At 46.4% G+C, this 71,410-nt stretch overlaps 2 protein-coding genes across 15 annotated transcripts; one reads left to right on the top strand and one right to left on the bottom strand.

The window, feature by feature from the left end:
- Positions 1-25,550: 25,550 nt before the first annotated feature.
- ERMARD (ER membrane associated RNA degradation) lies at positions 25,551-53,902 on the bottom strand. 13 transcript variants are annotated; one of them, XR_014017256.1, is made up of 19 exons: positions 50,801-53,872; positions 49,333-49,472; positions 48,267-48,368; positions 47,889-47,978; positions 45,827-45,924; positions 45,247-45,383; positions 43,594-43,810; positions 42,650-42,752; positions 38,810-38,839; positions 38,066-38,134; positions 36,518-36,691; positions 34,706-34,792; positions 33,069-33,145; positions 32,384-32,509; positions 31,855-32,073; positions 30,890-31,003; positions 29,625-29,718; positions 28,263-28,987; positions 25,551-27,425 (listed from the first exon to the last, which is right to left on the bottom strand). XR_014017256.1 is itself a non-coding variant. In XM_081251599.1 (19 exons), exons 2-19 carry the CDS (start codon positions 50,916-50,918, stop codon positions 28,703-28,705), a joined length of 2,280 nt encoding a protein of 759 aa, XP_081107725.1. In that variant the 5' UTR covers positions 50,919-50,963; positions 53,786-53,886; the 3' UTR covers positions 28,282-28,702. The 13 variants fall into 13 exon arrangements, 12 of the variants coding, with proteins under 12 accessions (XP_081107728.1, XP_081107729.1, XP_081107731.1 ...); XM_081251599.1 differs by lacking the exon at positions 25,551-27,425 and having other exon boundaries at positions 28,282-28,987; positions 50,801-50,963; positions 53,786-53,886; XM_081251598.1 differs by lacking the exon at positions 25,551-27,425 and having other exon boundaries at positions 28,282-28,987; positions 50,801-50,963; positions 51,545-53,872.
- Positions 53,903-54,028: 126 nt separating this feature from the next.
- On the top strand, positions 54,029-68,190 carry DYNLT2 (dynein light chain Tctex-type 2). 2 transcript variants are annotated; one of them, XM_081251481.1, is made up of 4 exons: positions 54,029-54,164; positions 62,501-62,707; positions 65,726-65,884; positions 67,968-68,190. In XM_081251481.1, the coding sequence occupies exons 1-4, from the start codon at positions 54,057-54,059 to the stop codon at positions 68,076-68,078; spliced, it is 585 nt and encodes a 194-aa protein (XP_081107607.1). In that variant the 5' UTR covers positions 54,029-54,056; the 3' UTR covers positions 68,079-68,190. The 2 variants fall into 2 exon arrangements, with proteins under 2 accessions (XP_081107607.1, XP_081107608.1); XM_081251482.1 differs by lacking the exon at positions 65,726-65,884.
- The last annotated feature ends 3,220 nt before the right edge of the window (positions 68,191-71,410 follow it).

Below are 71,410 nucleotides of genomic sequence, written 5' to 3'. Positions count from 1 at the left end.
AAATATCACATCTGGGACTAATTTATAATGGAAAGATGCTGTTTCTTAGCATTTTTTCCTGATACCTGCTTGGGATTCTTTCCCAATTCTCTATCAGAAGCAGGCCAGTCAAGTACTCCCCAGGCACTGTGCTAAGTGTTCTGTGAAATAAGCAATACAGAGCCTTGCCTTTGAGGAGCTTACAGTCCAATGAGAAAAACTGACACGCGCAAATAGCAGTATTTATGGGGTCTTGTCCCAGGGCCATAGCAGACCCTGGAAATGTCTAGATTTCACATAGACAGTTCTGATTTTCACCAATAGGCCTCAAGGTGCAGATAGTGTGTAAATCACCTGGGTTAAAACCTGCCCCTTGCACCTGTGTCCCATCCTCTGGCCACCAGCATCCTTATCTCAGCACCTCCAGTGTCCATCATGTGTGCTTAAACTCCAGACAACTTGCAAGAAAACCCATGGCACATGGAAGAAAATCTTAACATTTTTATCTTACATGGGATAAGATATCTCATGTAAACTTCTACATTTTTCTTTATAATGTAGATACGTTAGAACAGTTGTTTATGGATATTATTTATAAATAAATAGGCATATATTATCAGCACACGGTCAAAAATATTTAGTTATTAAAAAAAAAACTCCCAACAAACAAAAGTTCACGACCAGACAGTTTTACAGTTCTACCAAACATTTAATGCCTATTCTTCTCAAACTATTCTAAAAAAGTGCAGAGGAAGAAACACTTCCGAACTAATTCTATGAGACCAGCATCACCCTGATACCAAAGCCAGACAAAGACACCATAAAAAAAGAAAATTACAAGCCAATATCACTGATGAACATAGATGCAAAAATCCTTAACAACATATTAGCAAACTGAATTCAATAATACATTAAAAGGATCATACAACATGACCAATTGGGATTTATACCAGGGATGCAAGATTCATTCAATATCCACAAATCAATCAATGTGATACATCACATTAACAAGCTGAAGAATAAAAATAATGTGATTATCTCAATAGATGCAGACAAAGCTTTTGATAAAATTCAACATCCACTTATGATAAAAAAAAAAACTTGCAACAAAGTGGGTATAGAGGGAATATACCTTAACATAATAAAGACCATTTAGGACAAGCCCACAGCTAACATCATACTCAGTGGTGAAAAGCCGAAAACTTTCCCTCTAAGGTCAGGAACGAGACAAGGATGCCCACTCTCGCCATTTTTATTCAACATAGTATTGAAAGTCCTGGTCACGGCAATCAGAGAAGAAAAGAAAATAAAATCCATCCAAATGGGAGAGGAAGAAGTAAAACTGTCACGACTTGCAGATGCCTTGATACTATATATAGAAAACCCCAAAGACTTCACCAAAGAGCTATTAGAATAAGTAAATTCAGTAAAGTTGCAGGATACAAAATTGATAAACAGAAATCTGTTGCGTTTCTATACACTGATGAACTATCAGAAACAGAAATTAAGAAAACAATCCCATTTACAGCTGCATCAAAAAGAATAAATGGTCTAAGAATAAAAATAACCAAGGAGGTAAAAGACCTGTTCTCAGAAAACTATAAGACATAGACGAAAGAACTGAAGACAACACAAATAAATGGAAAGATATTCTGTGCTCATGGATTGGACGAATTAATATTGTTAAAATGAGCATACTTTCCAAGGCAATCTATAGATTCAGTGCAATCCAATCAAAATAACAATGGCATTTTTCACAGAACTAGAACAAATAATTCTAAAATTTGTATAGAACCACAAAAGACCCCAAAGTGCCAAAACCATTTGTGAAAGAAAAACAAAAATAGAGGAATCATGCTCCCTGATTTCAAACTATACTACAAAGCTATAGTAACCAAAACAGTAAGGTACTGGCACAAAAACAGACACATAGATCAATGGAACAGAATAGGAGCCCAGAAATAAACCCATGCACCTACAGTCAATTAATCTGCAACAAAGGAGACAAGAATATACAGTGGGGGAAAGACAGTTTCTTCAACAAATGCTGTTGGGAAAATTGAACAGCTACACGCAAAAGAATCAAAATGGACCACATTCTCACAAAGATAAACTCAAAATGGACTAAAGAGTTAAATGTAAGACTTGAAACCATAAAAATCCTAGAAGAACACACAGGCAGTATGCTCTTTGATATGGGTCTTAGCAATATTTTTTTGGCTATGTCTCCTCAGGCAAGGTAAAAAAATCAAAATATTTAAAATGGGACTACATCAAACTAAAAAGCTTTTGCAGAGCAAAGGAAACTATCAACAAAACAAAAAGACAGCCTACTGAACGGGAGAAGATGTTTGCAAATGATACATCCAATAATGGGTTAATATCCAAAATATACAAGGAGCTCATATAACTCATCGAAGAAACAAAGAGTCCAATTAAAAATTGGGCAGAAGACCTGAATAGACATTTTTCCAAAGAAGACAAAGAGATGGCCAACAGGCGCATGAAAAGATGCTCAACATGACTAGTCATCAGGGAAATGGGGATCAAAACCACAGTGAGATACCACCTCACACCTATCAGAAAGGTTATCGTCTGAAAGACACCAAATAACAAGTGTTGTCGAGGAAGCGGAGAAAAGAGAGCCCTCATGCACTGTCGGTGGGAATGTAAACTGGCGCAGCCACTGTGGAAAACAGTATGGAGGCTCCTCAAAAAACTAAAACTAGAACCACCATATTACTCAGTAATTCCACTTCTGGGCGTTTTTACAAAGAAAACAAAAACACTAATTTGAAAAGATATAAGTACCCCTATGGTCATTGCAGCATTATTTACAATAGCCAAGATACAGAAGCAGCCCAAGTGACCATCACAGATGAATGGATAAAGAAGATGTGGTACATACATGCAATGGAATATTACTCAGCCATAAAAGAAGAATGAAATCGTGTCATTTGTGAAAACATGGATAAATCTAGAAGGTATTAGGCTAAGTGAAATAAGTCAGGCATTGAAAGACAAACACTGTATGATCTCACTTATATGCGGAATCTTTAAAAAAAAAAAAAACAAGAACAAACAAAACAGAAACAGAGTCATAGTCAAAGAACAAACAGGTGGTTGCCAGGAGGGAAGGGAGTGGTGGGATGAGAGAAATAGGTGAGGGAGGAGGTTAAGAGGGACAACTTCCAGTTATAAAATAAATAAGTCCCAGGGATGAAATGTACAGTGTGGGGAATATGGTCGATAATGTTGTTATAACTTTATGTGATGACAGATGGTAACTAGACTTTGTGGTGATCATTTTGAAATGTGTAAAAATATCAAATCACTATGTTATACACATAAAATAACATTGTAAGTCAATTATACTTCAATAAAATAATGTTTAAGTGTTTACTGTTAGGGTAAACAATCAAAAATTTGGGAGACCAAACAATACCTCCAAGTAATTCCCAGAGGGCAGTAAACTGGGGGATTGGTCAAAGTCTCAGGGCACATCCTTGGCAAACCTCAAAGACGCATAGTTAACAAATAGGTGTGTTTCTAAAATAATCCCAGCATCTGAACAATATTCAGCACAGACACCCACAGACGCACAAATAAGCAGACACCATGCCAGCTCTTGCCGGGAATGAAGGCAGGATTTCCACATCTGGAGGACAGAATTTTCTAGGCGGAACCGCTCAGGGAACAAAGACATGGGAGTGCCTGGGTGACTGGGGGACTCTACAGGCCTTGTTGCTGCCAGGACTTAACTCTGGTCCTATGCAGCTCCCCTGGGCACCTGGGGGTGGGGGCATTATGTTTGTCTTAACACAATCACTCCACCAGCGGAGCTCTGGCACCAGGGAGGTGGCAGCTGCAGCCAAGGGGCCAACTAGCAGTTCCAGAACTAATTGCCCCGTGACTATATACACTTCTGCTCAGACACCAGCAAAGCAGGCACGTTGAAAACTCAACAACAACAAAAGATTTGCACAAACTTACCAACAATTTTGCAATCAGAAAATCTAGGGGAATTTTAAAAAATTTCATCACAAAAGTTTGTTTTGTTCCAAAAAACATTTTGCATTTGAATTACACGTGGGAGGGAGCCATACGGTCTTTTCAGTGTTAGGGCCCTAGATGTTTACAGCAGGGCCTGCCCACGACGAAACCCAGCCAGGAAACAGAGGGAGGTGAGAACCTCGTAGAGCCCGTGGTCCCTTCTCCGCGGCATCCAGCTCCAGCCTCTGCAGGACGCCTTGCTCCCGGCCCCCGGAACAAATGCCCCTCCATCTCCTGGGCTGCATGTGCTCGCCCCTCGCTGGCTTCCCCCCACCCCCTTACCCACCCCCAAGTCCCGTGACATCACAGGTGCGCGTCCACAGCCCTGACCTCACCCCCAGGCATCCGGCTGCGTCTGTGGACAGACCGTGCAGGTGAGGGTGGCAGGGTGGTCCCCACGCCTCTTGCTGCCCTCGCTTCCTCCGTTTGCCTTACCCCACCCCAGATTCCACCACTGTTCCAGTAGCTTTAACCTCAAAATGCACTGCACGCCCTCCTCTCCCTGTGCCCCTCGACCGGATCCCGAGCCACTGCAAGTCTGGCCTCTGTTCTCAGGGGAGCGAGCTCTTCAAACACATCAGAGTCGGCTGTTCCTCCCCTCAGGATCCCCCTGCAGCAGGCCCTCGCCCCCTCACCCCGGGGCTGTTACACAGCCTCCCTTCTCGCCCCCAGAAAGGCCGCTCACTCCCCTCAGGACCTCTGCACTCGCTGCCCCTCTTGTGCAGATTTTAACCCGAGGATCCTCTCCAGAGGGACACCCTCCTACATGTTACCATGTCTGGCCAGAGCCCGCCCCGTCAGATTCCCTGTCTATCCTGCTCACAGGTCTTACAGCATGCAGGGGTTCCGCCTGTCATCCATAAGTTCCGGGGAGCAGAGACTTTTGCCACCGCATTCCCAGCTTTATTCCAAGAGCCAAGACCAGTGTGTGGTTTATAGTAAATGATAAGTAAGTGGTGTTGAACTCACAAAAAGGACAGAGGAGGGGGAAGGGCAAGTTGCAAACTTGGGACAATGACCCTTAACTGGGCTGCAGATGTGCTTTATTTGGCCTCTAATTGTTTCTTTTAAAAAATGTTCCTGTTTTAAATCGGGAGATTCTGAGGCAAAACCCAGATTTCCAGATGCTCCTGGCAGCCCTGCCCTCTGCGTGGGTGCCCTGGGTTTTCGAGTCCCTCCTGTCCTCCCCACGTCCCTCCTGCCTTTGAGACGTGGGGCTGGTTGACGTGGACGGGGCGCAGTCAGAGGCTCCTTCCCTTCCTTTAAGGGCGAAGCCTCATCAGGGAAGGGCATGCGGGCTGCTACGGCTGCGGGCAGGGGGCGACCCCAGGGCCACGGCAGGTCCGCGCGAAACTCCTCCTCAGCCAAGACCCCAGGCAGGGGTCAGGGGGACCCCCAGCTCCTCCCGCAGGACTCGGGGCTCAGCCGGGAAGAGCCAGACTCCCCTGCAGCCCCAAGAACCGGGCCGGAGTCCCCAGACCCCGGAGTCACAACCCGGGCCTCCCCTCAGGGTCACTGGTGAGCTTTCAAACATCACTGATGTCAAAACAAAACAAGCAGCAGCAGTGTCAGGGCCTCCGGTGAGGGCAGATCAGGTCACGGTTTCTGGCTGTCGGGGTTTGTGAGACTCCCGGTGATTCTGATTCATGCCCAGGATTGGAAATCTGGGCTGCGATGTCTGGCCAGGGTGCGTGAGAAGAACCCGCCAGGCAGAGCGCGAGGAGAGGCTGGTGAGGATGGGCAGAGCCAGACCGCGCAAAGGTGAGAGTGAGGACCAGCACCAGCTCAGGGAGGACAAGCGGCCCCTCAGCCCCGGTGGAGGCTCCTCGCCTCCTCCCTCTCCACCCCCAGGGCCCCCGAACCTTGGTCTCAGGAGGGAAGACGCGGGCCAGGGGCCACCCGCCCCAATGCCCCCCGCAGCCCGGCCTCTGCCGTCACCCACCTTTAATTATGAAACACGGCGGGCGAGGGGAGCTCAGCCCAAGGACCCCCAGAGGTCCTGGGGACTCCAGCGCCAGGCTCTGGTCACCCCCAGAGGGCCCCTGGGGCACATGTCCCATGGGAGAGACACTCCTCTTCCCTCTCACAGCTGTCGGTGTCCCAAGTGGCCTCGGAAGGTCACTGCCAGCCGGAGTTTGCAGGACATGCTGCCCCTGGTCCCCTCCCCCCTGCTCCCGTTCCCTACCCCACTGGGTGTCTCCGTCTCTCTCCATCTCTCTCCCTGCCTCTGTCTCCCCCTTCCCCCCCCCCAACTCTCCCTCCAATTCAGGGCGTCTCTCCCATTTTGAATCACATGTGGGAGCCTGGCCTGGACACAGGGAGACTTGCTGAGCTGTCCCTGGGTGAGCAGGCTTCTTCTCCTTGAATTCAGTCCAGATCAAGAAAAACTGGAAACACAGGGGAGGCTCTTCCTTCTTGGGGAGCAAGAGTTTTGGGGGTTACACGCTGGCCCTCTACCCAAACCGATCTCGCTGTGCTGACTTCTAATCGAAGAAGCATCCTTGCCTGTTACAGTTTGTAGTAAAGGGGCCCCTGATAACAAAACTCTGGCCCAGCCGGCCGGGCACCTACACCCACACCTTGAGAGAAGCACGGCCCATGCAGGAGCAGCTGCAAATCCAAGGCTCTTCCCCCAACTTGGAGCTAAAAACGTCGGGGTCTTCTTTCCATTCGCAGGATGGAACCAGGGAAATTTCTTTATGTCATCATGGCAGATACATAAGACCAAGTGTCCTCCGGTGTGGGAGACCCGACAGGCTACCTGCTGTCGTGGGCGACCCAGCACCTCAGTGCCTTGTCCCGATGGGTGCGAATTGCTCCTGCCATGGCCTGGTGTGGGTGAGGCCAGGACTCTGCACCATGAGGTTGTCCGGGGGCCCTGCACACCCCTGGCGGCGGAGGCGAGCAAGCTGGCGGTGGTGTCGTCCTCGCCCACGTCCCCGGGACCCACTCGGCAACGCGGGAAGTCCAGCAGTGGACCAAGAGAAAAACCAAATGGGGTTCAGCCAACGTGGCACATGGTCTTCGCCCTCAGTGTAGGAAGGGGCGGTGGATGGAGAGTGAGTCGTCCCTGCTCTGGACTCACTTGGCCTCTTTCTGATGTGGCGATCGTCCTACCACCGGGACCACGGCCACCAGCTCCTGGTGGGCTGGTTGGGGGCGTGTCCCCTGCGGAGACACAAAGTGGAGATGGGAGTTTGCCCCCAAAGGGAGACCATTCGGGTGAGTTCTGGGACCGCACGGCTGGCACGGAGCCGCGGGGCGGCGGGACCCACCTGAGCGTCTCGGGCTCCAACACGCATGCGCCTGGCTGACAGCTCAAAGCCAGGGTGCCGCTCGCAGAGCTCAGCCAGGAGCCAGGAACGCGGGGCGGCTGAGCATCGACCTCACAGGATAAATGTTCAAGAGTTAAATGGCGACGAGACAGAAAGCACGAGACGATCCTGACCCTGGGGGCTGGCTCCTCGCCCTTTTCTCCCGTATTAATTGTGACCATTAACGAGCCAACAAGCTCCAAGTAAACACGGTTTCAGAATTTAATGGATAATTTAAGATTTAAACCTTCACTGTTGTCATTTAGGCCACATTTAGACAAAAATAAAGGCTTATCTCAGAAGATGGAAATCTCTCAAAGAACGTGCACTCACGCGGTTCGACGCAGATGACACACAGGTGCGGGGGCCTGGCAGGAGGGGAGGGGGTGTGGTGGCCGCGGAGCACGCGCGCTGTGAGGGGGACTGACGGACGAGGAGAGCCCCTCCCTGGGTGAGAAGCGGCAGGTCCACGGTGTAATGGGCACATCACAGCAAAGATCGTGGACGAAAGACAGGACACCCCGTGTCCCTCCTCAGCAGCGGGTCCGCTGGCCCATCAAAGGTGATGACAGCCTATTTGTTCCTTGAAATTTCTGACCTGAAGACCCATAACCTCCTTAGTAGATATAAATCCCATGTCATTAACGTGCTCGACGGGGACCCGAACACCCCAAAACACGACGAGCAGCTCTGAATCCCCCCAGTAACCAGCGCACAGAGGCGACCTGCTCTGTCCCCCACGGCAGGAGGGGGGAGGAGGCTCTCAGGGCATCAGGGCCCCCGAACCGTCTGAGGACAGTGGAAGAAGGTGCGGAAGTGGTAGTAGAAGGTGAAGAGACGCGTCCACTTTTGCTGAACAAATCTGACCTCATTTTCTTCTGCTCTTGGCAAAATAACAATGACAATAAATCGTTTAATTCCAAAAAAAAAAAAAAATGAGTCAATTTCCTTAGGTGTCTGCACAGGGCTGTGGTTGGTACAAAACGTAGGTTGATGGCTCCTGAGACGAGCTCGGAATCTAAGAAATTAGTAGAGTTTCTTGGAAAAAAAGTTTTCAATTTAGTGATAATCAGTAGATTCAAGGGAAAACAAGTTCTCATAATTTCATCCTAACAGCAATTATTTGGTGATTTGTAAGATACCTCTCTTTCAAAAAGATTAAAACATTTTGAGCCTATGTACGTTGTTTTCACAATAGAGAAACCAACAGGGGCACCTTTATCCTCTTTCTGATAAACATGAACCGTGGCAACCCTGGCTCAAAACCTACCACTCCCACCAGAAATTAATACAGAAATCCCAGTAAAGACAGCCTTGGCATTTCCAGAATAACGGGGTAGCCTGATCCTGGCTGTGTGTTTGACCTGCCTTCAGGAGCAGAAATATGGCCTGGGAGGTGCCCGACATCATCTAAAATTGGTGCAGATTCAAGGAGAACCTAGATCTTTAATTTAATAATCTCCATGTCATCTGACCCAAGTAAACAATGTACAATTTTAATCTATGGTGAGGCAGGCCATAAAATTAGTTAATAAATTTTCAGTGGAAAAACCGTCCGTGACGATGGTGTCTCCAATCTCCCACTTAAGCTTTTCACCTGGCATCTGTCCCCTGACTCTCGGACCTCTGGAGTCGATAGGATCTTACTGTGTGACCTTGTCACTGAAGGTAAAGCACATCCCATGTGACTTGTGTTCTGTATAAAGGGCCTTGTAAATGGCTGCAACACCACTTTACAGCCTCTGTAGCAGGTGCAAAAGCCGCTGGGCTCTGAGTGACCAAGCGTGCTGGCAATCGCACCCCCAGGGCCGGCTGGCATCCCTGACAGCCAGGTGCTTTGATGAACTCCTAACGGCTGTATTAGGTCTGAGTGATATGTGGTGCTGCATGACTCAGATTCCCCTAAGGAGGAGCCCCAGTATTCACACTCCTCCCCTGAGAGAAAGGCTGAAAAGTCCGCATGTGCCCCTCGTGCAGAATCGAGGCCACGCTCCCACCCCACGCCCTCCAGCCCGCAGGGACATGCCCTCGTCCGCCAGCCCCTCCAAACCTCCCCACGCTCCTGGCAGGCCTGGAGCTGCCTCGGTGCCTGTGAGGACGTGAGACCCCTGACGATCATTTCAAGACCCAAACCCCAAATGGAACCCACAGTGAAAAGCACAACCCCATGGTCAAGTCGGGGACGATGTGATAAAAGCCGAGGGGCAGGGTCCCCATCGTCTCCTGCTCTGTTCTGCGACTCGGGCCCAATTAGCAAAGGCTCATCCCTGGGGACAAGCAGTCTGTGAAGTAAGATCAACCGAGAGATGAAAAAATCAGACCCACCCCCATCGTTTTCAGGAGGTACTGTGGGCCTCACCATCCCGCGTTGCCTGGCAACGTTCGCCTCCGGGCCGCCAGGGGCTGTGCGCGAGGCCCGAGCTCCCAGTCACGGCCCGAGCACCCGCTTCCCGGGAGAGACGAGGCGGCGCTTGTGAAGATGGGCACCTGGGAACCGGGGTCGGCAGAGGCCGCGGCCTGGGCACGGTACCAGCCCGGCTGTGCCGGCAGAGCGTGGGCCGGCCCCTCCCCCCGGGCCGGCTTTGAGCAGGAAGGCCCCGCGGCCCGCACTGGGGGCGCTGTGAGTGTCCCACGAGGGTGCCCCACGGCAGAGCTGCTGCAGGAGGGGCGGCGGCCTCACCGCGCACCCACTGTGGCTCTGGGCCTCCGGCTCGCTCTTGGCCCCAGATCCCCACATGCACAGAATCCTCCCCAAGTCCCCAGAACGCGCTGAGCGCCAGCCTTTCCCACCTCCGATGCCCTCTCCTCAGCTCCAGGTTCAGAGCATCCCCTGGGGTCAGCCGTCCGGCATCCGCGACAGAGAACGGCGTTTCCGAGGGTCACCGGGAGCCACCTCCACCGGCCACCACCCCACACACGGTCACAAATAAAATTCAGAAAAATTTCTCAAAGTTCATTTTTGTGAAGATGCTTCCCAAATCCGTGAGTGAAAAATCGAGCAGCACTCCTAGAACTGCTGAATTTCTACTTAAAACGTCGGTTTCACAAGCTGTCAGACGTCACTAGACCGATGGAACTACATATTCGGTCAGAACGTCCTGCGCCCTGTGTAGAAAATGGGAAATAAAAGCCGAATCGCCCGTGAGACGCCGCGTCCGGAGGCGCAGCCCAGGCGGCAGGAGCAGCCAAGAGCTGCAGAAGGCCTCCCACACAGCAGGAGGTGAGGCAAGGCCTCACAGCTGGGGTGGGGGGGCGCGGGAGGCCACGCGAGAAAAGAACGCGGCAGGGGACCACCGCAAACACCACGCACGTCGCAAAATCCAAAATAGCAATGTTTCTCATCAACTGCCTGACACTCCGCTAAGTGTTACTCCTCCTACATTTTCTCGGCTTCCTGTCTTTGCCTCTTCACGTGAGAACAATTTTCACATATTTTCCATAAAGAGAAGAGATAATTCAGCCTTTCCTTTCAAATGTTGTATACAGAGTTGTTTTTGTTATGAACGGCTCAGAACAGTGTTGCAGCTTCATATCTTGTCACTGGTCTAAACTCTTAGAGGAGCACCTAGTCCTGGAAGGCCTTCCGGCCCCGGCAGCAGCGCAGAGCAGCTGGATCCCCTGATGCCTGCAGCCTGGCCGCCCCCAGAGGGGTGGAGGAGGGGCGGTGAAGGAACGTGAGCCCGCCCGACAGCCGCTGGGCCAGCAGATTTAGGGACCGAGGAGCAGGCAGAAGGGCCTGGGAAGGTGGGTGCAGGGGTGCTTCTGGAGGGAAGTCAGGAGAAGCCACTTGTCTACATGGCACACAGAGGCGTCGGTGGGGCTAGGGGCTGGGATCCAGCAGAGGAGTCTGGACAGAGGACGGCCCCCAGGGACACTGGTGGGGAGGAGGCAGTGTGTGGGAGGAGGGAGGGAGGGGAGAGCTGGGAGGAGGGGTGACGGGCAGTGACGGGCAGCCCCGGAAGCCCGGGCCCAGCCGAGCAGCGTTTCCTGGGGGGAGGGAAGGAGGGCGACCGCAAGGACAGGCAGGGCCCCGCCTCACCCCGCAGACTCTCTGCAGAGACAACTCAGTGCCCCAAGCGCCCTTGCAGGGAAAGGCCAGCGGGCACCCACGGCCCCCTGCCAATCCCGGCCCCCATGCAGGCTCCCTGCTGGCTGCGGGGGACACTCACAGGGCCTCACCCCTGCCTGCTGGGGGCCCCGCTTCGCAGAGGGGGTTTGGGGCCCGCATGCCACGTGGAGGTGGAAGCCCGTCATGGCAGGGCTGTGTCTACAGCACGTGCAGCCAGAAGAAAGGCAGTTTCGATCTGATGAGGTTACTCTCCGGGGGACTCTGAACACGGGCGGCGGGGTGGTGGGGGGCAGGGCGTCTCTGCCAGTCCCTGGAGCATGAGCCCCACCTCCGTTTCCCAACAGGAACCCCGGAGCAGGATGCTCCCCTCCCCTCTGAGCCCAAGAGTTCACTCATTTTGCTCTTGACAAAGCCCACTGTCCCGCTGAGTCAGCTGGCAAAGCCCCGTGACTCGCCCCCTAGCTGGTAAAGGGTCGTGTCCAGAGGCTCAAAGCCGGCCTCACCCCCGGGGCCGCGTGCCAGGGAGAGCCCCAGACAATGCCACCGGCCCCTCCGTCCCCAGACCCTAACTACAGGCTCTGCTGTAAGATTAAGACACTAATCCACGTTCATCTCCGGTCCTTTGAGGCCATTTTTAAAGGTAATTCGGGGCCAGGGGAACTGAGACACAAAACCTTGGGCAGGAATGACCTCTGACCCCCTCTGGAGGCGCGCACTAAGGCGTCAACAGGTGAAGCGTTTCTATCCCATCCTGACAATGCTGATTGATAACATGGAGCTAATCTCCCGCCTTTGTTCCCAGGGGGCAAAGGTTTGCGCTGGGCCTTTGAATCCGGGCCTTTCAACTCTGCAGTGAGTAAATCATAGCAGGACCTGAGGCCCCAGGATTAATTCCCTGCAGGAAATGCTGTCCCGGTCCCTAACAACCACGGCCTCCCCTTGGCTGCACACGCCTCTCCCACACCTTGGAAACAGGGACACCCTGCGTCTCGTGGCCGCTGTACCGCGAAGGGGGGAACAGGACGACAGTTTAATGCTCTGCGGGGTTCCCGCAACTCATCTGAACAGAAGCCAGAGCCAGGAAACCAGAGTGCACGGCGTGGCAGACGGGGCTCAGACTCCGGACTGGGTGCCGGGCGGGCGGGTGCTCGGCCTGCCTGGAGGACGGACCTGCTCCAGAGACAAAATCGGCCACAGGTGAAATGCACTCTCCCTACAGCTGCGCCCCTCCCTCCCCGCATGTGCCCATGGACCCAGCATGTCATGCGCCTTCTGTCCAAGGGCGGCCTCCTGATCTGCTCCAGGCCGGCTGCCCTAGGAGAGCCCCGCGCTACAGACCAGCACCATCAACAGAGATGCTATGAGAGCCACGCCAAAACATAACAAGGAACGGAGAGATCAGTCTCCACAATATACTTCATTAAACCAACGTATTCAAAAAGACACATGCACCCCAATGGTCACAGCAGCCCTATTCACAATAGCCAAGACATGGGAGCACCCTAAGTGTCCATCCATGGATGAATGGATAAAAAGGATGTGATGTATACATAATGGAATATTATATTATGTATATATACAGAAATGTTATTCAGTCATTAAAAAAATTCTTGCAACAAGGCATGAACCTGGAGGTTATTATTCTAAGTGAAATAAGTCAGAGAAAGATACGGTATAATCTCACTTGTATGTGGAATCTGAGGAACAAACCACCAAACCAAAAATCCAAGTCTGTGGGTGTAAAGAACAGATTGGTTGTTATCAGAGCGGAAGGGGGTTGGGGGAGGGATGACTTGCGTGAAGGGGGTCCACTGTCTGGTGATGGACGGTGACCAGACTTGGGGGGGCTCACCCTGCAGTATACACAGATGTCATAGTACAATGCTGTACTTGAAACTTATGTTTTAAAAAATCAATAACTAATTTCATGTTTAAACGTAGGTGGTTAAAAATGCTAAAATCCTTTTCCTGTTTGGAGGGGTAGAAATACTGAACAATTTTGGGTCTGTTAAAAATAAAAATACAGTAAGATACATGTATTAAAACCTTAGGGTAATTTTTAAAAGAGAAATTAAAAATAAAAAAGAGCTAAGAGGAGGAAGTTATTTAGATCTATTTACCAAAACCAGTAGCACTCCTATACCCAATAATTATCAGTTAGAAAATATAATAGGAAAGAAGACATCGAAAACCATAGCATGAAAGCTATTTTTAAAACATTGCTACAGAAATATGTCTTAAAAGGACATCCACAGTCTTTGGTGGAGAAATATTAAAATATTGAGGAACATGAAAAGATTTGAACACATGGAAAATACACTGTGTTGAGGGATGTTAAGACCAATATTGTGAAGCTGGTGACCCTCCCCCTTAAAAGCTGTGAGTTAGATGCCACTTTAATCAGAACTCCTGCTATATTTATCATGGAACTTAGTAAGCTGTTGGTAAAGTTTATTAAAGCAAAGAGCTAAGAATAGCAAAGAACATTTCAAAGGAGGAGGAGGAGACGGTGGTACCTGCCCTGCTGGGTGTGAAGACTGACTCTAAGGCTGTAACGAGGCAGTGGTGTCAAGAGAAGCAGAGGCCACGGAACAGGACAGAGAACCCAGAAACAGATCCACATGTTTCGAGAATTTTGACATGTGGCAGAGGTAACAGTAAGAATGAGTAAGGAAAGAATGCACTATGAAAACGTAATAATATGACACCCAAAGCACAGGCAACAAAAGGAAAAATAGATGAATCAGACTGCATCAAAATTCATAATTCTGTGCATAAAGAACAGTATCAAGAAAGCAAAAAGACAACCTAAGAATGGGAGGAAATATTTGCAAATCCTCTATCTGATAAGGGATTAATATCCAGAATATATAAAGAACTCCTGCAGCTGAACAAAAAATAAATTAAAAATGGGCAAATGACTTGAACCGTCATTTCTCCAAAGATGCTATGCAAATGGCCAACAAGCAAATGAAAAGATGCTCCGCATCCTGAGTCACTGGGTGAGACAAGCCAAAACCACAGCTGAGATGTCACCTCACACCTCCTCGGACGGCCATAATCATTGTTGAAAAATGCAAAACAATGTATGTTGGTGAAGATGTGGAGCCTCATGCACGCATGGCGGGTGAGAAGGTCCAGTGGAGAGCAGCTCAGTGCTATGTGGGCCAGCAATTGACTCCTGGGTATTACGTGAAAGAACCGAAAGCATGAACTCGGACAAGTGTTTGCACAGAGTCACGTTCACCGCAGCCAAACGGTGGAAACAACACCTGTGTCCACCGGCATAGGAAGGATAAAGATGATGTCACACACACACACACACGCACACGCATACACACACAGAATATTATTCAGCGGTTAAAAAGGGAGGAAAAGTTGAATCATGCTACATCATAGGCAGACCTTGAGAACACTATGCTCAGTAAAATAAACCAGACACAGAAGGGCAACCATTGTATGATACCAGTTATAGGAGGTACCAGAATTAGCAAATTCAGAGACAGAAAGTCAAAGCGAGTTACCAGGGTGGGGCGGGGTGAGGAGTTATGGATGCGTGGGCACAGAGCTGATGTCAGGGATGAGGGAAAGCTTTAGGTAAAGAGACTGGTGATGGTTACACAATACTGTGAATGTACTTAATGCCTCTGAATGGTACATTTATACAAATGGTTAAATGATCAATATTATGGTATGTATATTTTACAGCAAACATCCTCAGAAGTGAGCTAGAGAATTGTGATTGACTCCAAGTCTGTATTGCAGTCAGGCATTCCCTGATTTTTCAGCATTAAAAGAAAGGTTAGGCAGAATCCATGTTGCTAGACATGAGAATCTTCCCACAGAGAAGCTGTGACTCGCCCAGGGTCCTGCAGCTTGTGAGCAGCCTTGAACTCAGACTCGGTAGAAAAAGCATAGACCTGAGGCCAGACAGGCTGGGTTCCAGCACGACCGCCCCTGGCTGCAGGATCCGAGAGCCCGCACAAACTCACCTGTAAACTAAGGACAGAATCTGGGGGCAGCATCAGCGGGCCGTCAGCCCAGCCTCACACGCCCCCTCCGTGGGCAGCATCGCCCTGGGGCCGGGCTCCCCGGAGCCTCTGTCCCCTGCCACTGGCACCTGGGTCGGCGGGGAGAGGACCTGCCACCTCCGGGCAGGGAGAGCAAGCCTGCCGTCCCCACCCTCCCGTCCCCACCCCGTGCTGGCCGAGCAGGGTCAGCAGCTGGCAGCCCGGCCATCCACTTCTCTGCTCCAGGCAGACGGGGAGCTGGGCCGAGACTGCCCCCCCTCGCTCATCTGGCCCCTGCCCCAGAGGAGGGTGGAGCCGTGAGACGGAAGAAGCCCGGGTCACTGGATGTCCGCGGACATGGGAGCCACAGCGCCTGTGGTGGGAGGGGGATGAGCCACTGGGAGTGGCCGCTCCACCCTGCGGGCACACCTACTCTGGGCAACATGGACGCCACCGTGAGCGTGCACCCCTCGAGGGGTCCGCCCGGGACCACCAGGGCTGGCGTGGGCTCAGCTCCTCCCCTGAGCTGCACCCTTCACTCCCGTGACGGTCACCTCCCGGGGCTGCCACACCATGTCTGGCTGACGGTGGACACAGAGCTGCAGGGCCAGCATGGGAATGTCACACACGCCAATGGCGGGGCGGCCAGCGGACGGAGGGCGGCTGTGACGGGCAGTGCTCGCCTGAGAAGCACGACGGCGGGAGCGGGGCCAGGCAGCTCCAGCTCCAGGTGATGCCGGGTCAATGTTCCCTCTTGGCCACGCTGCTGACGACAGCAAACCAACCCGGGCATGACCCAGGGGACGGGTCTGCTTGGTTCCTTGGGTGAGTGGATGGAGCGTAACTGAAGGTCGTGACCTTAAGGTGACCATGGATCACGCAGAATTTAGAATTTTGCTGACAGGAATGCCAGCCTCAAAGCACATCTTAAAGCTCCTGCAGCCCAGCCCGTGTTTCTGGGGCCACCGTTCCAGTCTAGGGTCCCTGGGCGGTGGGCTCCACTCGGGCCGTTGGTCAGAGGCCGGTGTCCCTCCTTCCACGCAGCTGACCAGGAAGCCAGTGTCCCAAGTGGGACAGCGGGTTGTCGCTGGGAAGCTACTCAGGAAGCACAGCGGGTTTACAGCCGAGGCCTTGCGGGAGCCCCTTCCCAGCCTTTGAGAGAAAGTAAACAAATAGTCCGTTTTGAGTGGCTCCGGCCAACGGCTTGAGGTCATTTGTAGGAAACGGTGAAATCAACCCAGGGTCCCCCCGATCCAGTACGATGCCCCCGACTCGGGCCGCGACAACGGCTTTTCCGTCTGAGGACTTAATGCCACCGTCAGCGGGTCAGGGCCAGTCTGCTTGCCCCACGGATGCCGGCCTGTGTGCCAATGGACGTGCAGACAACCTGCGCCCCGGGAACCTGGGCCCGTGTCGCTTCGTGGAAAGACTCTCCCGGGAGCGCACCACCGGCCCCATCCCAGGACCTGGGACCCAGCCCCTCTCTCCGTTGTCTGGGCCACCGGGCTGCTCCCTGCCTGAGGGGCCCAGCGTGGCCTCCTGTTCACACCGTTTGCTGCCTCCCAAGCCCCTCAGGGCTTGTTTTTGTTTCTCTGTTGGTCTCACCCGGACTGAGACAAAGAGATGCTGCCGGGTAACCAGAGGTATGGCCCCAAATGCGGAGCGGGGGCCACCGGAAGAGCCCCCTGTCCATTCGGGATGCACGGGAACCACTCTCCTGGCACCGGGGCTGCTGTGAACATGAACACGGAAGTTCCGGACACCAGCTGGGCTTACGTCCCACTGTCAGAGCTGCTGCCAGCCCGGCCTGGCAGGAGCCACTGTTGCCATGAGCTGGAGGGAAAAATGGATTAAGTGCCGCCGAGCACACCAACCCCGAGTCAGATCGAGACTCAGGCATCAGCGGAGGAGCGAGGGGTGGGGGCCCAGTTTCAGGGCCGTCAGGACAGATTGTGTTTTGGCAGCTGAGGTAACGCCTGGCGGGAAGGTGGGAGACCCTCTGCGCAGAACAGCCTGATGAGGTGTGTGATTAGAAGCTGCCTGGCTGCGGCTCCAGGTGAAAGAAGGGGCCCCCGGGCAGCGGGGAGGCTGTCCACACGGCACACGCCCTGGGTCCCACCAGCGGGAGCCGTGTGCACAGCAGGCGAGAGGGAGAAACATTAACCAAATCGCCAGAGTCAGATCATTTGTCTGATTGCTGCTTCGGGAATAGTTTACCTTTCAAACAGGCCCACCTGTGCTCCTTGTAACACTTTATTTGGGCTTTTGGGGGCGTGTTATCTTGTTCAAACATTCCTTTGCCGAGCTGGGCAGTGGGGCAGGGGGAGGGGCTGTCAGAGGAGGGAGACCTGCCCCTACCGTCTGGCAACCTTGTGGGGCCCGGCTGACTCGGGACAGCAGGAACCCCTGGGCGGGCATCTCTGTCAGGAGCTTGGTTTTAATTCACCACTAATGTTTTCAAACTCCTTCCTGATACATGAACGTGTCACCACCTCGTCTCAGCCTCTGCCAAACTGAATGGCAAGTGTGTGTACAGTGTGTTTTCTGTTTTCCGGGAAAGATAAATAAATAACACTTGCTTTGCATAATGGCTTGGCCCTCACCGGGGAGCTTGCTAGGAGGAGGTACTTCTGACAAACACGGGTCTTCTCTCGGTGTAAATGCTCTAGTCGGGATTATCCCTAAAGAAATCCAGGCCAAGGAAGGATTTAACTTTTTGACTGAAATATTATATTGTGCTCCCGGAAGCTGAGTCCGCAGGATGGACTTGGATGATGGAATAAGCCTTCCTGCTTATCTGATGCCTGGTCACATATGTAAAATGTCACATCACGCCAGCCCCTCCGTCCAGGGTGCGCTGTCCACCAGCGCTGCCTGGGGGCACGTGAGCCTCGGCTATTTTGTCCTGTGCATGGACGGCAGGTCCTCCTGATGGAACAGGAGGCTTTCCAGGCACAGGAGCCCTGGGGCAGAGCTGAGCACACAGACGGCCGTGTAACGTCAGTCAGTCAGCAGATACGCAAGGGCCGTAGGCCCCCTCACAGTGGCTTCTTGGTTAAGCAACCTTCACAACGTTGAAGAAGCCGTTCTGCTCCTCTGCTCGGCCGCCCACCCCCGGATCACCCCTCCCGCAGTTTACCCACCTCCCAAGGCCCCACTGCACACGCGACCTCAGTGGGCCGAGATCCGGCTGGTTGGTGGGGCCTTTTGAGCGGGAGCCTCCCCAGTGCCTTCTCATTCGTTTCCAGTCTTTCGCTTCTGGTTAGTCTCTTGTGCAGCTTTTACCCCACGTGCAGGTGAGAGGCGGCGGCACGGACAGCACACGGGGAAACCCTTCGTTCTTCTCCCAGGGCTGCTGCTGTGGGGACGAGTTCTGTTCTCGTCAGCCATGCTTCGCCCCTTTTGAAAAATGGCAGCTTCGAGGCTTTAAGGCTCGTGCCATCATCAGAAAGCGTTGATTGGTTTAAACAAACATGTTCCGGGAGGCTTGGATCGGACAGCACGCAGGTGCTGGGCTCCACCCGCGCTGGCAGCCGCGTGAGATCCATCACCCAGCGTTACAGCCGTCGGAGAGGCGGATGCGGTTCCTGCCCAGATGTTTAAGGAGGAGGTTCAGGAGGAAATGCCAGCAGGTTAACAGCTCTCGGCTTGATGAGGCTTTCCCAGCGCCCCCACCTCAAGGTGGTGCGTTTATTGACAACTGCACTGCAGAAGCGACAAATAAATAACCCATGTCAGTGTCTGTAGTCCATTTACAGGCACCTCCACGACACACATAATATCAAAAACTGGGTCCTGCGTGTGATGCTGGCGGTTTACACATCCAGACCCAGGGCTTGGGCTCTTTGCACCTGACCAATGTCCCGGGGGATAAATATTTTGTAAAAAGCCTCAAGATCGCTCCCCTTTAGTGGTGAGTCCCTGATCCATCTTGGAGGTAGAAATCTTTTCTCCTCTTGGTTTCCAGTCACCACAAAATTGTAATGTGACTCTGTAAAATTGAAAGGCAACAAGCAAGCTTCGGAAATGAAGGTGTTCAGGGGATCGATGGGCTTACTGTGGCAGCTCCTCCGTATCCGGTCCCTCACTCTGCTGTTGCCATGGAGATCGGCATGCAGGCAGGTCCGTCTGATATCAGGCATCTGTGAACTTAGATTTCCTACTTATTTGCTTTCTAACTTATTTCTTATGTTATTTTTAAAAGGCATTTTAAAAGTGTGTATCCCGTCAATTTAAATTTATTGACAATGTTTATCTAATCCTTCTAGCTTCCTACATACCTACTTCTGTGGACTCTTGCTTTGTTTAAGACGCTTGCTTTGTTTAAGACGAGCATACTGTGTGTCACTTTCTTCATTAAAAAATATATATCTATTATTTTTCAAACTCAGAGAACGAATGTCAGCTTTTAAATAATGGCATGACTGCACAGTTCTGTTTTTTTGCCATAAGGCTTTGTTAAATGAATTCAAGATGGTGTTGAACTCCAGATGCTTGAGAAAATAGTACGTCCTTATGGAAAATTGGGTTTTCAATAATACATGATATAGAGCTCAGCTAAACCTAATTACATGTCAAAATAAAATTCAAAACTTTAAAAAAGCTGGTTTCAAAAGTGGTTATAGGTTATTTGTTTTATCTCTTAACAGATCTAAAGATTTAAAAAATAATAGGACCATCTTCAGAGAAGCTGAAAAAGTATTTGATAAAATTCAGCATTAAAAACCTCAATAAAATAGGATTAAATATTTCCTTGACATGGCAAAATACATCTATCTCAGCCCAAAGACAACACGAAGTGAAAACCTTCTACAAATAATAAGAAAATTTAGTAAGATATCAGGGTATAAAATTAAAATAGAGAAACCAATAGCTTTAAAAGATATAATGGAAGAAATTACCCCCATTTAATTATCCAAAAAACAAAGATTAAGTTTCTAGGAATAAACCTAAGAAATTAAGATCTATTTGAGAAAGCTTTTTAAATACCCTAAAAAATTCATATAAGAAAACTTGAACAAATGGAGAGGTTACCACATTCCTCACCAGGAAGACTCAACATCACAGGACACAGTCTCCCCAACCTGTTTCATAAATTAATGCAACCACAACAAAAATAAGGATGGATTGAGGTTTTCCTGGATATTTGATTTTGAATTTTTTATTGTGAGAAGATGACTAGACAATTTGATTCTAAAGTTCAAATAGAAAAAGAAACAAGAACAGGTAGGAAAATCCAGTGTTAATCATTAGACCATTGCTGTGCTGGAAGTATGTGGTAAATTAGTGTGTAGTAAAGGTGACATCTCAGATGAGTAGTGAAAAAGCAACCGTGGGATAAACAGCATTAGGACAACAGAGTAGCTATCCAACAAAATAAATAAGAAAAGATAAAAGCTGCAACCATGTGTCACACTGTACATCAAAATGAGTTCCAAATGAGTCAAATAGTTAAATGTTAAACATAAACTCAGAAAAGTGCTAACAGAAATCATGGGCAAATTCCTTTATAACTTTGTAGTCAAGGAAAGACTCTTCTAATTAAAACTGAAAATCCAAAAGCAGTAAAAGAAGGATTTATAAATTCAACTACACAAAAATAAAAACTTCTGCATAAAAGAAAACTACCATCAGCAAATTAAGAAATAAGGGAAGACAATAAGAAAAAATATATATGTGTGTGTGTACATATACATACACATACACATATACATATATATTCATCTCCTATCACAAGCTATATCCTTAGTATATAAAGAGCCCCTAGAAATCAACAAGACAAAGATCTGCAACCCAACAGATAAATAGACAAAACCTCTAGATAGTCCAGGGGGAAAAATATACAAACAGACGCTCAAACTTACTATAATAGAAAACCTATTATATTGGCAAAAGTCCTTTCCCGGAGCCAGCCAGAGAAGAGATCAGAGCTGTCAACTGAACCCAGTGGACTTGGGAACTTTGTGTTGGTCCCACAGAGGCTGAAGTTCCAAACCCTGCAGGGCTGACGGGCCACAGCCCACGGCCTGGCCACGCACGGGTTCCTCCATCCTCAGGTGGACCCACAGGCCTCACTCAGCATCCAGTCCAGGCCGAGCGCTTGGGTCAGACAGGAGCCTCCCATCCGGCCACCTCGGCCACAGTGACCGTGCTGCTGCCTTTGTCCGCTGGGTCCCATTCCCGTCTCACTCGTGCTCGCCCCGCGTGGGGTCCCTCTGGCACCTGCAGCATCTTCTGCCCTTGTCCTTCACTTTGGGGTCATGCCCGGCCCACCCTCTGAGGTTGAAACACACCCCGGCTCTGGCTGACCGCTGCCAGCCCTCTGCAGGGTGTCTCCGCCCCCCGCCCCTGCGGCTGCCCCGCCGGCTCCCCTCCAGCCCACTGAGGCCTTGTGGGCGCGGTGCTCCCGCACAGAGGGAGCAGCAGGCCCTGACCTGTTCTCCACCCACTTCAACGTCCACCTGGACCCGAGGACGCGGCGGCCCCACAGGTGCTCGCAGGGTGAGCAAGGAGTCTGGGGAGATGCTGCCTCAGCGAGCGGCCGATGGGTCCGAAAGTTGGTGTGAAAAGTGCCTCACTACCACGTCCTCAGCAATCAGACCTCCTGTCACGAATGCCCTAGAAAAGACGGGACGGTGGGGGGTAAGTTAGCCACTTCTTCTCGACCCGACGGGCGGCGTCCTGGTAGCCACGGCAGAGCTGTCACGCGGGCGGAGGGCGTGCCTGGACCGCTGGGTTCACAGAGCACCTGCTCTGCACGAGTGACAGCTGAGAACGTGGCGACCTCTGAGGCGACGAACACCGTGGAGTCGGCAGTGCCGGCGCCGCCCTCCGGGGGGCGTCCCTCTCGGGATGGAGACGCCCTCTCGTCAGTCCCTGGGGCCTCGGCCCTCGGATGCTCGTCGGGCGCCGGCAGAAGGTGGAGGAAGCCGCGGGGACTCGGGCGAGCACAGCCGGGCAGGCAGGGCCTCGGTGGCCCCGGGAGGCGGCGGGTGGCAGCGGGGGTGGGCTCTGAGGACGTGTTACAAACACAGCGACGGGGCTGGACGGGCGGCAGCCATCTGGACACAACAGGCTTTACAGGCAGTGACACCCCAGCATTTGTCTCACCGCCGCAGCCCCACCAGGGTCGCTCTCACACCTTCTTGCGTTCCTGCCGCGCCATGATAAACAGCACGAAGCAAATGGGCCTCGACTGGTTCCCAGGCGCCCCCAGCACCAGCCCGTCCTGAATCCCCGCTCATGGAGGCGATGGCGAGGCTAAAAGGGCCACAGGGCTCCCCCGACCTGTAAGTAACCGAGGTCGACCATCCACAGAGAAAGAATGGGAGGATGGAGCCAGCTTGCTCCCGTGTCCTGAGAGGCATGGTGGCAGGTTTCCTCGCCCCCGGCTCCCGGGCAGTGCTGTCCTCCACTGACCGATGCCCTCACCTCCTCCAAGCCCTCATCCCACATTCCCACCCTCAGCACCCCCTCCGTCCTCTCCGCTCCTGGAAGACCCATTCTCTTCCTGCTTCACCGAGGGCATTTAGCTGCTTTGTGTCCATTTCTTCAGCTTCCTTCCTCCCTGAAACCCTCTGCACCGTGTTTTCCCTCCCTCTTCTCTGAGGTCAGGCGGCCTCATGCAGGGCTCTGCACACCTGTCCGTCTCACCTGCTCCAGGATCTTCTCCTCCTTCAGACACTCTTGAGTCCTGAGATGCACTGGTCTTCCTGGCCCGCTGGGCTCTCCAGCAGAGCCCCTGCCAGGCCCCTCCCCTTCTCTGCGAACCCCCGGGGACACAGTCTGTGGTTCCTGCCTCCTGCCCCCTCTCTCCCACCTGACCCCGATTGCCAGAGCCATGGACGTTCCCCAGCCTCATCCCGAGACATTTCTGGGGTCATGTCTTCCTCTGAACCCCCAGGGCCTCCCTCCTGCTCTCGACTGGATCCTTCTTGGCCTTCCTGGTTGTGCTTTGTTCTAACCATCATTCCTCCCAAGGGTCCGCCCTCACCTCTCTCCTCACCTGGCATACCCCCCAAGGCCAATCTGATGACTCCAACCCAGACTACAGATGGAGAGGGAAACAGCAGGACCTTATGGCACCTGGGGCCCCTGCTGACCCCAGACCCAGCGCCTCTCGGATGGCACTTCCTGCCATCCATCCCCGCCATCCACGGCAATGGCCTCTTCCCTCTGAAGCCTCTTGGGACCCTTCAGCATCCCTGGCAGACTGTCTTGCCCACGGTGGAATGAAGTACTTATTTTCTGATTACTTATGTCTATTTATTATGTAACTTTCATCCAAGCCAGAAAAATCAGAATTATCAACTACTACAGGGAAGAAAAAGAAAGAAATGAGCTGAAATACAGGAATCTGATCCCAGCAAGAAACTGGGCCCCTCCAGAATGCTGACAACGCTAACACACGTTCACAGGAAGGGCAGGCTCGTGACATTTCCTCACTGACACTCAAAGCTGTGATACGTCTTACAAATGGGAGGGGAGAGTCGCAGTAACTCAGGGGCGAGGATTTGTGAAATACAGTTACTCATGGGCTGCAGCTGCCAAGTTAAATTCCCACGCAGAGCTGCAGGAAGGCCCAGGAAGACTCCTGAACACCCTCAGGGGTCTCGTAGTAGAACAGAGAACACGCTTAGGCGGGATGAAAGGAGGTCAAACTCGGTGCCCCCACCCAACAGGGCTTGCCTCCGTTTGGATGAGTCCCTGGTCCAGAACGCAGGCTTGCATCAAGACCCTCCCCTCCGCGACGCTGGAAGCCCTCTCTCGGGCCCTTGCTCTCTCCCCTGTAAAGCGGTCGGGATTGCGCCTTCACAGGGCTGCTGTGGGGATTCGCTCTCGGGAGAACCCACCTGCAAAGCCTTGTAGAAACGGGGCTGTGATGAGATGGAGAGGAGATGCCAGGTGGCACAGGCCACGCTAGCCACGCCCCCTTCGGGGAGAGGACCGGCCCCGCCCTCCTTCCCCGAGGAGATGACTTCCCGGGCCCCCTCGCTCCTGAAGGAGCTGTCCTACTGGGTGGGTGCGGGTGGAGAGGGGGCGGACGTGAACAATAAGGACCTCGAGGTACTCTGGGAACAAGGCGCCCACCCAGTACTTACACAGACGCACCTGTGCCACCGCCCGCCCCGACTGTAACCAGTGCTGCGGGGCTCAGTGCGTGACGGGCGTTTTTGAATGTACCCTAAAATACTCTTGTCTTAAAGGAATTGAATGACATGTCAAAAGAACTTCCTGCATCATCCAGGGTCTTCTTTGAAAAACTTAAGAACTGATCTTAGATGGGCTGTAAACGGTCCCAAGTCGATTCACTCTGGTGCCACATTATCCAGGGCCCCGGGGACCCTGAGGAGTCCAGCTGTAGGTTATGTCTGCCTCGAAGACTTGGGGGCACGGGCACCAAGAGAGCGACGTCGTCTTACTGGAACTGCGACGTGTGGCTGTAGACCGGCCGCAGCCACGCCCTGCGGAGGCCTGCGTCCCCGCGGGCTCCTGTCAGCCGCCCCCAGACGCCGCAACGCCAGCTGGGAATTCGCAGTAAAGGGGAGCCGTCAGGAGGCCACTTCCACGGCACCTCCGCGCCGAACACCGTCCTCCGCAGGAAATCAACCTCAGTCTTCGAACAAAGAGCTTCTCCCCTGCGGTTCGTTCTCTGAGCTACACGGTCAATCCCGCCCGGGCTTTCCTCCCTGAGGACGGGAGCTCCTGCCTCGCCGGGCCGGAGTGAAAGCTCGTTTCCGGGAAAAGCCCCGTGGGCCCTGCCGACAAGCTGGCGGCCGCTCTTCACCCTCCCGGGCAGCCCGGGCTCTGCCCGCTGCAAGGGAGGCCGAAGGAAGGAGCAGGTGCCGCCTGCATCCATGATCCCCCAGCCCCTCCCCTCAGAGGCTTCCAGCGCATCCCGCGGCCGCCGCGGCCTTGCTTTGCTGAAGAGCGCCGCCCCGCGGCCCGATAGAGAAGCGCAACCCCGTGCGGCACGGGCCCAGCCCGTCCGGCAGCGCTAACAGAGCTCCGGAGCGGCCCTCATCTGAGGAACCCAAAGTTTACTCGCAAGAGCAGCTTCGCGACCAAACCCCTGAAGCACAGCGAGGCAGGATGCGCCGAGGGACGCGACCCAGCGACCCTCCTCCAGGTGTGCGCGCGTCTGGGCACATCCGACACCCACCTCGAGGGGCGCCACCCGTGGCTCCAGTGCAGTACTGCGGCGCCGCTCGGGCTGAGGCCGAGCTCAGCTCCGACGGCGGCGGCGGGGGGCGGGGGGCGGCGGCGGCTGTCTCCCCGCCCCCTCCTTCACCGAAACTCCGCAGAGATCCGGAGACTGCGGTGGGGGGAGGGGACCACGGGCTTAGGCCGGGACGTTCTCCGCCCGCACGCGGCTCCGCTGCCGCAGGGCCACCGAGGCCCGGTCGGGAAGGGGCTGGGGGCTGCCCGCATATGGTCGTCACGCCAACCTAATCGGGGCGGGGCGTTATCCTCCACAGGGCACCCACGAGAAAACGGTGTGAGGGGCTGAGCCCGTGAATAAACGTGGTGGAGCCGGGGTCTAGCCTGTGTCCAGCGTCCGAGCCTGCGTCCAGCGTCCGAGCCTGCGGCCTCTGACCTCTGCGGCCGCGCCCCTGAGGCCAGCACGAGCTGGCTCCCTCTCGGGCTCGCTCTTGAACGGCTTGGAGAGCTTTTGATGGAGAACAAGTTTAGCTAATCTTCACTTCTTTCCTTTTCGCCAGCAATTTCCATCTGCTGAAGGTATTCGCCAGCAGAGAAAATAAAAAGCGTCCGGGGGGAGCTTGAGGCAGACTCGCTAACATCAGGCACCTCTGGCCGCTTCTCAGTTGCTTGGCCTTCTCAGCCGTGACGGACGGTGACCATCGAGTCGTGGACCCTCAGACGCCGGCGCCTGTTACCCTGGCGACTCCCGCTGGCTAGACGGCCGGTGTGGCACAGCCCTCAGGACGCCTGTCCCTCGGAGTGAAGTTCTACATCAACTCAACAGTGAAGAGCAGCAGAGACATGTGACATTGTTTGAGGGAAACAATGAGCTTCAGTCCCCTCTGCTGTGGCTGCCACCCGGGTGGACGCCAAGGGAAGCATCTGATCAAGGCAAGGGTTCTGCGGTAGCAGGGCAGACAGAGAAAACAGACTGGACGGAGAGGAGGAAGCCCGTGGGCAGTGCCCAGCCCAGCACCGGCCAGGAGCGGCGTGGCCTCCCCAAGGGCGGGCAGGCACCAGCCACACCGCCCTAGCGCCCGGCACCCCAGCAAGGGCAGCGCTTGTCACGGGTGTCACGTTGCCGCCGTTCACCCACAGGGAGCCGCGGGAAGGGCCTGCAAGCGCAGCGTGACACCAAAAGAATGCACGCTGCTCCCCGTGGGCGTACACGCTGGGGTCCTGGGACCACGGGGGCAGCACCCACAGAGGCCTGCGCCCAGTCTCACAGGAAGACAGCTCCCCCACCTCGAAGCTCAGACCAAGACCGGCGAGAGTCCTGGGCAGGATAGGAGATCGTCTTGGGGCAGAATGGACAGAAAACTGTGAAGTGACGGCCGAATGTGACTCTGAAGTTGCCAGCATCGGCGTCTGGGGTGTGGGTGTTGAGCCTTCGCGGAGGATCTTGGTGAGCGGGCGCGGCCTGTGCGGTGCTGGGGCTGAGCAACGAACAGGCCCACAGCACAGACCCAAGGGTTCTGGGACACAACCATGACAGCAACTCTCCTAGCTGCCCTCCGGACCGGTGTACCGGCTAGAACCCCGACTCCGCCGAGGCTCCTAGTTTCCTCGTGACCGAGCCGTTGCGGCATCGGGTTGGCGCCTGCTGGAGCATCTCCTTCTGAAACCGCAGACGCCCACGCAGGACCAGGCTGCGCGCGTTCCAAGGCCCAGGTCCGAGACAAAAGGCTCACATGCCCACGCCTCCTCGCCGTGTGTCCACAGGCTTAAGGAGAGCTTCCTACGGCCGGCTGCCCCAAGTTCGAGTTGTTTGATTTCTGCAGAATCCACTGACACCACCTAAGGGAGAAAGTTGTAGTGTTACAGCCTCAAGGGCAGCCCCCCACTGTCTCGGGAGGCAGGTCAAGCGCCGGGAAGAACCCATGGCCGTGAGGGTGGGTCTACACGGAGGAAGCAACTGGTAAGTGTGGCCAGGTGGTCAGGGGCCTGGAAGCAACGAGACCGGAAGTCGAGGGCCAGAGGTATCAGAGTGGTTCGTGGGTGTGAGCAGGAGGTGAGTGCACAGCATGCTGACGTCTGTCCCACGAGAGCGCCCACCGCTGGCGTCAGGTGACACGGTGACCTGACTGTGGCCATCAGTGACCCCCACCCCCCATCACCACGGCACAGAAGCCTTATCCGCTGGGTGGCTCTCCCGGCACCACTTCCAAGACCTCAGCACGCGCTCCAGCCCCGCAAGCAGCCCATGGAAGACCTGGCGGAGACGGGGACGCCTGGGGCTGCTGTCCACCCGACAGGCACCCTCCTCTCTGAGCCACCAGGACACATGGTCGATCGAGGAAGCAGGTGAGGGAGGAGCAGCCCTGTGACCCCCTCGGAGCCACGGCTTGTGGGGAGGCTAGGCCCCCAAGGCAGCCCTTACACAGAAGGACTGAGGGCCCGCCCGCAGCGCTGGCCTTGTGCCAGGGAACCAAAGGACTGAGAGGGACCAACTGTAATGGGGGTGACCGCCCCCCACGCCCCTGGGGACAGGGCTGTGGCCACAGGCGGGGACTTGGGGGCCCATGGGAAAGGATGCCCATTTCTAGGGATAAAAATCACAGAAAACTAGTTACCAAAACTAGGAAGATTTCTAGCGGGAAAGCCCTTTCAGGAACGAGGTTTGGGTCAACCTACCAGGTGAAGACCCACAACCAACAGAGGTGGGCAGCTGAGGGCAAAGGAACGCGATGAGCTGTAGAGCAGCAGCGTTTAACACGAGCTTCCGCCAGCCTAGTGGCCGCTGGGCTCTGCAGATCCTGCACTGGCTTGGTGATAGTACAGATCAGTCCATTTTCCCTCTTGCCCGTCCCAGCGCCAACACCAGGAGGGTTAGGAGTGGGTAAGCCTTCGAGCCCACACCCAGGAGGCCGTGGCCAACCACAGGAGCACCTCCTCCAGAGGTGGACACTCGCCGTGGCCGTCGGGCATCCCATCAGGCAGAAGCAGGTTTCACCGTCCTTACCCACAAGTGTTCACTTTACAAGGGAGTGGCAGGTACTGGGCTGGTGAAGCAACAGATGGAACGCGGATGGCTGTTGTCACACGGCCCCCCTCCCCCACGGCGGCCTCCACGCTCAGGCTGTGGGAAGTCCTTCCTGGGAGGCCAGACCTACCAGCAAGGCTGGAGGCGGCCGTGCATCACGGCAGGCGGGTGCAGCCGAGCACACACAGACGGGGGTTGGGGGCAGCCCTGCAGGGGTTCCCGGAGAACCACAGCCTCGCTGCTGCCACCCAAGCGGACGAGGAGCTTCCTGCAGTGGCCACCCAGGGCCTCCTGCGAGGGCTGACCTGGCTCTTCTGGCTGCAGCCCTGGCCCTCACTCCTCCACCCTCCTGGTGCCTGCACGAAATCCGCCAGACCTGGAAACCCGGGGACGTGCTGAGCTTCAGGCTTGCTGCCCAGCACCTTCCAGGAGCTGTTCCTCCCCAACCCTCTCCCTCGAGATCTGAATCATATCAACCTTACTCTCAGCTCCAGGGACAAGGGTGACCAGCCCAAGCCCTCCCTCTACGCCCCAGGGGCCGGTCCAGGAGTAGACGTCCACCCAGCCTGACTGGTGAGTGCAGGGCAGGGTCTTGGCCACAGCCATCGTTTCAAGATTAGGCCTGTAGCCAGTAAGATGAAGCCGCCCATTCCTGGGTGACAGCTGGCTGAGAAAAATCTCTCCTCTGGACAGTATGCATTGGGAGTTGAGGCCCAAAACTGCTACGGCCATTTGGTTCCCAGGGATTCAGCCTGAGGTTCACACCAACAACTTGGGAAAAGCAAATCAGGAAACTGCAGAGCAACGGACCTTGTGCCCTGATCAAGCAGTACCTGGAATCCACCGTGCCTTTGGATTTTCAACTCACATGCTGTAAAATCTACTCAGGTCAGGTTTTCTGATAGATCCCAAAGCATCCTGATTTATTAGACTACTTTACTCGTGGATTTCTTGGCTAAATGTATTAACATTTGTTTCTTCTCACTAAAAGTCCAAATTTTCAACAAGGCCACCTGTGTGATATTGACAGCTTCATCCCACTTGTTCTTGTCTTGGCTGGTGTAAGCCGCCAGGTTCTCTGTGTACTGCAAGACAGACTTTAAGAACCTGTTTAAAAGAAAGAAATTAATTTCTTTATCTATGCCCTTGTAAAATGCAATAATGATTTAAATGTATCCCCTTCATTTTGAAATTACAACTAAAGTTCTGTAGTTAATTTTTGTCTGAGGATTCAAGAAAAAGAAATACATTCAAAACAGAAACAAGAGAATACAAATTGGATGAAGGAGAAGAACGCCGAACTAGAGTGTCACTGGAGGGGATGGACACCTAGACTCCACACAGCTCACACACCCTCCATCTTTCTCTCCCAAATCCACACATGACGGATGCTCTTAGCTGATGGGAGTCGGTTCCAGAAAGGACCTTAGAGGCCGTCTGGACCACACGCACGCGTAATAAACCCACAGGACACAGGACCTCGGGGGCTGTGCCTCCTGTTCCAACCCTGATGACCAGCCTCACCCGACGGAGAGAGGGGCCACCCCTTCAAAGGAGATACGTCCCACCTGGAGCAGCTATTGCTGTTGAAAGACTTTTCCTGAAAGATAATTTGTCAGAAAGTTCACAGGGGAATTACCCTGACTGATGGGAAGAAGCGCCATTTTCACATTTTCCAAGTTCTCCTCAAAGTTTCCCAAGTAGCCTAAAACTTTCTCCAACTATGAATTTTTGAAATTTTCACTTAGGGAGAAGTTAAAAGAATAATACGATGAAAATCCACAGACCCTTTGTCTAGAGGCATAGCTTTCACTTAGGGTGATTTTGCCCCCAGAGGACTGTGGCAACATCTGAGCCGTTTTTAGTCATCACAACTGGGGGCTACTGGCATCTAGTGGGTGGAGGGCACCACCCTACAGTACCCAGGGCGGCCCTGCGGCAGAGACAGTCCACGGTTTTGAGCCGCGACCTGGCCCCAGGCATCCGCACAGCTTCCTGAGACGGTGGCAGCCTCTCCAGCTTCCTCCCAATAACACTGTCTGGACATTATTCTTACACCAGAGAGAGGAATTCCAAAATCATTCACATGTAAATCACATTAAATTTTCTGAAACGTGTCAGTTTTAAAGGCTCACAAATTTGCACCGAAGTCCACAGAGAACAGTTCAGGACCAGACTGTGGGGTTGAAAAAAATCACCAAGAAAATAACCAATAGGAGTGAACATGATTCAGAATTACCAAAACACAGCTTCGTCTCCTGTAAGTGAGGACACTGACCTTAGATACTGCTGATATTCCGAAGTATTTTTCCCAAGAACCACATAAATGTTGACCAATTCCAGTGCAATCAGCAATAAAATCAGATAAAGCATAGGAGACAGAAGCTTAATACTAAAAATAAAGTAAAAGTTAATAAACGTAAGTATCACCTTTATAAGGAGAAAAACGTTTCACCTAACCAATCCTTCTTTCAAAAGTCCTTAAATCCAAACTTCTCAAAAGAACACTCGTGTGGACAGCCGTTTTTCCAGTGGCCGTGAGCCCCGGCCCCTGCAGGCTGTGCGGGATGCCCCCCAACCCTGGGCCTGAGCTCCTTGCCTGGTTCTGAGCCTGCAAGCACCCTGCCTGCTCTGAGGACCAGGCTCCACCGGCTCGGCACCCGGTCCCTCCACTCGGCTCCCGTTCCCTTTGCCCAGCGGCAGCTCCTTCCTTACAAGTCAAGATTCAGCAAAGGTCTCTCCCAACAGGAGAAACACAAATGGCTTAAACATGAGAATGGGTTCAACATCTCTGGGACCAAATTCCAGTTAAAGTCAGACTCCAGTCTTCCCGGGAGGAATTTTAAAATGTATCTTGTTTTGGGGAAGGACGTGTGCTGCAACAGCATTATCTCACAAACTGCTGGCGAAAGCAAAGGAATACGTACTAAGAGCTTTATAAACACATACCATTCAACCCCAAATTCTAGGAATTTGTCCAAAATGGTCATTTCGTGAGGATGTAGCACATTCTAAACTACACAACGCTGGCATCCCCGGGTACACCTGCTGTCATAGTTTAAATGCAGATATTCATTCGGGTCCGTAGAACCCATATCCCAAAATTATAAATGGCATTTTTAAGTGACACGTACGTAACTTTTCCTGAAAATAAGTATTTCTCTGAAGTCAGGGGTAGAAGTGTACCCAGAGGTAAGAGCTGCCCAGCAGAGCTCCTCTAAACGAGACCCGCAAGCCGCGCACCTGTGAACCAGGCGCAGGTAGTTCCGCCGCTGCCGGGAGCGCAGGCTCCTGTCCTCCCACTGCCGGCGCCTCAGCTCCGCGAAGGCGGCCACCTGACCACACACGCGGCGGCAGTGGGCGCCGATCTTCTGGAGCACGGCCAGCACCTCCAGGACAGCTCTGGGGCAGAACAGGGTCCGGACAGGGATGCTGCAGAGCTCACGGAGCAGCTGGGGCCACCTGAAGGGCAGAGCGAGAGGCCCGAGGGCCTATGGTCGCCGGTCCTCCGCGGCCTGCACACCTGCCGCGGCCTCCAACGAGGTCTCAGTTTCCTGCTGCAATCGTTACACTGGGCGGGTGTCGATGGTGAGAACAGATCATGTGTTGTAACGTCCGTCAGACCAATGCACGCACCACCAGGGCTTATCTAATAATTCCTCCTGGGACACAGTGGGATTCTAACACTACCTTCAACGTGTAAGACTTCAAACACAGAAAACTGCGAAGTCGCTGACCCCAAGATACTTCACCCAGGATACCCTGAACTTACTTCTCAGGAGGAAGGTGCTCCGAGTCGTGAGGAACGCGGTGGGTCTCGGGCACATGGTGGCACAGCTCAGCCACGATTTCTGTGATTAAAGAGTGGCAGGCATTTATTTCAGAATTACCTTCTGATCTGAAAAACAGAAAACATTTAAAGATACATGACAATGAGCAAGATGCCTAATTAGTGCCAGTGCAGAATAGTATTTATTTCAGTGGTTCACTGAGCAAAGCACTCAATCTTCAACTCGCTTTCCCCAAAAATAAAATGAAAAAGCCACCATCAGAGGGAGAGGTAAAAAGAAACGACACAACACACTGTGGGCGATGCACCTGCTGTCAGAAGATGCCCTGTGACCCTCGAGAGTCCTCCCTCGAGCTGACTCTGCAGTGTGTCCACGCCCACTCCTCTCCTGAGCTTCAGACCCGCTGTCACACCATCCACTAACCATTTCTGCCAGATGCCACCGTCCTCCCCAGGAGGCCTGCCTCTTGCCCCTCTGCCCTTGGTCTCTGCAAACGGTTCCCCCACAACCAGGCCCTGAACCCCCCGCCTTGGCCCTCCAGTCCCCAAGACCTAGCAACCCCTCCTTGGGATCTGTCTCCCGACAGGCTTGCCAGAGAAAAAAAATTGTTCAGAGGCTGACATTCTCGGACCCCCGCGAGGCCTGCGTGACTTGGGGGGCACTCACCGCTGAGCCTCCCTTTCGGATCCTTCAGGCAAAGGCAGCAGAGGCCAAACTCCAATGCTCCTCTCACAGCTCAGCACCTGACAGGACAATGTACAACTGCTTTTCAAGATTTTTAAATAATGTTCTAGAAAATATGTTTTTAAGTTGTTACAGATGTTGTCATCACTTCTAAGAAGAGACATATCTGTAAAATTGTTACAGATGCCACACTTTAAAACTAGGTGATGGGTCTGTTACTCGATCAAATCAGGTAAAGACAGGCAGGTGAAATATGGGATTCCAAGGAAGTGTCCAAAATTCTTCTGACGCCTCCTGATGAGAGTTGGTCCGTGTACCCGCCCTTGGTTGGGGCCAGCCGTGGCGAATGGCCATGGCCTTGAGAACACAGGGAGAAGCAGGTCGGAGACGGGCCCCTCCCCTCGTCCCCACCTCTGCTCGGGTGCAGCTGGCCGAGCACCCAGCACAGACTTCCACTCTTCAGATGGGTTCCTGTCCGGCAGAACCCTTCCCAATTTATGACCCACAAAAGCACAAGCAAATTAAGTGGTTGTTGTTGATGCCACCAAACGAGGTACTTTGTTACGCAGCTGATATCCCGAGCAATGGACTTAGAAAGAACAGGATGAAAGACTGGCTGCAGAATAAAAGGTGACTAAATCACATGCGGCAGGAGTACGAGGCCACGGAAAAGGTGAAGATGCACAACGCCCACTGTGGGGAAAGGAAGGGGCGTTGACCAGGGACCTGGAAGCAGCAGCCAAGGAGCAGGAAGGCTGGCTCCCTGAAGCTTCTCTTCCTTCCAGAACCTTCCCTCCTTTGTTGAAGCCTCCCTCCCTGAACTCTTCTGGGCCCTCCTTCTAACGGCTTTTGTTCTGGAAGCTCGGAATCACGATGGGCACACAGAGTGATGCAAGTGGATAAAGGTACCAGAGCAGCCCGACGCGCCATCGCAAACAGGACCCACTGACACAGGAACTCAGGCTGATTCCTTCCCTCAAACAGCAAGGACAGGACGCCGCTGGATTCTGCTCCTGCACATCTGCGGATAACCCGCTCCTACCTGATGCTACTCAGGACCTGTCTTCTCCAGGCTCGGCTTCTCCCCGGCGCTATTGCAAATCTCCCCAATCCATTCTGTGCTGATTTTACAGCTTCCTTTTAGAATTTCTCAGTTAGCAACTATCATGATTATTATATTCTTGGAGACGACCCCATTTTTGCCCCCTCATACCACCTACCATACAGAAAATAAAGTCCCTGAGCTACTCGCCAAATTGTAACTTCCTGGTAGAAATGCTTAAGAAAGTTTGTTGCCTGCTTGTTTACTTTACAGGTGAACAAAGGCTGGCCTCATAAAGCTGGCATCCCTCACCACCGAAAAGCAACACCTGTGACCGGTCCCGGGTTAACAGCACTCAGCCACCCATCAAGTACCAAGAATGCCGAGGACACAAACCCCGCCACAACCCTAACTGCTGGACCTTAGAAAGACACAGTGGCTTGGCCAAGGCCATGCACCCAAGAGGCACGCAGGCTACAAAGCCAGGTCTGCGGACTTGCAGCCCGGCTGGACAAGGCCGGCCTGTACCTCTCAAATCTCTGCAACAACTGACCTGCACACGCCCGTCCCCACACACCTGCTTTTTAAGCTGAGAAACTGGATGGCAGCGAGCGCTGTAAGCTTCTGCAGTGCTCACCAATGCTCTCACTGCTGCTTTTTCCTGCTTTAGAGAAAACAGACAATTGTTACTACAACTTCTGGTCAGGCTCCTACTTTTCTTCTATTGCACCTTAGGTCATTTAAGAGTCCCGATTTCCAATTAGCTTTCTTCACATAATTCTCTCAGCTAAAAGAAAGTAAAACTCTTCATTAAAATAGGTCTAACAAGGCTTCCCTGGTGGCGCAGTGGTTGACAGTCCGCCTGCCGATGCAGGGGACACGGGTTCGTGCCCCAGTCTGGGAAGATCCTGCATGCCATGGAGCGGCTGGGCCCGTGAGCCATGGCCGCTGAGCCTGTGCATCCAGAGCCTGTGCTCCGCAATGGGAGAGGCCGCAATAGTGAGAGGCCCGCGTACCGCAAAAAAAAAAAAAAAAAAAGGTCTAACATAGTAGTCAAACCATAACCAACAAAATTTTTCAATGAGGCTGATTAACAATGATAAATTACAAAGGCCACTCTGTCCACAATGCAGCAAAACAAGAAATAAATGGGGGAAAAAAGATGCCAAACAATTGGAAAATGTAAGAGATTCTCCTAAAAAACTAGGACATAAGAATTTAAACATTAAAAATCAATATAACTAAAAGAGGAGTACATACTATAAACACTCAATTGCCAAACATACATTTTAAAAGAGTAAAAATAACATTATTTACAGCTGACACATCTGTATAACTGGAAAACCCAAGGTGGCAGACTATTAAAGTCAGTGAGTTGAGAGTGGACAAATTTAATAAACAAAAGTCAAGAGCTTTCCTACGTATAAGCAGTAACTACCTAGAACTCTCAATAGCACAAAGCAACTCATAGAGTTAGTTGTTACTTGGAGAAGAGATGCACTCAACTTTCATTCACACAGATACCTACACGGGTACTACACGGAGCAGAGAGAAACCAGCCCTCACTGTGTGGTGAACGTCTGGTGGGGTCGCCAGGACTCACACCTGAAGTCAGTGACGAGCCGGCAGCCAACACAGCACACACGGCTTCTCCCCTGAGACAGGAACCTCAGGAGGGCCTCAGAGCACAGTGGGGACACATGGAGGCCACACCCCTCCCAGGGAACAAAGTTGCCAAAAATAAACTGTTAATGAAATGTTAGTTACAAAACAGAGTATGTCCTGCTTTGGAACCCGCACTGCAGGCTCATGGAAAGACGTGGAAGCAGAGACACCCAGCTACTGACAGCAGTCACCTCTGGGAGAAGGGATTCCTGAAAACTTTCACTTTTTGTATTAATTTTTCTATCCTGTTGGAGTTTTGAAACAAATTTTACCATAATTGTTACATGTACAGTCTGAAAAAAAGATTAAAATATAACTAACAATCTAACCAAAATTATTTCTTTTAAAATATAGAAGAATTACAGTTTATTGACAAATGCAAATATTCTACTCTCTCATTTAATAGTCCTCTGTAAATTTTTCCAATTTATTTAGTTAATCCTGCTTTATACTTTGTTCTCTGGTTTGCAATATCCCATCACTGTTAAAAACACAAGCAAATGTATGCTTAGGAAATAGGTTGAATTATTTTAGGTGAGATCAAGTAATATTGATTTATTTGTTATAGAGAATACCTGTACACATGCACACATGTTCAGATGGAGGCACACTGTACTCATATAAATTAAAAGATGATTAAAATATAATTACATTTGAAAATAAACTACATTCCTTCATAACTTAATGATAGTGAATCTAATTAATTTTCTTTCCTACACATTACCTTAAACACTGATAATAGATCTTCATCAATAAATCTGAGTAAAAGTACAAAGGAAAATGCAAGCAACTGATTGGCTGCTTCTTTCGGAAATTCAGGTAAACTGATTTCCCCATGGCTTAAACGATCTCTTAGACGGGGACCTTCCTGATGGTTCAGGAAATCCCAGAGAAATTCCTATCAAAAAAAGGACACAGAAAATATTTGGTTAGTATTCTCAGCAGAAAGAAGGAAAGTCCGAAGGCCCAGAAATGGCAAGCCCAAAACATCTGAGGAGCAGCAATGTTCATTACAGAAAAGTTAGCCTGAAAAAGAAAGTCATTCAAGGGCACACAACAGAAAAGTATCAAGTTACGATAGTCACTGGGATCTCTTGGCTTTATCACTGCACTTGACTACCTCAGGCAGGACTGCACCCCACTAGCTCAGGATTGCCCTGAGGAAACCCTGTCCTCTGTAACTGCACCCCACCACCTCAGGCAGGATTCCCCTGAGGGAGCCCTGTTGCCTGTAACTGTACATCCTGCTCCTCAGGTAGGATATCCTGGGGAGCCCTGTTTCTGTATCTGCTCCTTGGCTGATTGATAAGAACCTAAGAAGTTTGTAGAACTCACCCACCAGGGCTACAAAACTGCTTGCATGGCTCCAGTGCTTAAAAGTACCCTTTCTCATTCTCACCCTCCTGAAAAACGAGAACTGAGTTGACCACATTTGGAAGCCAACTTTCCAATCAATAAAAGAATCCACTGCTGTGCTCCTGCATGGACAACACCATTTTTCTTTCCCCTCATGGCTCTCCTTCTTACATGTCCTTTCTCACATCACTCGTTTACTTCTGAAGCCCTATGAAGACACTGCTTCTTTCTTAATGGCAAAAATCCAAGGACTCTTCCACAACGTAGAGGAAAATAAGTCAGAAAACCCAATTTGCTGACCCAGGCAAATTGCTGATGGACAAACAGAACTAGACAAACTAGTTCAATCATCCTAATTTCCTGATGGCAGAAAGGATGCCCAGAGAGCGTATGGAATCTGACTAGTGTCACACAGCCGGAACTGGAACCTAGGTTGCTAACTCCCAGTTAAAAGGAGAAAATAAGAAAATTCTATTTACAGTCCAAAGTAGTCACTGCAATAACTTCATAAAATACAAAACTGTGATAAATAGAAAATGGCTCTAAATAACTACCTTCTCTCATCCAACACTGTCTTACTAGTCGCATCTGACTTTGCTGTCATTCACGAAGCAAATGCAGTCCCTGCTACCAGCGCAATACAAAACCCACAAATTCAAATATTGCTCAGAATCAGGTCAGCTAAGTCATCAGGCCTTAGGAGAAGGATATTTAAACAAAAAGCATGAAGCACAGTACCTGAGCTGGGCTCAGAGCCAGCAAATGACAGCTGTACAGACAATGAAGTTCAGACATGGGAATGCTTCAGAAGCATTTCTTATGGGCACGTCACAAGCCAAAATTAACATCATTTTTGGGAAGTGCTAATCACATCCATAAATACAAGGATGTTAGATCGTAAATGCCTAAACTTTACCATTGCAGGCTCTCCAAGGAAAAGAGGAAGTTGATTGATTTTACCATCATTCAAGTGTTTTGCCAATATCTAAAACACCAAAAAGAAGTAAGTTGATTAACTGGTACATATACAGAACTTTCAGTGTCAAAAGATATTGTACATTTGGTATGACATGCTGTGTAAGTCCAAAGCAGATTAAATGAAATAAGGACAGTCTTAAGAATGTAGCAACCACCTGTTCAGAAAAGGTTTTCTCAACCAATACAATGACTTTAAGAAGATATATATATGTATTCTTAATTGTGTGTATGTGTTTATGTATATTTACATGTATATAGGTGTGCATATGTGTGTTTATATATATTCATGTATATATGGGTGTGTGCATTTATGTGCATATGTATGTATATGTGTATTTGTGTGTTTATGTGTATTGTGTGTATACAGGTATACGTGTATATGTGTGTTTATGTGTATTTGCAAACACTGTGTGTGTGTACATGTATATACGTGTGTATATATGTATATATGTATGTTATGGCCTTTCCATAACTTTAGAAACTAGGTTAATAAGACTGGGTCTCAATTAGTCTGAAAACTATATTCAACACTATCATCACCTTTTTCTTTTTTCTTTTTTTTTTTGCTTATATGACTATCAACATTTTCCTGTAAGCATATGATTTATGGCTGATCTTTAATTTTAATTTTAAAAGAATACAATGTTTTATTTGTTTCAAAATACCTTATAAGTTTACTTACCTCATCAAAGGTAGTATAAAGAGCTGCTGACTTCAGAAAAGGAAATAAAAGAAATAATTAAAGTAAAATACAAGTAGTGTGACACTATTCAAAGCAGGAAAAAATTCTAGCACAGGGCCACAAATATGAAACCTTCTTTTGTAAATAAATCTTTATCTAGCAACACTTTGGGAAGAATGTCATTGACAACATAAACACAATATAAAAGACATGAAAATACAGCAACCCTGGCAGTCTAGCCGTGTTAGAATACTGCTCTAACAAGTAATGTAGCTCAGATACTTTTTTTTTTTCTTTTCTGTCGAGAAATGTTTTTTTATTGTTCATGGACTACTGATCACAGACAGAAAGCATCTGGCTTATTTGCGACTTCAATCATTAGCTCTCCATTTTAGGTTAATGCCAATATTTGAGAATCAGGCCTGAGTGAAAGCAGTAATAAATACTAGATAGAAATGACAATAAAAGTCAGAAGTATCATAGTCCAGATTTCCAGAGGTCTGATCTAAATCAGCATATCTCAGTTAACGGGTCTTTATGATCTTACAGATTTGAATTTAAAGTTTGTAATTCAGTTTAAGGACTTGATAAGAAAATAGCATTTTTATTTTGCAAATTAAGGGTAAAATGGCTGTTCAATTTCTTCATACAAACTGGGCTTTTAAAGCATACATGTGGCTAGCATACTTAAATATTTTACCCTCCAAGCATTTTTTCTTTTTCTTTTTTATAACATCTTTCAGATACTTCTAACACTTATGATGCCACAACTTCACAAATCACTACTCACAAAGAGCACTTCTACTGATGCTGGTATTTGTGTGCAAGTGAGCACAACTGAATATTTTCTCCAACAAATAGCCTTTGTTTTTCATGCTTCTTGGTATAATTAGCCCAGACTTTAAAGACACGGCTCGGGGCCAGGCTGCCTCAGCACTCTAATTCCAACTTCCACACCTTCTACAAGTGAAACCCTGAGCACCTCCATGCTCAGGTTTCTCTGCAAAACTGGAAGTGAGGAATGCCCATCTCAAAGGCTGCTTGGGGGAATTCAGTAGGATTTTACACACTGTGTGTCAAAATCAGTATTTTGTGGAAGTCAGGTGCTCAAGAAATGTGTTATACTTATTAATGCTTATTAACATATTTTCATTTTAATATTATCAAAGACTCCTGAACATTTATTACTGTGCAGATGACTCTAAAGCCCATGTATTGCTGACCCTAAAATTTTTTCCAAGCTCTATTCTAAATATTCAATTGCCTACTAAATATCCCCACTACTTCCTCAAAAAAGCTGAACTTTTCATTCATCTCCATAAACGATGTGAATTAACTTCTACCTTTTTTTTTTTTTCTGCCACGCCGTGCAGCTTGTGGAATCTTAGTTCCCTGACCAGGGATCGAAGCCGGGCCACAGCAGAGAAATTGCGTCGTCCTAACCACTGGACTGCCAGGGAATGCCCAACTTCTACCTTATTTTATGGAGTTGGTATAAATGTCTTATCTCTCACCCCTAATACACACAAGCTTCTAAAAGTCACTAGGTCTTTGCTCATCTTCATATCCTGCATTGATTCTGAAGAGACCTTATGCCATAACAAGTATTCAATAAATAATTACAGCATTTGCACAGCACTTTATAATTTTCACGTTATGTATTGCTTTGTAAATAAGTTGATGCTATGTTTATTCTGGATAAAAGCCTGGGCTAAAATTTAAGATATTCTTCGATAAACTACATCCTCTGTAGAAACGGTCACACTATTTATTTGTGCAGTGAAATGACAACTAAATAACCAAATTCATGACACCACAGAGCCGTGCAGTGACTGGTCATGTTACCATGAAGTCAATTCTAAGAGCACTCGAGTGAGAGCTGTGACAACTGGGGCTCTAGTTTCTGCCGGAAGACCCAGGCTTCACTCCACAACACTGGACTGGGCAGAGCCTACATCAAAGGCACCGGGTGTGGGCACCAGCAGACATAAATATGGATGACCCACTCCAAAGGGGCCTACACCAGAGAGCTCTACAAAAATGCACATAAGGCAAAGCAGAACTGCCTCAAGATAAGACAGGAAGAGAACGCAGAGAAAAGCAGCTGTTAGATCTGAGTAGATGTGGCTCTGGGAGGTAACCACTGTGGCCGGGAGTGGTCAGGCAGGGGACAGTGGGCAGAGTGAGAGGAAAGACATGCATGTTCAGGAACTGGCGAGGAGCTTAAATTATGCTGGGGAATCAGAGGGAAAACAAACTGGAGAAAGGCTGAGGCCAGACTCTGACATCCTTACAAGCCATGCAGAAGTGTGAGCCTTGCAGGCAGGGGCTGGGAGCCATGGAAGGTTTCTAAGCAGAGGAAACCATAAAAGACACAGGAATACTCGTGAGTTTAGAAAATAATTAGTGGCAGTGTGGGAATGGATTAGAGAAGGAGAATCATGAAGACTTGTGGGAGATGAGTTACCAGGTGAGCGTGATGGGGAGCCAGGTGAGGCCTCAGCACTGAAGGACCACAAGACAAATCAGGGGTAGAACTAATCGGCAGGGCAAGTCCATGAGGAGAATGGAGTGCAGGCAGAGCATAAGATGGTGTTAAAGCTTGGTGCAGAGCAATTCAGAGGATAAGGATAATAAGGAATAAATACCAGAGAACAAATTTGTGGAAGAGAAAATTTACTTTTCTGAAATAAAGTAAATTTGAGATGCTAGGGAAAACTCATATGAAGACATTCAACAAACAGGTGTAAACCTAACTCAGGAGATCAAAGTACCGTGAGTTAGAGACAATGCCTTGGAGACTGCTGGAACTTAATGCTATAAATTGCCCTCTTGGCACTGCTTTAGCTGCATCAACAACTTTTGCCATGTTGTGCTTTCATTTTTATTAGTTTCAAAGAATTTACTAATTGGTGTTGCTCCCACACACGTAACAGCGTAAGGTATGGTATTATGTGAGGTCTCCCAAGGAATAAATATAAAGAGAGTACAGGGTTGAGAACAGAATGCTGCGGAATGCCTATATAAAGGGGCACAAAGAGGAAGCTGAACTAGTGAAAGAAACAAGAATACCAAGTATGGTAGATGCTGCTGTTTGTCCCATAATATATATTCTCCCTTTCCCCTACCTAATGGATTCTCCCATAGCTAACTAGGCCCATGGCCACCCAGAGACATCACTAAGCCTCCCTGGCAGTTTTGGCCAAAAGGAAGCAGTATCCTTCGAGAAGGGCATACTGTAGACCACCCACGGCCCACCTCATGGGGTTACAATAGTACACCAGTAAATATGGCTACAGAGAAAACATAAGTGTCAACTCATTTTATGACACCATTAGGTTTAAAAGACTACTTGGAGGGCTTCCCTGGTGGGGTAGTGGTTGAGAGTCCGCCTGCTGATGCAGGGGACACAGGTTCGTGCCCCGGTCCGGGAAGATCCCACATGCCGCAGAGCAGCTGGGCCCGTGGGCCATGGCCACTGAGCCTGCGCATCCGGAGCCTGTGCTCCGCAACGGGAGAGGCCACAACAGTGAGAGGCCCGCGTACTGCAAAAACAAAAAAACAAAAAAACAAAAAAGCAAAAACAAAACAAACAAACAAAAAGACTACTTGGAAATATGACAGAACCCTCAAAGACAATCACAAATAAAATAAATATATAACATATAAAATCACAATAGGAAGCCACAAAAAATGACAGTCAAGCTTTCCAAAGAAAGTTCTTAGCTAAAAAATTCATTTAACAATAAGCAAAAATATGATATTAAAAGCTTTTAATTAGGCACAGAAAAATGTCAATACAGCAACAACAGTCACCATCAACCATTTAAAGCAGTGTACCTCAGCAGTCAGAAGTCTCTTTGGACATTTGTTAACTGTGGCAAAAACTTTCCTAAGTCCAGTCTCTAGTTGCACCAATAACAATATGGCACAGTCAGCAAACCTGTGAAATTGAAGGAAATAAGCAAAACTTCATGTTTTCAAAGTAAACACTGGCACCAACACCATAATAAGGGTGCTGTATTCCAGATACTACCAATATGTGTCCAAAGCAAGGAGGAGTGACATTACTCACTAATATGAGAAACAAAAACAGAATCAAAATCTCATTAGACTAGTGACTGTAAAACTATTTTCCAGTGTTTTAATGTATGATGAAACATTTTTAGCAGCTGCAGTAGAATAAAGTGTCATCAAAGATCTGCTAAACTTGTTTCATCACTTCTAAAAAATACTCAGAAACCAGGATTTCAGTGGGTTCTCAAGGTACCCAATCAAACGTACGTATCGGGATAAGGTAACGTGAAAGGAAGTAAAGACCACTGAACTCCTGATGCTTACACCCCTGGGCCTGCTCCCCAGGGAACACAGAGACAAACTGATATCTTCTTTCTCTCATGATTCTCTAACATTGAACACTATGTTTCAGTCACAGTAAGAACTCAAGAAAATATTAATAAGTTGATTCTGAAAAATAATTATCAGGGAGTTCCCTGGTGGCCCAGTGGCTAGGATTCCGGGCTTTCACTGCTTGCTGTGGCTCGGGTTCAATCCCTGATGGGGGAACTGAGATCCCACAAGCTGCACAGTGCAGCCAAAAACATTTTTTAAAGTTTTTAAATAAATATAAATTCATTAGTTAAATACAAAATAATTATCTTTATTAATTGTATAAAAACAGTACAAAACAATAATGTTTAAAACACAGTTACAAGATGCCTTTTAGTTAATTATATGAAGATATTCTATGCTCGGGTCTGCTCTTGAGTCAGTCCTGCTCCTACCTGCTCCAACTCCAATAGCGACAAAGCAGGAAGGTTAGGGTTTTAAGAAGGCCTGGCCTCCAAGCTGCCAATGACCACTTTGTAATGCCACACTTCAGGTACCTGTGAGACTTGAAGCTGATTAATGCAACTTCCCAATATGGCAACATGATTTTTAGTATAAAAGTGGATTTCTTCATCACTTCTTCTAATACTGAAAGTACCTCATAAGTAACATCTGTAAAAAGAGCAAATGTTTTTAAGCACAACCACACTAATCAACTGAAAAAAAAGGTGTAAACACACTTAGGGAGTGATGCCACTGAGCCGACCTCTTCAGGAAGATAAACCGTGGGCCCCAGGCAGCGTGCCACCTAAGCGTGAGACCACCTGAACTAGCGCCAGGGTTGCAGGTGACCACAGGCACCCTTGGAAAAAGGGAACGTGGGCAACTACATCTCTTTAGTGATTTAAGCTACAACAACTTTGAGTAGAGGAGTTCAGGGTCAACAAGCTGACCACACTGACCAAGAAAATTAAATATATCTTCAGAAGATACAGGAACCAAGTGTGAACCCAAAGGTAAACTATGGACTTAAGGTGATTATGACTTGTCAATGTAGGTTTATCCTCGGTAAAAAATGTACCCTCTGGTGGGAGATGTTGATAATGGGGGAGGCTGTGCGGGGGCGGGGGGGAGGGGCGTGGACGGGAAATCTCCGCACCTCCCTCTTGATGTTGCTGTAAACTTAGAACTGCTCTACAAAAATAAAGCCTTAAAGAGTATATACATTGGGCTTCCCTGGTGGTGCAGTGGTTGAGAGTCCACCTGCCGATGCAGGGGACGCAGGTTTGTGCCCCGGTCTGGGAAGATCCCACATGCCGCGGAGCGGCTGGGCCCGTGAGCCATGGCCGCTGAGCCTGTGCGTCCGGAGCCTGTGCTCCGCAACGGGAGAGGCCACAGCAGTGAGAGGCCCGCGTACCGCAAAAAAAAAAAAAAAAAAAAAAAAAGAGTATATACATTATTGGCAGTCACCTAACTACCAGAAGGATCCATGATACAAAAAGGCTACGACTGCCAGGACCAAGATGATCTGTACTGTTCCCTCCAGGATTAACATCAGCAAATACAGACAGAACACTTCAGCCGAAGTGGAAAAGAATGAGCCTGGAACAAGCACATGGTTTAATTGCTCTTTCAAAGTCCCGTGTCCCCCCAACCCCACTAATTTGGTAAATGGCTTTCTCACGAAAAGAAAACAAAAGATGATATAGGAGAACATTTATACTACTGGTACTTTTGGCATAATGATTATGAGTACAAAGGCACGAGAGCTAAAAGGAGAAGGGAAAGTGCGTTGCAAACTGGTCCAAAGGCATTTGTAGCCAACATATGTGCACGATGAACTAGCTTTATCACTAGCGTTGAGTCACGCAGCCGTGGCCCTCAGACAGCCCTGGGGCGCTGTGGGAAGAGGTAGGGGGTGATGGGGCCCAATTTAAGAGGTTCTTCATGAAGGCATTTCATAGAGCCTTCATGAAGGCTTTCAAAGGCATCTTGCCCCTGGAGAATAACTATTCCACCTACAGAGTTCAAGTCTCAATGCTATTTAATAACTCTATAAATATCTTTACAGAGATATATTCAGGAAAAATGTGGCATGTGGAACTTACCAGGGAAAACGATCAAATCCTCTAAGCTTGTAAGAATTATGAAAGGTCGATGTGCCAATGTGCGCTTAGTTTGCTGAAGGTAACCCTTTAGTAGCTGACCCAATCCTGCTGTCAACAATATCATCATTGAACAGTATCTAGTGGAAAATACCATAGAGATCCATTAGAAAAATGAACTCAGCACACATATAAAAAGCTCTACTTTCAAAAAAAAAGTTCAAAATTAAGAAAATAAAACAGCATTAAATTGCAGAAAACTCCACGGGCTGTGGGGATGGAGCTGTGCAGTGGTCGGGAGGACCAGTGACATCTCAGAAACCTGTGAGCTTGAACCTCGGGTCTCCCACGTACCAGGGCGCTGTGCCCGTCACCACCTGAGCTTCTGGGGCGCGAGTCAGTGAAATCATAACCCTATCATCACGCCAGTCATTCTGCCACTAACATTCAGTTTTAGCTTCAAAATCCTGTCCCCAAACTCTCCTTCTTCTCAAAATACATCTTTCCTTGATGTGAAATTCAAAATAAAACAAACTCTTAAGTATATCAAAAAAGAGAGAGAATCCCTCCCACAGCACCTTACTTTGGAGGAATCTCTTGAGGCGCCGCGAAGCCGTGCCACAGAACATTGCGGAGGTTGAGTCCGCACGGAGAGCCCACGAAGACCTTGAGCACGTCCATCTAGGTGGTGAGGAGGCAGATCACCGGGTCACTGAGCAAATCAATACAACACTGGGATCATGTGAGCTCTGTTCTCGGAAGTAATGGAACCAACGGTATATATAGTAACGAGAACAATAATACCAGACCAACACTTGCTGAGCGTTCAACATGTCAGACACATTTTGTGTTTATTTGTGACTCACTCACCCTCAGGACAACCTCTGAGGAAAGCACTATTATTCCCACTATGCAGAAGAGAAAAATATAAGCAAGGAGAGGTGAGACCAAGGTTTCAGAGGCCACAAAGCCACAAAGGGGGATGAGATCCCACCCAGGCTACACTGCTTTCATACCATACATCAACATGGCCAGTATCTAGATAAAACAAAACAGAAAGTGATCAACAGAAACTCCACAGTAAGCAGCGTGTGCTCATGACAAAATACACAGGGCAGAACAGCCAGACCACAGAGGCTCCAGCCTCTTCTCTGACTTGAAGCTCACCGTTCACCTGCTCTGTCCCTCCATCTACAGAGCAAAGACTCTCCCAGTACAAGGACCCTGCTTATCAAACTGCAATAATTATACCTTTCCATGGGCTACCTCTGGGCCTGGAGCACCACACCTTAGAGGAGATTCAGAAAAACGGAAGCCATTCAGAGACTAAAAGAACTCAACCCCATGTCATATGAAAGAAGAGCTGAGCCTCAAGGAGACTCAGGAGAGGACTGAAGCTGTCTTCATACAACTTAAAGACTCACTGGGAAGAGGAAACAGATGCATTCTGGATTTCCCTCAAAGGGCAGGAAGTTATAAAGAGGGGTTTCAACTCAATGTCCAAAAGCTTGACAGCCAGTCCTTCGATGCTATTCTGGGAAGTCTTGGCTCTCACACTATTTTTAAATACTTTACTATTAACTTAATTAAATGTTAATGACTATAATATTAATAATTTAATATTGTTTTAAATTTAGTGGTATTTAAAATTAATTGTTCATACCATCTGGACAATCAGAAATATATATGCTAACCAACTAGAAAAATTATCTGGGAACTAAAAGGGCTGCGGGTAGGCAAAAGGCTCACTGCACAACACAGGCAGAAAACAAAGAGCAGAAGAAAACGACGGAACTTAAGAACTCAGCGTGACACCAAGCAGTCTGTACTTCCCTCCACACCCTCCACCAAAGAAAACAATCCTTAAGCTGACAAGGGGTAAGAAACCACCGTAAGAGTGGGAAAGCTCTACTGACAACGGATTTCTTAATGTCTTGTTTGTAGTGTCCTCCCGGCTTGGCACTACCCTGGCTTCCTCCTTCACCTCAGCCTGGCCTTATTCAGTTGCCTGAAGGTTATTCACTGGTCTTAAATGAACTTGATCATGTGGCCTCTAGAAGGTTTGAAAACGTACATAGCTCTGCATGTTTTTTAATTGGCACCTAAATTTTTTTTCCACTGTAAGTTTGAACAGCTGCAAAAGGTATAATTTCTCGGATGTTAAAAATATTGATTTTTTAATAATAAAACTATAATATCAATCTTTAAAGGGTTAAAATTTTATTCTAGAAGTTAGTATTACAATCTATAACTTGCAGAATTAGTACTATAATTAATATGTAATCAGTGGATCAAAAGACTTCAAATTGCTCATCTGCCTGGCCCCCCAGAGGTTATTTTATCAGAGGCTATCCCACCAGAGGTCATCACATCAAAGGTTACTACTACACCTGAGGCTCTTATATCTGAGGCCCACACACCAGCAGTCCTCACACCAGAGGCTATTATCAAACCACATGAACACTCAGGACAAGAGGGAGGTGTGTCTTTTGGCTGGAAAGGGGATGTGGGAAAGGAAAATATGCTTGAATCACTGAAATTAATTTTTTCCTAACAGAGCATCAATTTTTGAGGAACAGAAGTACAGCTAACATCGACTGTTTTGCGCTGTGTCTACCCCTCCAGGTTTAGGTGAACAAGCTTACCACAGACCGCCCAAAGACTTGAGCGAGCTCCTCAGATGCCATCAGATCGCTTAAAAGAAAGGGACATTCCTTCCCAATCAGTAAATACACCTAAAATTCAAACAAATACTGTGTAACAATCGTATTATAAGTCAGACGATGCTAACAAGAAAACCGCCCATAAAGCAAGTGTCTGTACAAATGAGAGGACAAAAGTAGCGAAGACACCGACGTTTTTGATCTCATAATCGTTCAAAAAGAAAAATATTTTAAAAACCTGTGCTAAGTGACTGTACAGGAAAATACTTAAAATCAAGAAATCTGAGCTAAACTGCAAAACAGGTTAATGTTCTTTCTGATACTTTACTGGACCAACAACGAAAGAGTCCTCACACTTACGTCAGCCAGGGCTCGCTCCAGACATGATGTCAGCTTCATTAAGCTAAGAGAAATAGCAAGAGATTGAAGACTTCCCAAGGCATCAAACATTTCACGAAATAACTGTTTAGAATAAGACATATGTTAGAATTCGTGTTCAATAAGTATTATTTCTCAAAGGCACAGTTCTATTAATGAAGTTCAAACCTCTGATGATTTCAATTGGTATATTTTAATGACTTTTTTGGTACAGGTAAACATTTTCTATATAAATATAACAATATCCGAAGAATCAAGAGAGATGTTTAACTCCTTAGGCGTTCAATATCTAAGGAGTTTTTGGAAAGTTCTTTCTTTATTTAAATGTTTATTAAAAGCAATAAATCTGGCATAATTGTAAATTGAAAGGTCAAATATTTTGACCTAAATCTTATTTCCCATTTTGATTAGTTCTTAAAAATAGATAAACATAAGGCAGCTCACCCTGCCACTTAAGGGAGCTACTACACAGGGAAAAGGGAACACCCTTCCACCCTACATTAGGAAATCCAAAGTATTTTAGAATTAGACTCTTTTATAGTTACTGCTCTACTGTAATCATTTAATGTTCCAAGTGAAATGGTTGGTTTGAACCAACCACCAAACCAACCATCAAGCCATCCAAAACAAGGTTTGGGCCCCAAGCTATTCCTCCTCCCTTCTATTCGCCCTCAACAAGCCAAGCATCCCCACCTCCGGTCTCCCAGTCCCACCGTCTCAAGAACACCTTACTACCGGTCTGTAAGGTCTTTCTTTTTTTCTGGAGCTATCCATTTTTCTCTGTCCCAGGACCAGCACCCATGCACCAAACTAGGTCCCTAAACCCCAATCCTGACACTGCATCCAAAAACCTCCTTTGGTCAAAGGATGTCTCAGCTCAGGCTTTGCGGGCTTTGCAAACAGCGCCAACTTTGCCTTGCAACACTCAAGCCTTCTTACAGCTGAGGGCCCAGAGGATGGAGAAGACCCCTTTAAAATCAGCAAGTAATAAGGGCTTCTAAGTGGAATCTGCAGTCTTTTATTTCTAAAGGTTGTTCAAAAGCCGAACCTCTGGAACACCTGTCCACTGGAGCCCAGGTGAATATCGCGTTTCAAACTGCCCCTTGGTCAGAGACGACAAATGTAAGTGGACAGCCTGGCACACAGGGCCCAGCAGCCTCACGCTTCCCCTGTAATCCAGACCCTGGGCTTCAAGGATAAGAAAGCAAGTTAGTACCACAGCTCCACATCGTGTGATGCAAATGCCTAAATCATCAAAGAAAAAGGGCTTTAATTATGAAATTTCCATAAAGTGGGCAACCAGTTTATAATTGAACTTACAATAAAGATACTCATGCTGTTGAAAATAAGTTACATAGTGTTTAATCTGCTTATAAAAGAAAAACTCTCATTAGCGAGTTTGAAAAATAAAGAAAGGTTCAAAGAAGAGAACAAATATTTTTTCATGTTTTCAATCTCTTTATCTGTTTGTACAAAATCAGCTTCATGTTGTTATATATAATATTTTAACCTGACTTTTTAATGTAACATTATTAGACTATGAGATTTCCAATGACATTATTAATAATAATAATTATTAATTATTTTGGAACCTATTTAGAATATGAATTTTTGGTTTTGTTTTTTTGATAAGTTTTGGTTGAACATTCACATGATTCACGACCAAAAAATATAAAAGGGTGAAAGTCTCCCTCCTGCTGCCAGTTCTCCTTCCTATAGCAGCTACTGTTATAAATTCCTTGGGTGTATTTAGAAATATTTATACATACACAAGCAAATAATACAACTATGTGCTCCTCCTATTTTTTCACTCAGCCATACAGCTCAGAGAGATTTCTGGATCAGAAAGATGGGCCTCCTCACTCTTTTTCACCACTGCATAATATTCCCTTGCATGCATTTTTTTTTTTCATAATTTACTTAATCAATCCACTACCGCTTGACATTTGGCTATTTCCAATGTTTTTTCTTTCTTTCTTTTTTTTTTCTATTACAAAATGCTGCAGTAACTTGGCACAGACACACGTTCATACCTGTGACTGGGTCTGTCTTGTACGTTCCTGGATGGAATTACTGGGCCACAGCACATTCGCTTATAATTTTTACAAATATTATTATTTTTCCCATCCCACATCCCTACTTCAAAAGACATACAAGAATGTCTGGAAGACATTTAAACTAATTGTATGTAACACTGGTCATTCTATACCCTTAATTCATATGACTTCTATCCTCTTCCCTCTTCCACCCGGATCATGGGCCGTAAGCTGAGAGCCCCTCAGCCCTCACTGCCTCCCAACCCCTTCCTTCTCACACCTGGTTTTCAGAGCCCAGCTTTCCCTTAACTCTCCTATGCTTCTCTGCCTCATTCCCTCTTTCCACACCAATTCCTTTTGTCTTTCAAATTAAGAAATTCCATTTCTCTTTCAAATGAGCAGAGAGGGAAATTTTACAGGTCAAGACATTTTAAATGCAACAGTATTGACAGGCGTTTGGGCTTCACAGAAAGTACAAACCTGATTCTGTATAAACCACACAGTCTGTAATTGTTGTCCAGCATACTTCACCATTTTGAGTTACAATACAACTGATATCGCAATTTTCTCTGGCTTCAAACCCGAGTTTACAAATCATATCATACACTGAAGGAGAAAGACACGTGGTAATAGGATCCTCTATCTGAAATATAAAACACACTGTTTAACATGAAGTAAAAATTAATTTTAGTATATATCTAAGTTACATGAAAATTCTATTCTGTCTATTCTGAGTATATTCTATTCTGAGTATAGAATATACTCAGGTATAGCTACTGTGTTAACACACTTTCCGAATGTCATGAGAACTATATGATTAAAACATTGTGATTAAATGTTAACTAAAGATTACTTATGCAAATATTTCCAAGTAAATGCTTAAAGATTTTTAATTACTTTATTAATCATAGTATTTAAGAATTTACAGAAGCTCAGTATATTTTATGGATAGTGCCTTATTCCTTTCAGCATTCTTTTGCTATCCTAAAGTTATCAAAATAAGCATTTTTTAATGAGGGGTGGGAAAACAGAAAATCAAGCATAATGAGTTAAAAGAGAAGCAAAAAGCATAACTCCGACTCCCTATATGGTGTAAAAAGCAGCAAACCACACTGCTTTTCCATGAAGGATTAAATAAAACCAAATTTTCATAATTTTCTCGACATTACACGAAGCTCATCTTATAAACCTGCAAAGAGATCACATTCTAGGTCTAAAACTGACCTGGGGTCTTTATGTGATGTATCAAGTTCAGGGATCTCTGTGTTCTAATATCAATAAGTCCTGGTAGCTCCCTGATTTGGAAGCCAGTCAGCTTAAGTTCCTCCATCCTGGTCAGCATCACCCTGTTATCCTGTCCACTATTCCTGTCCCCAAAGGCTTCACTTCCCCTTCTCAGGCCTGGTTGTCAACCAATCCTTTCAGGCCCTAACAGGTGAGGTGCTGCCCGAGAGACTCGTGTGGAATGTTCAGTGGTCCTCTGGGACACCTGCTCAGCCAGTCGGTGCACAACCCTAGGAGCACTGCTGGACGGCAGGGGAGAGGGGAATTGCTCCCGCTGCCTGCAGCCTGGGGCTTCCTGTGCGCTTCCTATTCCTTTGAGCACTGCCCTGCAGCAGCAGCGGAACTCAGCCTGCAGTCTTCCCGACACCTGTAGGCCCAGCTTTACCACCGAATGCCCACCACAGACACAACACCATGCGTCAGTGCCTTCCCTTCAGAACTCTGCTTCCCAGACTTGCCAGGCCCTTACACATAGCTGGACAGCACAGTTTCCTCCTTAGACCCCTGAGTTTCAGCCATGCAGGTGCCCTCCTCTAAGTTTCTAAGCTTTAAACTTCCAACCACTTCCCTTAGCTCCCTCAGTCCTAGGGGGAGTGACTGCTTCCCGCAGCTGCCGTGTCCACGATACTACTTGCAGAGATCTCTTTTTATCCTTTCAGATAACTAGTTAACAATTTTTACCTAGTTAACTCTTTATACCAAATTATCTTAGTGCAAAATCTAGTGTGGTTTGTCTCTGGACTAACACAGAAATATAACTCTAAAAGGTCACATTCACATCAAAAGGGACTCCTTGCATTTTTAAAAAGGATTCGAACTCTAAAGGAATGAGCTGTAGTTCTGGAGTGACAGGTGACAGGCAGAAATGATATTTCTGCACAAAAGCCCATCTACACCACTAGCAGAGTGGGCCCTGGATTTGGCACCTGAAGTTGTAAAAAGGGTCTCTTTTGGTTGTAGACACTGGATCAACACAGTTGTCCCTCAGACTCAACCAAACAGTAACATCTTACAGCACAGAGACCACGTCTTATACAACGTTGTATCCCCAGGACACAGCACAGACCCTGGCACACAATAAATGAAACATAAGAGTTACATGAATGATTGGCTCCTCCTACCCTGAGCTGCAATACACCCCTCCAAGTCTCCAAGACCTTCAGATCTGAGGAATGGCTATATTCTACCCCTACCAACACACATACAATTCTACAAGTTGGCTTCTAGGTTAACTTTTAAGCCCATACTCTGTTAGACAATAAAATCCAACCTCAAATCAACAAACATTAGATGCTGCAATGCTCTGATTGTCACTCATGACAATAAATACATCATCCTGTGTATTACACTCAGGAACATGCCTGTCCCCCCCTAGAAGCCAGAAACCCTGCATGTTTGTGTGCATGTGTGTGCACCTCCCACGTCATTTTTGATACTTCAGTGTCTTGTCCAGAGCAGCATGGGGTAGTGCAAACGGCCTGTGCTTGAGAGCTAGAATGATCTGAGTTTGAATCCTTTCTCAGCCTCTTTACCTCTTGCCTTGAAAACGTTACTTAACATACCTGAGGCTTTTAACTGTAAAGCGGTGCAAAATATTATCACCTTCTCTGGTTGCCGTAATTAGAGATAATACTTGAAAAGCACCTAGCACATAGTACTCAGAAAGTAGCAGCTAGTGCTAAAACTGCTGACAGATGACTGACATTGAACTCCCTGAGACAGGAATGTAAGTAAAATCCTTATTTTGAGGCAACCCCACTGAATCCGATCTACGGTCAGTTAATGAGACCCTTGTGATTTAGTTTTACGTTATCAAAATGGCCTAAAAATGTCCAATGTAATTCTGACTTGCAAATGTGAGCCAGAGGCGAGTATCTACACATACTTCCCACACTGCTCAGGGTACCACCTAGTGAAAACTTCCCTTAGGGGCGAAAGCCAGTCAGAACAAAAACTATAACCAACGCCGCGTTGTGCCTGCACGCCCCCGGCCCCGGTGAACAGCTCCGGGCCGTGGCTGTCGCGGCCACAGAGCCTCCACACGCGCGCAGGGCGTCCCCTCGGCCCCCACACCACGTCCTCGCGGACTGCAGCCGGGACCTCGGGCCCCAGGAACGACGTGGAGTCGGGAGGCGACAAGAAGCAGGAGGGCGGGGCGGGACGGGTCCAGCAGGCGCCCACCCAGCGCAGGCACGGCCGCCCTCCTCCGCCGCGGCACCGGCTGCGGCCCGGACGGCGCTTCCCGCGCCGCACTCCGAGGGGCGCGCTCAGGAGAACCGGCGACCGCAACTCTACCTCCATGACTTTCGGCGCCCGTCCGCGGCGCCGAGGGATGACGCAAGCCACGCCACACCACGTCACGTCACGGCCCTCCCTGCGGCGCACTTCCGGCTTCCGCGGCGCAGGCGCGAGCGAGAACCTCTCGCGGGAATCGTCCACGAGAGCCTGCGCGATGGAGAAGTGGGGCCAGGCAGGGAATCCGTCCTCGGCCGTGGCGCCTCAGCAGCCGCCGGTGACGCCTCGGAAAGAGAGGAGGCCTAGCATGTTCGAGAAGGAGGCAGTGAGTGAGGAGACTCGGGACGAGGGCCAACCCCTAGGCTGCAGAGCTCCGGCTTTTGTGGTGTAGACCCTAGACCACCGCGCTAACTGACTGAAAAAGCTTCTTCAGTTCTCTTCAGATTTGTTCTGCTCAAGGTTTCCTAAGAGGCGCTTTCCCCAGAAATACGTAATTTTAGTGTGTGTAGTGCCACCACACAAACCGCAGCTTTACTAGCCAGAAGTAGGTGTATGTGTGCTGTGCTTCAAAATAATAACAATAATATTTGGATTGGATATACCAAGCAGAACAATGGGATGTTTTGAGTTTTTGTAAACAGCAGCCTCAGTATTTGAAGAACATACGAGAAAGTTAAATTGAAAATAATTCTGTTCATTAACTTACTGTCTGAAATTAATGCAAAATGACATTCAATTTTATTGGTGGTATAACACCATGATTTCTTTATGAGCATAGTGTGAAAACCATTACAGTACAAAACTGTAATGATAGAGCTGGGACTTCTGGTCCACTTGCCTATAATTGTTTCTTTTCATACCTACTTCGTGGGACCCATAATCAACAGGATGAAGGAGAGATAATAGGCAAAACACTAATTTTTGAAGATCCTTATTTCAAATAACAGAATCCTTCCCACCCCACCCCCCCAAAAAAAAGTCATGGCAGCATTTCAGGTTCTAATGACTGCTCTTTGGTGTCTACATTTTACAGAGGAAAGAGAAACAAAAGGAGGAAAAATAAATAGGGCAAGTTTGCAGAACCAAGAAAAAGCACAGCAAGGCTAGAAACCTTAATATATTGGATTTTAAATTCATGCTCCCAGAAACTTTGTTGTATTGCCTCGTAATAAGTCTGAGAAACAGGTCGCCTGCAGTAATGAAAAATATTTGTATTTTGAGGTGCCTTTTATAAACTTACTGTCTACTGAAGGTCTGAAGTCTTGAAAAGTGAGGAAGTCTGAATCCAAAAGGAGGGGATGACAGATAGGTTCACTTGGTAGATAGGCCAGAATCTGGGGAAAGGGGGACATGGACCAAGGCAGTTCTTGCTTATTTGCTATGAATGTGATTAACCATAGCTGTCTTTAAAATCTGGGCTTCTACAGGTAAGAAATTTGAATGGGGAAGAGACTGAGAAAAGATTTCACAAATGCTCACTAAATGTGCCTGAGGGCAGTGAGTCACTAATTAGTCATTCCTAACTTTCAGGTAGCTGATTATTCTCATGATCCTGAGCATAAGAAAGATTAGGACACAATTTAATGGTTATACATGTCTTTTGATTTTCTCTTTCCTGCATCCATTTATTTTCTTCTACTAGTAGCAACTCAGTTTTCCTTTGGAGAATTAACTAATTCCCTATTGGATAGAGTTTTGGTGGGACTGTCAGTCACCTTCCTTAACTTTGTGGTGAGGATGAGACCAAAACTAGGCTGATTAGATGAACTCTTCCTGTAATAATTAAAGAAAATGGTTGAGATTAATTTAAATTGAAGGCGGCATACTGAACTGCCTCAAGTGTCAGACTCTTTAGGCTTCTCTTCCATTCTGTGAGCTACTCCATATCTTTCCAATTAGTTATATATATGGTTAACAAGATTCCGTGCTTGTTGCTTGCAACCAAAGATTCCAAAACCTTAAACAAATTACCGAAAATTGAAAACTTGGTTAGTCTCACTTGTCTGTGTACATTTGAAAATCTTTAATACTAGCAAACAGGTTTTAGAAATACATTAATGTAATGGAATCTCATGACCATGCTCTTTTTTTTTCTAGGATTGTAGGCTCAACATAAGGAAATGCCATATCAATAGGTTAAATAATTAAACCCAGATTGTTTTAGTAGATACCAAAAAGTTCTTCATATTTAAAACTTATTTCTAATTTTTGGAAGTGACTACAAAGATTCTTCCTTAATTAAGAGATAAAATACCCTTAATAAAGAGAATACTAAATCAAAAGCCAATATATATATGGAAGAAATGGCAGAGATGTGAGCTTTCAGCATATTAGAATCTATGATTGTTATTTTTAAACCACAAATGCATGCCCTATGCCCAAGGAATTCATTGCAGTTGAGAGCCACTGTTAATGATATAATATAGTTGTATCCCTTGGGTGTATTGTGAGAGGAAAAGAAGATGGCAGTACCCTAGAGAAGCATTCTATTAATCGAAAAGAACAAAATAAAGATTTCACTTTTAAGAGGTTTGGGGAGCTATAATGCTCTTCCGCAACTAAAACATAAAGCGGTCTGACAGATGATTAAAACAGCAGGTTTATTTCTGATTAAGGACTTCTACTAGAAGCCAACATGGAGTAATTCCTACCAGAAACTACAGAAAATTACACAAAATGTGTGAAGTATTTATTTCCACTGGCTGGATGTAAGGCAAGACAGGATTGTGATCTTTGAAAGATGAGAAACAAGAAAGGTGAGCCCCAAGATTTCCCCTAATGTACTGCCTGGTGAGGGCTTCCAGCCCATACCTTATGAAGATGTCTCCCTTAGTTGAGAATGATTTGGGAGTCAGGGTATGTCAGGGTGATATAAGAGCAGAGTATTAGAGAGGAGAGAGCTGTACAAACAGTTCCCAGGATCTGCAGAGGATTTTCCTCAAGTCTTCAGCTTAGTACATCAGTGCATCTGGTGAGGAAGTCAGGTGTGGCTAGAGAAAGAACCACCCAAAAGAAACAGAACAAAATCCTTGAACTCGCACAAAATAGACTTTTTTTCCCACCAGTAAGAGTGGAAAACCATGTAAATCATAGGACATTGGTTAGAGTGCTAAGAAGTGTATTGTCTCAGTATTGGGGGAAAAAACCCCTAGACTTAGGGTTTTCTCTAGTTCGGCCTATCAAAGCTTAAAGACATGCCTCGAGAGGATTACAATGTTTCCAAGTTACTGCATTCTAGAAGAAAGCTCAAGAATGCATGTGGGAATACAAAAATACACAGCAAAAACAGAAGGTAAAATTCACAATATCTGGTGTTTAATTAGCATACCTTCAAAGAAGCAGAATAGTACAACTCAAAATGGAGAGAAGAAACAAAACACCCAGAAATGATAAAAAGATACAAATAGTATTAAAGGACACTAAAGCGGTTATTATACAACAGTTATTGTATTATATTAGTTTTCATCACATTAAAGCAATTATAAAATACTGATATTATAAAAGAGTTAATATTATGTTCTGTTCAAGAATGAGGAGAGGGACTTCCCTGGTGGTCCAGTGGTTAAGACTCCATGCTCCCAATGCAGGGGGCCTGGGTTCAATCCCTGATCGGGGAACTAGATCCCACATGCCACAACTAAGGATCCTGCATGCTGCAGCTAAGGATTCTGCATGCCTCATTGAAGATCCTGCATGTGGCAACAAAGATCTTGCCTGTGGCAGCAAAGATCCTGCCTGCTACAACTAAGACTTGGGCACAGCCAAATAAATAAATAAATATTTTTAAAAATATCAGAAACGATTAAGCGTGGTAAATCCAAATCAAACCTCGAAGATGAAAAATATAATGTTGGAAATGTAAAATAAACTGAGTGGAATTAACAGCAGATTTGACACTGCAGAGCAGGCTTAGTGAATTTAGAGACAGCAATAGAAAATCTGAAATGAGCTATGGGAAAATTTCAGGCAAAATTTTATTATCTTTGGAGTCCCCAAGTGAGGAGAGGAGACAAACTGATCAAGACTTGAGAGAAAAATAAATAAAATCAGAAATTAGAAGAAATTAAAATTGATACCACAGAAATACAAAAGATCATAAGAGATCACTATGCCAACTAGTTGGACAACCTAGAAGAAATGGATAAACTCCTAGAAACATACAACCTTCCAAGACTGAGTCATGAAGAAAGAAAAAATCTGAATTGCCTGATTATTAGTGAGGAGATTGAATCAGTAATCAAAAACCTACCTAAAACAAAAGTCCAGGATCAGATGGCCTCACTGGTGGATTCTACCAAATATTAAAATAAGAATACCAATCCTTCTCAAACTCTTCCAAAAAAATAGAAGAGGAGGGAACACTTCCAAACTCATTTTCAAGGCCAGCATTACCCTAATACCAAAACCAGCCAAGGATACCACAAGAAAAGAAAATTATAGGCCAGTATTCCTGATGAACATAGATAGAAAAATCCTCAACAAAATATTAGCAAACTGAATTCAATAGCACATTAAAGAGATAATGCACCATGATCAATGGGAGTTTATATCAGGGATGCAAGGATGGTTCAACATCTGCAAATCAATCAGTGTGATACACCACATTAACAAAATGAAGGATAAAAATCTGATGATCAAAAAAAAATCTCATGATCAAATAGATGCAGAAAAAGCTTTGACAAAAATTAACACCCATTTATGGTTTTTTAAAAAAACTTTCAACAAAGGTTATAGAGGGAGTGTACCTCAACATAATAAAGGCTGTATATCAAAAACCTACAGCTAGGGCTTCCCTGGTGGCGCAGTGGTTGAGAGTCCGCCTGCCGATTCAGGGGACATGCGTTCGTGCCCCGGTCTGGGAAGATCCCACATGCCGCGGAGCGGCTAGGCCCGTGAGCCATGGCCACTGGGCCTGCGCGTCCGGAGCCTGTGCTCTGCAAGGGGAGAGGCCACAACAGTGAGAGGCCCATGTACCGCAAAAAAAAAAAAAAAAAAACCCAAAAAACTACAGCTAACATCATACTCAATAGTGAAAAACTAAGCTTTTCCTGTATGATCAGGAAAAAGACAAGGATGCCCACTTTTGCTGTTTTTATTCACATAGTCCTGGAATTTCTAGACAGAACAATTAGGTACGAAAAAGAAAGGCATTCAAATTGGAAAGGAAGAAGCAAAATTGTTGCTTTTTGTATATGACATGATACATATAGAAGATCCTAAAGACTCTACCAAAAAAAAAACCATTAGAATTAAAAAACAAATCCAGTATAGTGGCAGGATACAAAATCAATATAAGAAATTCTGTTGTGTTTCTATGTACTAATAATGAACTATCAGAAAGAGAAATTAAGAAAACAATCTCATTTACGATTGCATCAAAAGGAATAAAATACTTAGAAATAAATTTAACCAAGGAGGTGAAAGACCTGTCCACTGAAAACTGTAAGACATTGATGTAAAAAAATTGATGACATAATAGAAATATATTTCATGCTCATGGATTGGAAAAATTAATATTGTTAAAATTTCCATAGTATCAAAAGAACCTACAGATTTAATATAATACAATCCCTATCAAAATTCCAATCCCTATTCCAATTCCAATTCCAAAAAAAAAAAATCTGATGAAAAAAGTGGGCAGAAGATCTGAATAGATATTTTTCCAAAGAAGACATACAGACGGCCAACAGGTACATGAAAAGATGCTCAACGTTACTAATCATCAGGAAAGTTTCATATCAAAACTCACAACTGTTAGAATGGCTATTATCAAAAAGACGAGATAAGTGTTGGTGAGGATGTAGAGAAGAGAACATTTGTGCACTGTTGGTGGGAATGTAAATTCATATAGCCACTATGGAAAACAGTAGAGAGGTTCCTCAAAAAGTTAAAAATAGGACTACCATGTGATCCAGTAATTCCACTTCTGGGTATTTATCTGAGGAAAACAAAAACACTAATACAAAAAGATATATGCACCCCCATGTTCATTGCAGCATGATTTTCAATAGCCAAGATATGGAAATGACCTGAATGTCCAATGATGAATGAATGAATAAAGAAGATATGGTGTATATATACAAAAAAGAATGAAATCTTGCCATTTGCAAAAACATGGCTGTGTCTCAAGTGCATTATGTTAAATGAAATGTCAGAGAAAGACAAATGCCATATGATCTCTTATATGTGGAAGTTCACAGATGCACAGAACAGATTGGTGGTTGCCGGAGGTTGGGGTGTGGGGAAAGGGCTGGAGAGTGGGCAGAATGGGTGAAGGGGGTTAAAAGGTACAAACTTCAGTAAAATAATTATAACAATATGCTCAAGTGTGTTTTATTCCAGGAATGCAAGGTTGGTTTAACATTCAAAAATCAATGTAACTCACCATATTAACAAACCATTAGGGATGAAAAGTAGGATGGAAATTGGTAACATTTCTACCTAAATTAAAGCAGCTCACCCAGTCATGGGTCTAGCTGGATGATAACATAAATCTAAGATGATGTCCTGTCTCTGTAAAGCATATTCAGTGGTGGAACAGAAAATATGTACTTCTTATAATTAGATGTCCAGAGGAGAGGTGGGGAGATTCTGCACTAAACATGCTCTTCCTCTTCCTAACTTGCTTATCACATAAACTCCCTCAGAGAGGAACAAATCAGAGGGCAAAGAAGGGGAAGCATTGCTCCAATAACAGTTTCTGCCACATAGAAACATCAATGGTAGAGAATAAATATTTTCCCATAGCATTCCTGGGAATATGATGTTTAACGTATACATTTTAAACTACTGATCTATGAAGTAAGGTGTGAAAAATGAAGAGTGATAGAAATATGTAGAACTGTAGGAAAATCAAGATGTAATAAACATTAAAATTAATAAAATTTTAGTAGGGAACAATGGTATTTTTATGTTATACAACTCCTAAAAACATAAAATGTGTTTTTAAATCACCTTAACTGGGACATTGAAAGAATATCAAAGGAATTAATGCTTCAGAATAAATTGAAAGAAATCTTTGTAACATAAAAAATTAATTGTAAATAAAAGTTCTTCTGTAAATGCAGAAGCAAACCATGTTCCTGGTTTGAAAAGCTATTGTACAGTTATGAAGTTATTTATCATTAACATTATTTGTAAACAAGTATTTTAAACTATAAATTATTACCTCAGGCCCTGATCTCCCTATAATCTATTCATACAGCAGCCACAATAATCTTTTAAAACTGTAAATTAGAAACTTATCACTTGCCCGTCTAAATCCTTCCAATGGCTCCTCATCGTTCTGAGAATAAATTTCAAATTCCTTTTCAAATTCTACTTAGTCCTACATGATACCTTTTTGTTTTTAATGTATTTATTTTATTTATATGTATTTGGCTGCATTGGGTCTTCGTTGCTACGCGTGGGCTTTCTCTAGATGTGGCGAACGGGCTACTCTTCATTGCGGTGCGCGTGCTTCTCATTGTGGTGGCTTCTCTTGTTGCGGAGCACGGGCTCTAGGTGCGCGGGCTCAGTAGTTGTGGCGCATGAGCTTAGTTGCTCCGCGGCAAGTGGGATCTTCCCAGACCAGGACTCGAACCCATCTCCCCTGTATTGGCAGGTGGATTCTTAACCACTGTGCCACCAGAGAAGCCCCATGATACCTTTTTAACCTTATTCTGTTACTACTATTTTCCTCACTCTAAACGATCCAGACACACCAAAGACACATCTATTCTCAGAACATGTTCTTTGTCCTTCCTATTTCCTGTTCCTTTTAGACTTCAGCCCAAACCGGACTGAAGGGACTTCTCCAATTATTCAGTCCAAATTAGGCCCTCATGATGAGTTTCTATCAAGTCATGTGATTTTATTTGTATAGCAATTACCACTATTTAAATTGGTTTATTCATTTCCCTATATACGTTTTTATTGTCTATCAGTCCTCCCCACTAGAAGGATAACTCCATGAGTGCAGAGTCCTTGATTATGAGTTAATACAAGTAAAACAATTAATTCCTGGTTATTATAATGAAGTTCACCACTGTAACTTCAGAACCTAGAGTACTTAACTGAACCATAGTAGCCATTAAATAAGTAGTTCTTTAAGACAGGTTGAATGTCATACAATAAATATTGAATGTAAAAAGCACAGAAAGATGTATATACCAAATCAATACACTTTTGTTATCTTTTCAATTTAAGACTTGCAAATGTGTTATGTAAATAATTATTATTTATTCAAAGATAAACTAATTAAAATTATAAGACAATAGAGGATAATATTTTCATAATGTCAGGGCAGGGAACATGAAAGGTTTTCCTTACATACCAGTCTTCTAGCCACTCAGTTGCCGTCTCAGGGGCCACTCTTGTTTCTAGTTCTCTTGCATCTTCCGTGGATGTTCTAAATATATGCATTCAAATTTGTGTTGGTGTGTATTTGTGTTTATAGATAAATAGATAGATGATAGCTATATTCTTTTTTCTTCTTTTACCAAATTGATAGCCAGGAGTGAATCTAGGATTTAGCAACCACATAATCATAGAAGTCTTAAAATGGATTTCCAAGCTTTGTGTCAGTCCTGTCCCATTGCACCAGGGTTCTTAAAACCGAAATTTCATTTTACAATTAAAAAAGTAATCTCTCTCTTTCTGTCTCTCTCTCCCTCCTTTCAGTATGCACAGATTTTAAGAGAAAGACTGAGAGAATCAGTTCATGATGTTCAGTACGTAGAGCCACCATTTGATGACTCAATTGCTGACACAGGTAAAGAATGGAAGGGTGCCCTGGCAAAACTGAAGTTTGCTAATTCATACAGAATGGAGCCATTGAAGAAATTCCAGGCTTATTCAGTAGAAACGAAAATCCAGCAGATATTAAAGGTAGGTTGATAGATATATATGATAGCAATATCTTAGCTTTGGGGGTTTGATAAACTATATTAAGATTTATGGCAGTATAGTTACCCTGATTGATTTTTTTGTAGCTTTTATCTCTGAAAATATGAAAGTACTTTGGAGTCATACTCAGTAATCTTCATGTTGATGCTATGATTAAAGCTAGACCAAAAGGAATATTCTTTTGCTATTTCATTTAACTCTTAATTATCCATAAATTATTTATCCTTCAGGTTCCATGTGTCTCCCATATTTGGAGGAATGAATAAAAAAACCCATATTGAATATGTGTGAAAAATTGATTCATGACGACACTAAAACATCTTAAGAACAGGCAATCCCCAATTTATGCATGGGTTTTCTTCATTAAACCAGCTGGAATCTAAAGTTCATTTAAGACAGTCTGAAACTCAGACACATGTTTTCAGGCTAGTCCAACAAAGCTTCTTCAATTTTACAAAATTAATACTGTAATACTAATACCAATATTAATTACACTAGTGTTGATATCTGAAGACTACATGGTTCAGATGGAAAGAATTCCCTTCATCATCTTTCCTAATAAAGGGCCAAATTAAAAACTTTTTAATTATAGAATGTTTGTTTAAGGGAACACTTTTTCTGAATCCCCTTTTCACCTTTGGGCACCCAGGATTTTTCTGATGACCAGATTCCCTTTGTGGGACTCTACCCAGCCTAATCTCCCTCCCCCACCTCTAATTTACAAGATGCACTCCTTTAGTAATAACTGATGTAAGCTAGCTATTGGGAAGAAAGCATATGTTTAGTTTATTCTGTATAAATGATTAATGTCCCTTTAATTGTATCAAAGTTAATTCTTAAATGAATTAACCTTTATTTATTTATTTATTTATTTTTATTTATTTATTTTTTTAAGCGGGGCTGTCACTGTTGTGGCCTCTCCCGCTGCGGAGCACGGGCTTCGGACGCGCAGGCTCAGCGGCCATGGCTCACGGGCCCAGCCGCTCCGCGGCATGTGGGATCCTCCCGGACCGGGGCACGAACCCGCGTCCCCTGCATCGGCAGGCGGACTCCCAACCACTGCGCCACCAGGGAAGCCCTGAATTAACCTTTATTAATACAGAAGAATATTTACGAAACCCACCCTCCAACCTCCCTCCACCACCATAGACATAGATACATTTCTAAGCTGAATTAATAATTATCAGATAATATTTGGTAAAGATATTATGGCTCATAACTTCAGGAAATAAATTCAATACAATAAAATAATTATTAATTCTCTGATCTAAACACTAATAGCAAGCATTTGTGATTGAGTATACATTTTGGTGTGTCTCTCACTCAGCCCTACCACATAGACTGAGTTCAAGTTTATTGAATATAGTAGAATTTCAAATTGTATTTGCATGTGATAGCTTATAGAATTGCATTGAGTATGATGGGGCCTGGAACAGCTTATTGGAAATATAGGTGGAAGGCTAGGGGTCATAGAGAGGCTGGGGATTTTCCTTTACACTTAGGGATCATTGAACACAGTTCTAGACACAGAAACAGTATATACTGATGGAGCTTATAGGTATCTTCCTATAGCATGTGCTCTTTATTTATTAAAAATGAACACTTATGTAGATAAAGCCTGGGATCTCTTAGGCAGATTCAGAAGGGAGAATGGATGTTGCTAAGTGTCCAAAAGATTGAGCCAATTGCCTGAAGGAACTAAATTCTTCTAGACCCAGTTTAGATCCAGAAGCATTCTAGAAGGGAACCAAAACCAAAAAGTGGGTAATTTATTTAGTTCTACTTGCCTATAAAATTACCAGGTAGGCATCCATTTGTTGTCATTAGAACTCAGAACATTGGTTAATTTATCATTGGTCTGAGTCAGTTAATCAATGCCAGGTGCCACCTTCTCACCAGCTGGTTCAGGTCTGCTTATGGTTTGTTGGAAAATGTAGTCCTTCATGGCCCACATCTGTCTCCCCGCCTGCCCCCAGCTATATATTAATTTAGTAACAAACATGAGAAATCTTTGATTTCCTTGATATTCTCCTGGAGGCCACAGAAAAAAAGCAGTAGAATGAGAAGCCATAGAAACAGGATTAGAAAGAAGTGGCCTTTAATTTGTGGAGACAAGAAGACAGGAATAGGGACTTCCCTGGTTGTCAGTGGTTAAGACGCTGCCCTTCCAATGCAGGGGGTGTGGGTTCGATCCCTGGTCGGGGAACTAAGATCCCACGTGCCACGTGGCCAAAAAAAGAGACAGGAATAACATAATGCAGGCTCTGCTCCTGAATTTTAGCAAATATATAAATTTGAAAAGCATTTAAGATTCTCTACCTAAGAATTCCCAGAAGCTTTGTTTTAAAATTCCTCTTGTGTCTCCCTAATAACTGCTTGGCACAGTAATCTAGTAAAGGAAAACTTAAGCTTAAGGGTTGCTAATGAAGGGCAATTGAACATAATTTAAAAACCAAACTAGGGCCTCCCTGGTGGCGCAGTGGTTAAGAATCCACCTGCCAATTCAGGGGACATGGGTTCGAATCCTGGTCTGGGAAGATTCCACATACCGTGGAGCAACTAAGCCCATGCGCCACAACTACTGAGCCTGTGCTCTAGAGCCCGTGAGCCATAATTACTGAGCCCGCGCGCCACAACTACTGAAGCCCGCATGCCTAGAGCCCATGCTCTGCAACAAGAGAAGCCACCGCAATGAGAGGCCCGAGCACCACAACGAAGGGTAGCCCCTGCTCCCTGCAACTAGAGCAAGCCCGCGCACAGCAACAAAGACCCAATGCCGCCAAATATTAAAAAATAAATAAATAAATACAACTAAATTTTCTTCAAAATTATTATTGAAATAAATTGGTAAACACATCAAGCATTTGATATTATTTGGTTAGAAACATGTATATTTTTCAAAAAGTTATATGTATTAATCAGACATATTTTCTACTTCAATTTTTGTTTAGAAAATATTTGGTTTGAAAATTAAAATCTTTTTCTTAAATTTTTTTAAAGGAAAACCTTAAAGATGTCAAATATGATGACAAAGTCTTCTCTCATTTGTCACTTGAATTAGCAGATCGCATATTGTTAGCAGTCAAAGAATTTGGGTTCCACCGTTATAAGTTCATTATAAAAGTATTATTCATTCAAAAGACGGGTCAGGCAATCAATGTAAGTACCTCACTGATAAGCATCTACCAAGTTCAGCTATGAGGTCTCCCCTCTAAGTGACTTGATATTTATTGCAATGTCTCAAAGGCACTTCCAGATCCTGAGGTGCATCTTGACTGAAAGGATAATTATGTGAACTATATTTTCTTTCACTATGAATTATTTGAAAAATACTAAGCTAGAAATGGTAATTTTCTGTTAATAATTTATTAAATTGTATGGGTATTCTGTTCCTTGATCATAACAGTTTTGACAATTTAATGTCATTTAATAATTGATTAACCAGTAAATTTATTTAGGGCACTAAATAATGGGTATAGGTACTGAGGAAAATACAGAAAATTATATGACATGGACCATGATTGCCAAGGAGTTTTTACTCCAGTCAAGAAAATAAAGCAACACAATTTAGAGTGTAAGAAAATAAAATGATGCGGAGAATGTAATAGCCTAGGTTTTAGCGTCCAGTTGGCCTGGATATGAATCCTGGCAGCAACACACACTGCCTCTGGCCTGGACATAGTTTTTTCTTCTGTAAAATGGGGATGATAAAACCTACTTGCTAGAGTTAATGTGAAGATTTAGTAAGATTATCCGTATTAAAATCCTTAACAGAGTGCCCAGCCCAGAGTCCTCAATAAACAGAAAGGCTTATTTTTTTAATTCAATAAATATTTATTGAGCAATTCCTACATGAGAAAGGCTTATTACTATTACCTACAAGTAAGAGTGCCATACCCCGAGAGCTGTGTGCGTTTCTAATGAGTAGAGTGCGAGTGTGTGGGGTGGGACAGTCTGAGGGGCTCCATGAGGAAGCCCAGCGGGAGGACTTGGCTGGGCGGAAGGCTGCCGCCCACACGGCAGTCAGCAAGGCTCCGGGGAGGACAGAATTACACCACAGCCCACGTGCACACGCGGGGACCGAGACGCTTCTAGATGGTGACGAGTGCTCCACGGACGGAGTGACTACTTGGGATGTCTGGAGACGGGGAAGGGCCTCTGATGTCTAAATGACAAGAAGAAACCAGCCATGCCAAAGATCAGGGAGAATGTCCAAGCAGAGAAAACATGGAGCGCAGAGACGCTAAGGCGGGCGAACTCACTGTGCTCGACTAATAACCAGAGAGGTTGTGGTGTATTTAGGTAGCCCCACCCCAGAATTTAGCAGCCTAAGACACCAGCCATTTGTTTGCTCATCATTCTGTGGGTCAGCTTAGCCTGGATTAGCTGTTTGGATTTTCTGCTGGTCTCACAGATGCACTTGCAGCCATCCAGTGACTCAGCTGGACCTAGAGGTCCACGACGGCCTCACTCACAGGTGTGACAGTTGGTGCTGGCTGTTGGCTGGGGCACCTGGGTCCCCCTGCACAGGAGCCATCATCCTCCAGTGGACTGAATGGGCTTCCTTACATGTGGGGCTCCTCAGAGCATTCCAGGAGGTGAGAGGAGAAGACCTCTTAAGGCCTTTCTTGGAAGTTGTACAGTGTTACATTCTTTTGCTCAGAGCAAGTCCCAAGGCCAATTCATATTCACAGGGTGGAAAAATAGACAGCCTCTTGATGGGAGATGCCACAGAGGATTTTTGACCATTTTAGAGCCACCACAGAAAAAGATTATGTGTGGCTTTGCAGGTGAAGCAAGGAATTAGGGTTTCTCTTTTAACAGCCTGCTCACAGAGTCAATACCATTTTTTAATTTCAAGACAAACTTTTGGTCGAAAATCTTTTAAGGGTGGGAAGAATAATTCCTTATTATGGACTATAACACCGCAGAATAGTACTGCATGCAGAACTACTAGACCCAGATTACAGAGTGCCTCCTGTTCCTGCCCCCGGACACTCTCTGCTAAGGGAGGCTCATTCTATGTTAGATAACTTAGCAGCTCCAGTAAAAGAAAAGATGGACCCAGGAAGCATCACTGTCAAGTCTTCTCAGCAAAGGGAAAATTGGACAAATTACTTGTAAAATATAACTTTCTGAGATAGTGATGCATCTTCTAAAAAGTATCAAACTTGTATAGATTTAAAAATTACTACTTAACATGTTCGATCTAAAGTGGGTCTTCTAAACATTTCTCTCATAGATTGCCAGCAGATGGATCTGGGATGTTGCGTGGGACAGCTGGGTTGCTGCGAAACATGAAACTGAAACTTACGTGGCATTGGCCTTAGTATTTGCTCTTTACTGTGAATAGCTTGTTACATGTACTAAAGAGTGTTCACTTCTCAACTTTTCAAAAATACATGAAATTTATAGATTTGTGAACCTCATAGTAGTTTTGATTAGCTATTTTTTTATATCTCCAACTGAAGCTTCTTAATTGTATTCTTTTAACAACAAAGTTAAAGCTGGATTTTTACCTTTATACTTACTAGTTATCATATTTATTAACATTGTATTACCCCAAAGTATAAGAGGTATATGTATATGCCTTTTTCATATATATATATGTACGAATACGTGAATGCTTATGATGGATTATAATATGGGGGAATCCTAGTTAGATTTAAGAAAATTAGAATTTGCTACAGGATATTATGATGCAACCTTGTAAAATGTTAAATTAAGTAAATGTTAAGATAGATTTTTGGAAAACTTCCAAAGGCAGATATCTTGAATGGTATCTTAATATACTACATGCATTCTTTTGAAAGAAGTCACCAAGTTTGAAAGAAAGATGTTGATATATTTAATACTTCCCTAACTAACACCTCTCCCTCCAATCAAAACACTTCCAAGTGTGCAGTCTTTCTATTTGCTAGTCCTTTAGTTAAGCTCTTTTTAGCTGCAAGAACCGAAAAACCTAACATAATTATTTTTTAAAAAGAGGAAAATTGTATTTCTCAGGCATTTGATCAAGGATCCGGGTTCTTTCTGTCTTCCTGCTCTCCCCTTAGATTCTATATACACAAGTTTAACTTGGTAGAATTTAACCACGTTCTCATGGCTTTATCATCATGATTCACTCCCTGAGCTGGGTTGAAGCTCACCTTCCCTGAAGCACATGGCCATGTGGAGAATGGACACCACTGTCAATCGGGGCTTCTCCTGCAAGGGGGCAGGGGGTGGGCTTGGTGGAGCCAAGCAGTAATGTCTGTAATAATTCATACTATTTTCAAGTTATAGTCAGAACTCGAAGACACATGCCAAACTTAATGGACAGTAAAAATACTGATTAGTTGAATAATCTATAAACAGGAAAACAGAAAGACAGAAGAGAGTTTTCTTTTCACTTGTGTGTTTTAATGCGTTGGATAATCCAGGACTGGCCGTTCCATACTACACAGCATAGACATGATAGTTGTAGCCCAAAGAATCTTTAAAGCAGGATTTATTGTTTGCTAACTTTGGTCACAGGAAAATCAGTAATAACAAACCTAAGAAGGGCTTCTGATTCCCTGCTTCTCAAAGCTTTATAGCAGTTATTGACCATCGTTTACATGGCTCACAGAACTCCTCTGTCATCCCTCCCTCTCCTCCAGATGCATTCTGAGTTTCTTTCCTTAACAAGGACCTGACTTTTCCCTGAGGAAGAGTCCTACTGCAGCCCTCTCAAGTAAAAGCTGGTTTTTCTCTCATCCCTCATCGCTAATGCCTCAGAGCCAGGAGGTAGGTAGGCAACCCCACTGACTGTAAAAAGCTCTGGCTCTGGGAAATTTATGCTATCTGGATATACAGTTCTTTACTTCTGTGTGTCATTGTTGCCTACTAGTCCCCTGGCCTGTTCCTTCTCATTTCTTGAAAACCTGAGTTACTGGATTGCAAGCTTCATCTCCAGTCAACTCCTGCTGTCATTCTTTGTGACTTCAATATCCACGTAGATAATCATCCAATAAGGCAGCTCTCGCTTTGCACAAGTTGTAGTAACTACAGTTTAGTTGAATCACACCAGTCCCCCAACAACATGGTTCACATTTCAGTGACCACAGTACATTAACTGTGAGTAACTTCATAAAATACAAACTCCTCAGCCAGCTCTTCAGTCCTCAAGTCACTATGTAAATAGCAGGTGGGCATCATGAGCCTTCTGTCAAAGTCTGTCAGTCACTGGTCACTGCACTTGTGGTATTCAGCTCTTCAAGGTCACAAGACAGCAAAGCATGTAGTTGTGTTGCCTCCTTGTCTCCCAGTGACAAAACCACATGATGTTTTACAAAAATGGACCACCAAAAGAGGAAATGGGGCAAAAAAAAGGTGAAAGTGCATCAAAGAAGTAAGAAGTGATGATGCTAGAAATGAAATTGGTTAGGAAATTTGAACATGACAACAGCAAAACCAAGATAAGATGAGACCTAAGCCCGCATGGAAGTACTGCAGGAATAATGGGGAGAAAGTCCAATAAGTAAGAAAAATAAGGTGAGGTTGCGTCAACATCTTTTAGCTTAAATTGTCTAGGAACAGAAAGCCGCTTGTGGTTGTGAAAGACTTCTACTTTGGATAGAAAACTGTACGGTATCTGCTGTTCCACACCTGCAGATTTAACCAATGGCAGATGGTATAGTAGTGTAGATACATTTAGTGAAAACAATCTGTATAAGTGGACCTGCACAGTTCAAGTATCAACTGTAATAATAATTTTTTTAAAATCTCAATCAGTTTGGTTAACATTCAGGCCAAAGCGTTGAAGTTAGTTACTCTGTTGAAAGAAAACTGTAATTACAAAGAGACACAAAAACAACCTTTTTCTGTGAGTAAAGCCTGGTTCCATCATTTTAGGCGTCGACATGAACTGATTCATGTCGACCTATCTGGTGAATCTGCTGTGAAATATGCACCCAGATTTCACAGGTTAGTTACAGACAGTGGTTGTGAGAACAGGATGGAGATGTCCAGAGGAAAGGAGGCTAATGAGACTTCATGTTAAAGAGACCCTTGGAGGTTACTTACAACATCGAAAATGCAAAAGATAAAATGCTGGAAGCCGTCCAAACTTTGAAAGAAGTATGACAATTTATCAGGGCATAAGAAAGATAAGTTACAGGATGAGAAAAAGGCAAGCACAATTTAAATTACTCTTGGTAAAGTTTTTAAAAGAAAATACTAATTCTCAATGTTTGTCGTGTTTCAAATTACAGTGTGCTAAATATAAGTTTTACATTGAAAAAAATGGTGTATATATGTATAATTGTCAGTAAGGGAGTTTTCAGTTTTTTAACACAAGTTTTTTAAAGTTGTAGAAGAACTCTACTTTTTCTCTTTGATTAATAAGATAACTTTGTACGACTCCAGCTTCCATGGTTGTTTTTATGGCCCTGGGCTATCATGCAACTAGGACTGTCTGTGCTCTAGGTTCCCAGTTCCTTGACCAACACACATTCAAGGACCTTTTCATCTAGCACACGTTGGGCATCTGCTCCTTGGTTCATCCTGTAGACCTTGTTAGCCTCAAGATCAGTATGACCTCTGAAATCTCAGTTTCGAGCAGGTTACTCTCATGCAGTGGTTTCCTGTCCTTCTAGCTCACCACCTGGCACACCCTGAAGACAGTCACTTTTCAGTCTTGTTGAGTCCGCCCGCTCACTGACC

This window comes from Mesoplodon bidens (assembly GCF_964165515.1).
Source record: "Mesoplodon bidens genome assembly, chromosome: 12".
NCBI classification, from domain to species: Eukaryota; Metazoa; Chordata; class Mammalia; order Artiodactyla; family Ziphiidae; genus Mesoplodon; species Mesoplodon bidens.
The sequence above is the reverse complement of the archived record's forward strand: the minus strand, read 5'-3'. Positions and strand labels throughout refer to the sequence as shown.

Bases quoted from the DNA above. Each gene is read 5' to 3' on its own strand.
- DYNLT2 (XM_081251481.1), top strand. From the start codon at position 54,057: ATGGAGAAGTGGGGCCAGGCAGGGAATCCGTCCTCGGCCGTGGCGCCT. The intron at 62,708-65,725 runs GTAGGTTGATAG...ATTTTTTTAAAG, and splicing joins AAATCCAGCAGATATTAAAG to GAAAACCTTAAAGATGTCAA. The intron at 65,885-67,967 runs GTAAGTACCTCA...TTTCTCTCATAG, and splicing joins AGACGGGTCAGGCAATCAAT to ATTGCCAGCAGATGGATCTG.
- ERMARD (XM_081251599.1), bottom strand. From the start codon at position 50,918: ATGATTTGTAAACTCGGGTTTGAAGCCAGAGAAAATTGCGATATCAGT. The intron at 45,925-47,888 runs GTAAGCTTGTTC...CTCACCACCTAG, and splicing joins AAGTCTTTGGGCGGTCTGTG to ATGGACGTGCTCAAGGTCTT. The intron at 34,793-36,517 runs GTAATGTGTAGG...TTTTCTCTAAAG, and splicing joins ATCTATTATCAGTGTTTAAG to CAGGAAAAAGCAGCAGTGAG.